General features: G+C 45.8%; 1 protein-coding gene across 1 annotated transcript; it reads left to right on the top strand.

Annotated features, from left to right (window-relative positions):
• Positions 1 to 37,674: 37,674 nt before the first annotated feature.
• On the top strand, positions 37,675 to 59,704 carry MEDAG (mesenteric estrogen dependent adipogenesis). The gene is made up of 5 exons (XM_080940495.1): positions 37,675 to 38,111; positions 49,049 to 49,158; positions 54,870 to 54,982; positions 55,132 to 55,417; positions 57,650 to 59,704. The coding sequence occupies exons 1-5, from the start codon at positions 37,834 to 37,836 to the stop codon at positions 57,772 to 57,774; spliced, it is 912 nt and encodes a 303-aa protein (XP_080796621.1). The 5' UTR covers positions 37,675 to 37,833; the 3' UTR covers positions 57,775 to 59,704.
• Positions 59,705 to 60,948: the final 1,244 nt, after the last annotated feature.

Raw genomic sequence — 60,948 nt, forward strand, 5'->3', positions numbered from 1 at the left:
CTCTGGGAACTGCTCTTTCTTCTCTGCCTTCAAAGCCGGGACCCTCCTCCAGTTTCTAGGATCCATGAAGACCGAATCTCCCAGGCACCTTCCTCTCCATCCTATTTCACAAACTATTACCAAGCTCATCTTCTTTATAGAAGTGATGATTCCACCTGTCACCTAATGTAGAGCCCTCGGAAACATTTGTGGCTGTGATGTGGACTCATTTCCTGGTTTCTATTGTATGAGAAAAACCAAGTTCCTCACGTTCTTCTCGGAGTGTTCAGGACATCTCTCCTAATGCAGCTCCCCACCCCCACCAAGAAAGGGTCCTCAGTGTAGCCTGCCAAGCCATGAACCCCACTAGTAAGTGGATTAGGCCACAATAGGCACTTGGTTCATGGGCAGCCAGCATAGGCAGCCTGTCATAAAGAGTTGCCCATGCAGAACAGCCAGTGCTAGTCCGAGGCCACCGAATCAATCTGAGCCTCTCCTGGGAGTCTCATTCCTGAAGGGAACAGCTGAGTAGAGTCATCGAGTCACCCAATCCAGAGTGACAGTCTTGGGGACAATGAGATAATGGCGCTAGATGCACTGTGCTGAATGATCTCACCGGGCACTGACTGTGCCTTTTAATTTCTGTATTCTGATATTTTGACATCTGGGGGTCTTGCTGACTCCGGAAGGGGAAGGCGCAGGGGAAGCAATTAATTGCCTTCTCCACTCCCACCCCAGCATGACTTTCAGATGCAAACCAACCAAAGCCCCCACCCACCCTGCCACCTCCTTTACTGACTTCTCTTTCTCACAGTTCACTCACCTTCCTCTGTCTCTGTTAGTCCAGGTACCCAGCTAAAGACAGTCCCTAAAGTCCAGACTTAAACATAATTTTTGCCCAAGCGGAACCTGCTCACTCTTCGCTGACCGCTCCCTCCCACATGCCCAGTAAAACCTTGTACCCATCTTCCTCCTCCCTCCTGACTAGGTGCTACCCTCGTGGTCCCCTGTGGTATAGCATGGTCCTTATTCTTGGCACCGAATGACCTGTCCTGTCAGCAGCAGCTGCCTCCTGGTCTGCTGACCTCATTTCTAAACTCGGCGGATTCTGCATGACTCATCCATCTCTGTGGAGTCTGGCTGTGTGACTGACTGTTCCTCTCCGAGGCAGGGCCGGGGCTCTTCCTGCCTTCCCCTAGGTAAATACACTAAATACGATCTGGATCTGACTCACTTCAGCGGGTTCTTACTGCTTCTTTAGATCAAATCTTTACAGGTTGTCTCATCCCTTCCTCTACAGAGCTCCCCATGAACTTCACCGGCAGGCCTGCTGGCTTTCTTTGTAAATAGCCTTCAATATATTCTTGCCCCCTGTGCCTGGTCATGAGGCCATCCTTCAGACAGACCCCTGCCTTCCCCATGCCTAAAACTAGTCTCTTTCTTCGAGGTCTCACATTCAGACATCCTGTGATGGCTTCTGTAACCTCACGTGCCTCCCTCTACACATCAGCATCACCCGAGTGTGGGGTCTGATCCCACCACAGAGCATCCAGTGTCTCCTGCTCTGTGTTTACTCTCTCCTCGGGGATCTATGTACTCTCAGCTCAGGGGATGAAGGTTTAATGTTTTGCTTGGTGATAGGATGCATGATATCTAAGCAACCGGCATCTCTCTTCTCATCAAGCTGGGGTAGAAAATCTACACATAGAGCAACAGTCACTACCTGTTAAGCCACAGCCTGACTGGAAGGGAAGCCCCATCTCATCTTTGTTCCGAGCATCGGGAAGGCCAGCCCCCAGCTTTCTTAAGCGGGGAGAACATTCGCACTTGGGGAAAGATTTGAGTTTCTTCCTTTTAGTATCAGGTCAGTACGGGGTTGCTCAGGACGGAGGAATTAATGGAGGGAAGGCTGCGTGGATTGGCTTACCAGTGGGATTTGAGGTCCGTTTCTTCAGGGGAGGCTGGGGTGGGAAGCCTGGTCCCTCACAGTTTTGATATGCTCTAACCTGTTTGAAAGGAAGGCTTGTCTTCCACAGGATTTAACTGTGACATACATGGTAAAGGATTTCAGGGTGCATTTCTGACAGTTCCCTGGGGGGGGGGGAGGGGAGGGGATGACTTCCTAGCGAGGGGGCGGAGCCAGGTAGTTCTTGGAATCATCTCCTACCCCATATATTGCATTTAGAGTTTAAACGATACAGATAATTCAGATGCTACAATGCAAGCCCTAAATATACCTTAAGCCCACAATATACCTTAAGCCCCCAAACAACTTCTTTTTGTTCAGCTCTATGGACTGTGTCCCTTTAAATGCACATTTTGTTCCTGATCTCGACGTAATCAGCAGACAGCCCTACCTTCCCCCAACTCCCTCCTCCTCCCTGAAAACAGACCCTTCTAATAGCCAGCATCCTGCAGTGACCAAAGCCATTAGAAGGATTACACCATTACTATCCTGTCCAGTGCGCCCATAATGCCCCAGGGATTGCCTTTCTTCTTCTTTGCTTGATGTTTTATTGTGTGGATGAAACCAGTGCCCAATGGTGGGTTGAAAAATCAAAAACCGAAGAGGGCAGAAGGTGGCAGTCATTCTTTTTCAAGGGCACCTCCCAAACAGCTTTCCCCATTTGAGATTCCTTTGTGAAGGTGACGGCAGATGTCTGCCTCGTGGATAAAGCAGGCTCTGAAAGCATGCGGACAGGTTACAGACCTCTGTTCCTCGTTACCATAATACTGAATGCTCATCCTTTCCTACAGCGAATATGTACTCTGCCTGCTCGCCCACTGTTGTTTGTGTTGGAAAGAACCCGGGCCCAGCCCAGAGCCACGTTGCAGTGTTCAGGACCGCTTTGAAACACTGCCACCTAGTGGCATGATGAGGAACGACAGCACCTATCAAGGGCACCAGGACTCAAAGGCGAGTTTAAAAAATCAGGAGCACAAAGACAGAAGCCAGTTTGAAAATGCCTAGATAGGGCAGGCGGCAAGGAAAAGAGGCGGGGGATCTGGAACGTGAAGAGAGGAATTAAAAGTAATGAATTGGTCGGAGTGAGCAGTTTTCCCTGAGAGCTAGAGGTATGGATAAGATGAACTTGGGAGCCAGCCTCAATTTGGATGGCTCACTCTGGCTTGTATCTGGATTCTTTAGGATCCCGGGGCTCTGTTGAGCTCAGGAAGTCACTACGTGTCGGTTTCCTTGCTTTGTGGGCTGAGTGAGACCTCAATGACTTTCTTCAGTTGAAACATTGTATGAATTTGTTATCTGAGAAATGCAGGAACAAGCAGCATACAGTTGGTGATCCTTTAATCATTTGTGTGCCTTCCGGTTCCTGTAAGGGGAGACTTAAAAACAAAGGAGCAAATGAACAGACAGACAAGCAGCCACTTCCATCTTGCCTGTCTTCAGCGTTCTGTAGCTCAAGACTCGTGGGAGAATCGTAGAAGAGAGTCTTCTAGCTTGTGGGGACGCTCAGGACCTGTCAAACCTTCCAGTATCAGCCAAGAGGGAGAGCCGGCTCCTAGAGATCTGGAAGCTTCTAGTACTTCAGGACAGGCAGTGAGGGTGCTGGGAGGGAACTGGACTATGTAACGCTGAAGTGGGTTAGTAATTGAGTGGGCCATTCTTTTCTATAAGAGTTACATTTTAAAAGGGACTTTCCTGTTACAAGGTTCCAAAGAAATCAGCTCCTGTTCGCTGAAAAGCAGAAATCTGAGCAAATAGGAAAATCCCCAGGTCCTTCGACCTTATCGGGTGTTTTTTTTTTTTTTTTTTTTTTCCTTTGTCATTCATGGGCATTCCTTGGAGAAAGTCATCTGTGATGGCTGTTTTACCACTGAGAATGTCATTTTCACAACCCAGGGCTGAAAGATGTGGGCTCAGCCTCCGCTACCAGGTTTCACTCCATCTTTCCTTTAGGGTCTGATGGTCCTGCTTATCAAATCGTTCACATGGTGAGCACAGTGGAGGGGATTTAAATTCCGTCCTGATGGAATTTGAACCAAAACACGCTGCCTGGCACCACTTTGTAAGCCGGGAATTATGGAGCCAGCTACAAATACCTCGAGGGGTCCTCACCGTTGTTCAACATAAATCAGTAAAATGACAGGCAATTGACTTTGAAGACAGCTCTCACATGGCTGAGTGGCTGGAGCTGCTGGAAGCAGATGAGGGCGTTTGCCTGTAAACCACTTGTGATTAGCACCAGAGTAAACAGTGGCCTGGGCTTTTTCTTCCACACACCCCTCCCGCTCTAGGTCTCTCATTAGGCAGAAGTCAACTTGCCCCTCAGTGCGGGGAGGTTGTCAGTGGGAGGAAATAGGTTTGTATTTCAACAGCTGATGAGTAGTTCTGGCTTTGCCAGAAGAAAAAGAAGAAACAGACTTGATTTGACTGTTTTCTATGAAAACTAGGGGGTGAGAATCAGACTCTTTGGTGAAAAAGCTTGTCGCTGTGCTGATACACCATCGCGTCTGCCGGGGTTTGAAGCTTCTCTTAATGGAAGGGATTGTTTGAGAGATTGATACCTGGCAGTCCCTCATCCCGTGATGTTACCAATTTGTATTCTTAAAGACTCCTGGAAGGTGACACCGACAGCTAAGCTGTCTGAGGGCGCCAACCTGCTCCACCATGGCCTATGGAGCCAAACAGCCCTTGGGTTGTTGTGTCAGCTGATTTTCTTCAACAAAAATCAGGTTTTTCCACGAAAAGCAATAGGTGTACCAAAACAGGTAAGTCCATAAACCCAAAAGGCACAGCCTATCTGTGACCTGAAATGTGAATTTAGACACACCCTCTGCCACCTCAGAAGCTGGGAATCACCAAACTAACCGCAAATACCTGAGAGGTCCTTCATTTAGATTTTTCCAAACTCTCTTGGCTCCAGCAGGACTTTCAGCTATGTAAAAGGGACTAGGCCCGTGTGACTTACTCACCTCGGATTTTTGGGTCCAGAAGCTCTGGGTGCACAGTGGCTCTAAATCCTAATGTAGAAATAAGAGTATCGAGCAATACGTTGTTTTGGAGAAAGCTGTGGGTTTAACTCTGGAATGTCTGTCGCCTGGGCCCGTCTAATAAACTCACTTGTCGGGAAACCAGAATAAATCGCTTCAAGAAGCAATTGGAGCTCTCCATGGCCTTTAATTCTTTGTTTGTCTTCCAGGTTAGAACGGTCTGCAGCAGGCAGGCCAAAGAAGAAAAGAATGCATGGTTTCCTTCCGTCTTTGCCCTTGTAGGGAAGAAAGGGGGTAGGGCTCATTCATTTTGGACTAGGGGATTCTGGCCAGATGTGTGAGAGATCCCATCCCCCTGTCTAGTCAGGACCCTAAGGAGAGAGGCAGTCCTCATGTGAGGCAGTGGGTGTACCATGTGGGTTCCCAGGGTTTCAGCCCCCAAAGCATTGGGGCTTTTGGTACCACTAACTGTGCATGGTACCTGCAGAGGAATGCTGTGGATAAAACTCTGGGCATCCCTGCATCTGCCTACTCTTTTACTTGGCTCTTCTTTCTCTGGTGCTCCGAATTTGAATCATTGTCCCAGGGAGATGAGATCCAGAGCCATTTGCACAGTTAGCCAGCCTCCTCCAGGTCTGAAGGAATCTACGGCTTTGTGCAGCAAGAGGTACAGCTAGGGGAGTGTTTTCAGCTGTCCTTGAGCCAGGGCATCATCTGCACATCTTTCAGGGCTCCGGTATGCTTCTCACACACTCTCCCCATCATCTCAGAGACCCTGCCTCCCCTTTCCTAGTCTTTGCAGGGGTGTTTCTTCAACAGTGACGGGAGGCAAAGACATGGACCTCTGCTCTCCGCGGTAAAGCACCACCAATAATGATGTCTGGAAACAGAGAGGGGCCTGCCTGCTGACTGATGCTCCGCGCTCATGGCAGACAAGAGTCAAAGGCTCTTTCTTCAAGGACTGCACATTAAGTTTGTCTTTGTGCTTCTAGCTGCTTCCATTTCAAAGGCTCTGTCAGCGAATCCTGGGAGTCATTCCTGGACCCATCGGGCGTCTCCATGGTGACAGCTGAGCAGGCCTGAGGGGGAGAACTTTCCCACAAGTTCTCTTTTCTGATTTTTTTTTTTTTTTCAGTAGTGACTATGGCTGAAAATTGAGCTTAAAAATATGATAAAACAGGAACTCCCTAAGCTATTTTTGTAAAAAGCCCACTGTATATAAATATATATGTGCCATTACTAGCCTCAGTGGGGTCTAACACAGCCTGAGAAACAGGACTGATCTCTCTCTCTCTCTCTCTCTCTCTCTCTCTCTCTCTCTCTCTCTCTCTCTCTCCCCCTGCCCCCGCCATCTCCATCTCTCTCTGTCTCTCTCTGACTCTGTCTCTCTCTCCCCCTCTGCCCCTCCCCTCCCCATCTCCTCCCCCTTCCTCCCCCTTTCCCTCTGCCTGAAGAAGAGAAGGAGTCTACTTTCCCCATTTCCCTCAATGTGCAGCCTCTGGTGAACTGCTACCGCCTTTTTTCCCCAGGCCTGCAGTCCCCACCCCCATCCCCTGCCCCATGAGAATGAAAAGTCTGTTCAACCAACCATCGGATCAGTAGCAGAGGTTTACCAGGACTTTGTAATTGTCCTGTTCTTGCTTGGCAGACCCACCGGAAGAACCGCTGTATTCCTACAACACCCCTCCCCTTCCCCTGTGACCATTAGCATAGACCAGTCCACGTGGACGGTATTGCAGGGAGCTCTACTTTCAGAGTTCCCAGGGATATGTCTCAATGTTCTAGTGTATGAAGCATGCCTATTTCCATGGTTGTCTGTTGTAGGGAGTATTTTGTGTGTGTGTGTGTGTGTGTGTGTGTGTGTGTGTGTGTGTGTGTGTGCAAGTAAACATGTAAGATGCCTTTCTTTGCTTACTATTCGTGAGAAGGCAGTGGGCCTCCCTCCCTATACCAAACTTAACAGTTTTCTTCATGGTGTTGTCTCCTTCCACCAGACTCAGCTTTTCTGGTAAGGATGGTCTTCAGGAACCCACGGCAAGCATAGTCTATATCGAGAACGTTCTGAGACAACAGAGGCTTTTCTAGTGGGTGGAGCTCACTCGAGCTTGATCTCAGAGCTTGAGGCATGTTTTTCTGGGAGCCATAAAACCTCTGAAAGGTGGTAAATCTCCAACCCTTTCTCAGAAAACTGCACATTGGGGACATTTCACAGAGAAACAGTAGGGTTATGGCCTACCAAGAAGAATCTTGCCTCAAGAGGAATTTTCTCTCAAGACTTTCCTAGCCCCAGCTCTGTGTTTCAGTCCAGCCCAACCCACAAGCTGCCAGACACACCCAGACATACACAAGTCTCTTTGTGGGTGTGGTTCAGGCCAAGCAAAAGCCCTCAGAACTTGCATGTTTATTTCCAAGATTTCATACTTTTTAATATGCTGAATATACACAAGCAGGAAATGCAAGATTGTCTACTCAAGCCTGCCTCCCAGGATCTGCATATGATGTCCTCATTCCAAAGCCAGATAGTCCAGGGCTCCTGAAGCTGTGCCACACTTCCAGAGAAAAGAAAAGACTCTGTGGTAGTCCTGTGTTCTTCAAAAGTCACGTGTACAAGCTGAGTATGGTAATACACACTTACAACCCCAGCACGCGGGAGTCTAAGCAGGAGGATCATGGGTTCCCTGTTAGCCTGGGCCACAGGCTGAGTCTTTTCTCACAAGCCAACCGACAAGGTCACACTTCCAAGTACACATTTCTGCCTGCTGTTTTCTTTGTCACAGTCTTAAGTTTATCTAGTTTCCTCTGCCCTGCACAGCATGTCTAAGCTGCCAGGTTCTGTTTGTAGTCATTTCTGAAGGCAGCTGTAACTAATTAACCCAAATGTACTGACTTGAAATAACAAAAAAAAAAAAATCATTCTCCCACAGTCTTGGGGGGCAGATGTTTGAAATCAGTGCGTCAGCAGAGCTGTGCTCTCCTGATGGCTCTCGAGGGGATCCTTTCTAGTTTTGTCCAACTTCTGATAGTTCCAGAAGTTCCTTGCCAATGGCTACATAACTCTGATCTCAGACTCCAGCTCTGTATAGCCTTTCCCTTCTGTATTCCCACCATCCCAGTGTGTACCACTGAATTTAGGGTCTACCCAGATAACCCAGTTTAATCCTCCTTGTCTACTTCACCTAGGAGAAGACTTGGAGTCACCTAGGAGACAGACCTCACGGCATACCTGGAGGATGTTTCCAGGGAGGCTGAATTGAGGAGAGAAAACACATCTTAAAACGTGGGTGGCATCATTCCACGGGCTGTGGTCTGGGGTTCAATGGAAAGAGGAGATAAAAAAAGTGAGTTGAACATAATGTGACCTGCTGCCTCAAGCTCCTGCTGTAAAATTGCTCTTCTTCCCCCTCCTCCTCCTCCTCCTCCTCCTCCTCCTTGGGTGTTTTGTTACAGTAACAAGAGAAGTAACTAATGCTTCAGAACACTTCATCTAAAACTGTATAACTTGCATAAATCTAAACGCCCCCCCCCATTCCAAGTGGAGTTAATCCACAAAAAATTCAGGTTCAGTGTATGGGATGGTTTCCTGAGGGCCACTGTCCAACCCACTGCCCAGTTGTTCATTCACAGCCAAGCAGTTAAGAGAGCCTGGTGCCTGGTCATAGTTCATTTGTTCTGCTGGACTGAATTTAAACTTGGACCCGAGGACTCTATCTGCCTTATTTTGGGGCTCCATGTCTTTGCATGCCTTGATTATAAATTAGCAGCTAGATTAATGAAAGTAAATAGTTTCTTAGCTCCCATCAGGCTTCTGATGAAGCATTTCATACTGTTGTTTCCAGTCCCCGTGTTTCAAGTATGCCAGAACTACATAGGTATGAATAAATGTGTTTTTCAGTCATTTTCTTCCTGTGAATTGAGTCTTCTCAGACCCTGAGGGTTTGAAACTAAATTGATTTGACTGAAATAAGTTTTCAAGCATAAATTCCATTATACTTAGGATAAGAAGATGCACATATGTAGGATATATATGTATATATAAATGAATGGGTGTGTATGTGATCTTACTGATGATATGACTGTGGTGGTTTGAATGAGCATGGCCCCTTAGGTTCATATATTTGAGTGCTTAGTCCCCAGTTGATGAACTGTTTAAGAAGGATTAGGAGGGGTGGCCTTATTGGGGGAGGTGTGTCACTGACGGGGGGTGGGAGGGTTTTGAGGTAAAAATCCCACACCAGGTCTAGTCTCTCTCTCAGTCTTTCTCTCTCTCTTCATCTCTCTGTCTCTCTGTCTCTCTGTCTCTGTCTCTGTCTCTCTCTGTCTCTCTCTCTCTCTCTCTCTCTCTCTCTCTCTCTCACACACACACACCCACCCACACACACACACTCACTCATTTAGTTCCCTCTTCTCTCTTCTTCTTCCTGGTTCCTATGGACCAGAATGCAAAGCTCTCAGCTACTACTCCAGCACTATGCCTGCCTGTCTGCTTCCTATCATGATGGCCATATACTAACCCTCTGAAACTGTGAGCAAGCCCCCAATTAAGCATATTTTCTTATACGCATTTCCTTGGTCATGGTATCTCTTCACAGCAATGGAACAGTGATTAAGACAGTGATTTCCATGTGGTTTTCACAACATACTTCTTACTTCTTTAAAAAACATAACCAGGGGCTTATGGCTGGACAGATGGCTCGGCATCAAGAGAAGTTGGTATCTTTTGTAGAGGGCTCCAGTTCAATGTCTAGAACCAACATGGCCGATTATAACTGTCTGTAACTCTGGTTCCAGGAGCTCAGGATCTCTCTATTCCTCTCTACAGGCCTCAGGCACATACACAGGGTACATATACATACTTGCAGGGAAAACTCCATATACATAAAAAATAAGTCAATATCCAAAAGCCATAGCTAAGTGTAACATCCTTAAAAGAATAAAAGAAAGACAAATTTTTAAAGTTTTGATGTTCAAATGTGCTAGGACATTGGTTCTCAACCTTCCTAATGCCATACTGTGACCCTTTAATACAGTCCCTGGTGTTGCGGTGACCCCCTCCCCACACCATAAAATTATTTTCATTACTACTTCACAACTGTGATTTTGCCATCATTATGAATCACAATATAAATATCTGATATGCTACCTTTATAGAAATGTCATTCAACCCCCAAAGGGTCCTGGCCCACAGGTTGAGAACTGTGTGCTAGGATGCTATCACTGGCCTCTCAACTGGAACAGTTTTATTTGACAGGGTTAAACACAGCAGTGAGAACAAGCTTGACAATGCAGGCAGGAACTTTGAAAAACAGCCTCTCCCTGTGTGTGTAACTCACATGGTATGTACCTTGCAATTTGAGCAGCTGGCTGTATTTGATTTGTGAAATGTTTGGAGACTGCAATCCTAAAACAGGAAGAATCTGAGTTTTTTTTCTTTCTTTCTTAGTCAGAGTGACAGTTGTTTCAAGTTGCTTGATTTCCACTGTTTTTATTCCAAATTCTTTTCAAAATCATGCTCATGAGAGCAAAGCCTTATTAACATTTTTAAATAATCATTCATCCCTGTTTCCAATAATCAAGCCACAGAACAAGTAGAAAAGAGACAGAGAGAAAACAACTATAACAAATTTCTTGTTTGCATTGCTCAAAGCATAATATCATATGCATCTGATCAAGAAGCACTGGTCTGTGTGGTCAACCTTAAACAGAAGTGGGCATCAGGGTCTTGAAGCTTTACAATGCATTAACGTCAGGCCTCTCAGCTTCAAACAATAATAAAAGCCAGTAACAATGGCACCCACCCAACAAAGGCAGAGTCTATGTCCAAGATGAAAGCATGGTCAAAGCTGCCTCCTCTGTGTTAAGCTGCCTCCCCTGTGTTCCGTTTCCCCCTCTGCAAAAACTGTGTGACCCCTGGACATTTGTTAGATCTAGAACAGTCTAGTTCATAGAGAGAACTAGAGAACCTGTATAGGACTAGACAACTGGTCAACCACAGAGCTGGACAGTCTCATCATTTCACAGTACTCTGTGTTTGATTTTGAAATCCATTGAAAACTCTGTTTAATTTCTTGGGTTTAAAACTTCTTGTTTGAAACTCAATAGCAGTTTTTTTTTAAACAAAAAATAGCCTAGCAGAAGATCTGTGTCCCTGTGATAAGCCCTTTTCCTTGCTGCCCACTGACTGTAGGCAGATGAAGACTGTTGAGTAAGAGACCTGCTCTTTCCCCATGTCCTTGTGAAAGAGTCTAGCTGGATTTCTGTTGGTAATGACTTGTTTGGTTTTCATAAATCCAGGCCAAATGGGGTGAGGCTGAATGAGCTGGGTCTAGACTCCAAATTCAGCTGTGGTTGTAGTCATACACAGCTGCAGACAAAAAGAAACTTTGCCTCTGTCCCTTGGTCACTGTGCTGTAAACTTGAACACTTGCTCACTCTCTCTTTAAACTACACTTATTTATTGGAAGGAGGCATTCACACATAATGATGTATGTGTGGAGGTCAAAGGACAACTTGCAGAGTCATGTCTCTCCTTCCACCATGTGGGTTCAGGGGATCAAACTCAGTTCATCGGGCTTGGTGGCAAGCTGAGTCATCCTACCCCAAACCACAGTCTCTCAAGGACCTTCAATGCACTGTTGTGTTTGATCCTACATTTCCACTTGTCAAATAGGAAGGAGCTGGATAGTGAGACTGGAGAGTGAGCAGGGATAAAGGGTACTTGCTGGCCCAGGAACACACAGCTCTTTTGACCCTGGCACTGCCAAGAGCTTTCTAGCCTGAGAATGCTGGCAAACTTTCCCTGCTAACAGTTGTGATAAATTTCAGGCATAAATTCTGATAAAGTATGCTTAGACTCATCCATTCACCACGCTGGCTCAATCCACTTCAATTTGAAGTTGTTTCTGGACCTGAGGGCACTTTTCCAAGGCCAAGCTTTTTTCCTACCTAGAGTGTTCCTACTTGTCTTTCCCACCTCTACTCACAGTCATCACAGTGACTTAACTGTCCCTTCCCTGTCACCTAAGCTCCTCCAGGGATGTAATTGTGTCCTCCCTAAGGTGTTCACCTCTGTCTATTTTAATACATTCTTATGTGTGGAATCATGGCCACTAATGAAGAGGAATCAAGTTGAGTGCTGGACTCCACAGTCTTCTTTAAACACACACATATCCAGTTAGCTACTACTCAAGCATCTTATTTTTAACCTTATGTCTTCTGGGCCCTCCCGAATCAATTAGCAATTATTGAGAAGATGCCCAACAGACATGCCTACAGGCCTATACAAGAAGCCAATTCCTCAACTGAGGCTCTCTCTTTCCAAGTGTGTCATGTTTACAATTGAAGCTACCTATGACACAGCCTTTTCCACTTCTAGTACCTATGCACATTGCATGAGTTACTGTGCTGGCTAGTATTATGTCAGCTTGACACAAGCCGGAGTCATCTGAGAGGAGGGAACCTCAATGAAGAAAATGCCTCTGTTAGATAGGACTGTAGAGCATTTTCGTAATGATTGGTGAGGAAGGGTCCAGGCCATGTGGGTGGGGTCATCCCTGGGCTGGTGGTCCTGGGTTCTATAAGAAGCAGAATGAGCAAGCCATGTGGAGCAAACCAGTAAACAGCATCCATCCTACCAAGGCCTCTGCATGAACTCCTGCTTTCAGAATTCTGCCCTGTTTGAGTTCCTGTTCTGGCTTCCTTCAATGATGGGTGGAAGTATAAGCCAAATAATCCTTTTCCTCCCCAACTGGCTGTTTGATCATGGTGTTTTGTTGCAGCAATAGCAACCCTAAGATAGCTGTTTACCATCTCTGTGTCTGTATTTTGTTAATGCTACTAGTACTTTTCTTCCTAGGTTGCTATCAATACTGAGTCCTCTATAAATAATCAGCATCTTAGATTTTTTTCTTGTTCAGTTTATTTTCTTATTTCTTGAGGCATTCTTCACAGTTTTAAATGCCTCATAACCAAAACAAACCCAAGACTGCACAGGTAATGCTTAGGTACACAGCAGATATGCCTAATGCCAATCATTGGAGAGTTGCAGCTTTGGTACCTTGGACCCTTCAATGGAACAAATGAAAGGTCCCCCCTAAATAACAGAGAGTATCTCTCACCCTGTCTTAGTCAGGGTTTCTATTCCTACACAAAACATCATGACCAAGAAGGAAGTTGGGGAGGAAAGGATTTATTCAGCTTGCACTTCCATGTGGCTGTTCATCACCAAAGGAAGTCAGGACTTGAACCCAAGCAGGTCAGGAAGCAGGAGCTGATGCAGAGGCCATGGAGGGATGCTACTTACTGGCTTGCTTCCCCTGCCTTGCTCAGCCTGCTTTCATATAGAACCCAGGTCTACCAGCCCAGGGATGGTACCACACACAATGGGCTGGGCCCTCTCCCTCTTGATCACTAGTTGAGAAAATGCCTTACAGCTGGATCTCATGGAGGCATTTCCTCAACTGAGGCTCCTTTCTCTGTGACAACTCCAGCTTGTGTCAAATTGACACATAACCAGTCAGTATACCCTCTCAACTTGAGTCAAAAGTGGTGGGTCTGTCTCTACACATCTGTGTCCACAGAATGGGGCAGTGGTCATACCTTCCTCAGAGGCTAGGAAGAGGAAAGGAGACAATCTTCACAAGCCACTAAGCATTTCTGTGCTTGCTAGCTGTCTACCCTGTTCACACAGCACCCATCCTGGTTGAAAGAAGTTATGTTATTGTCCTGGAAACCCCACAGCTAGCTTTTCCAGGAAAGTTCCACCCTACACCAAGAATGCAAGTCTCTGTCATTTCACCACAGACCTGGTCAGGAGAAGCATTTTTCCCATCTGGGAACAACAAGGGCAGAAAAACCAATGTCAACAGTTGAGAGGGCAATCAGCTCCCATGCTAGGAATGGCTGGACCCTGGTAACTGACAAAAAGGCAGAGGGTGGCTGGAAGGACAGAAAGAACCAGGAAGTTTGCATGAGTCACCAGGGACACGGCATGAACCCTCTGAGACCTCCTTGGAAGAAATGGGGGATGAAGGTTCTTCTGGAAGAGTTGCAGAGCTAATGGGGCGTTATGGTTATTGGTTATTATATCCTGGTCTCCTGGAGTGACTTGCAGGACCGTAGCTGCCTGAGGAACCAGGGCTTGTACACAGTGGGGTAACTGTGTAGATCTACATTTAACTCCTCTGTCTGCTATCGTCTCAGAATCCCGGAGGTACTGATTTCTCCCCACCACTTTGTATGTTTCCCATCTATAATAAGGGATCGTTCTCCTGGTCATCATTGGTGCTGTATCTGCTCAGCTGTTGCTCGCGTAGCAGCCAGGGAGATTTGCATTCTCCTGCAGCAAGTTGCATCTCAGAGAACCCCATAGCCTCCCTGTCCTCAGTTTAGTGAGAACAACCTTGGACTTCAACCTTCCTCTTTATTTCCACCCAGACTCTGAAATCTGAAGTAGAAATGATGTTGTGTGACCTTTAAACAGAGTCCAGCTGCCTCACCACCCTTTCCCCGGAGATTTAGAACTGCACAACCATTTAGGTAATACTTTCTGGAATTCTGAAGTCATTCCCAGCAAGCATGAGTAATGCTAAGACATCACACCAGAGGTTACTGAGCAGAGCAAATGCTTTCTGGAGGCATATTCTCAAACAGACACATCTGTCCCTCTGGCAGCTTGAGTTGGAATATAAATATATAAATATATATATATATAATTTTTCCCTGAATTTTCAGTTCTGCCCTAAGGATGAAATCGATTTCAGAAATGCTGGCCTCCATTCCAGCCAGGATCTGTGGTGCAGAGAAGGGTATGACTGTGGGTTGGGCTTGGCACAAACTTGCCGTTGGCAGAACCTGTTGGTCACTGCCGTGGTTTTGCTCAGGCAAGAGCAGATTCCAATGGTAGCCTCGGGGGAGCCGTGGTGAGGATAAAGAAGCATCAAGAGACCTTTGCCTGAGGTTCCTTAAAATTTTTTAAAGAAAGGTTTTTTAAAAAAGATTTATTTATTTGTTTTATATATAAATAAACTGTTGCTCTCTTCAGACACACCAAAAGAGAGCATCAAATCTCATTACAGATGGTTGTGAGCCACCATGTGGTTGCTGGGATTTGAACTCAAGACCTCTGGAAGAGCAGCCAGTGCTCTTAACCACTGAGCCATCTCTCCAGACCCCAATCTCCCCTAAGTCTTTTAAGGCTTTCCTCTGTGCTGCTACCATCTTACCCAGAATTCTCAGTGACAACTCAGGCTTTGATGAGGTCCACCATTGCTCCTGGGTTGCTGGATTAGAGGAAACAGGAGTCGAGGGCTGGATTGCCTAGCCAGAAGTGAAGAAACTCAAAGTTCCTTTAATCCTTTCCCCCCATGTCTTCTGGCCATCCCACCCTCCACCCAGAAGCTTATTTGGCCATGGCCAAACCCAATGAGGCTCAATTTTTCCTCCAAACATGAAGAAACTTTTAACTCTTGTCCCACCACAGTTCTGTGATGAAAACTGGATAAGATGGGGTACAGGGAGAGGGAGGTTGAGAACTGGGTGTTTGAACAAATTTGGGGTGCCATTGTGGGGTATACTGGAACTACACACTAGACAATGTTTTGTTTATGTACATTGTGGATTATGCCTGTGGATCACCTCTGGTTTTTAGAAAATTTATATTTGACATAACTTTACTTTCAAGATTGTGTTTGGGTGTCTTTGATGGAATGGGTTACACGTAGCTGACCCTTGGGTGTGGCTTCAAGGCTTGTTTATCTCAGTAGGGCAAGCTAAGAACATGTGGCTCCTTCCTGGGAGTTAGATTTAACCTTGAGGGAGATACAGGGAGAGAGATGGGTGTGCCCACCAGGCAGTGGGGAAAGTGGGGGTGGGGTGGGTGTCTTTGGCTCATATTTTGGCTGCGTTTGCTATTGTCTTTACAGCTTTCCTGTCTTTCTGTGTGTGTTTTGGGGGGGGGGTCTGGATCTGGAGTTCCTGCTGCCTGTCCAGCAGTGGGCAGAGCAAACATCTAACTGCATTTTCCAGTTGTCAGGACTCTTTGTACTTGAGAGTGTGTCTGGGATGGGGTTTGGGGAGGAAGAAAGCACAGGAAGTGCCAAGGCTTAATGTCCATTTATAATCACCTCGTGTTGCTGGAACCTTCTTTTTTGGATAAAAAGACATTGACTCATAATGGAACAATCCTGCCTCACAGGGATGAAAGCATCTTCCTCTCAGGCCGTTTATCTTTAGAGAGCCGGGCCATTTCCATAGGCTGTTTACGAAATGGCTGTCAAACACCACGGCAAAAGTTAACTTTCTTATTCCTGTCTCTTTCTCCCCACAGATGGGTCTGAAATTCTTGCTTGGGGCCATATGGAATGGCTGTGCAGGGAGGAAATTATATCCAGCTTTCTGTTTCTGCTCAACTATTTCCACCGGGTAAGTGGAACCTTTGAAGTAGTACTAGCCTTACCTCACATTCTGACAGGAGCGACTGATCGCCTTTCAGTCTCCACAAGATAAGGAGCCCAGTCTCAAAACTGTGGAGGCTCTTAACTAAACAATAGCCTAATCACCCAGAGCTCTCTTCCCAGAAGGGAGAGAATCCCCCACCCACCCCCCCCACCCCCCGCCCTGCATGTGTTAAACATTTTATTCTTCCCAAACACTTTACTCTCCATTATTGTGTTAAATTGGATAATGTCTACTTGAAAGGCCTGTGTCAATTGTATCAGATAACAAAAAAAGTAAGATTTTTGTAACAATTACGGATTTGATTTCTCTACCCAGAATTCTGAGGCTGGACAAGAGAATGCGAAATTGCCCACTGAAGGGAAACTGGGCTCTTAGTGTGTGCAGTCTCTTTCCTAATCCTGGCAAGTTTTCTATTCTGCAACAGATGTCATCCACCTGGGGATGCCAAAAGTGGAAATACAGGGTGCTGGATAGATTGCTCAGTGGCTGAGAGCAGTGGTAGCTCTTGCAGACAACCCACTCTTGGTTCCCAGCATTTACATAGGTGCTCAAAACCATCTGTGACTCCACCTCCAGGAGATCTAGCGCCCTCATCTGGCTTTCCATAGACACTGCAAGTACACAGTGCACATACATTCATGTAGCCAAACACTCATAGACATAAAATGAAAATAAGAAAACCCAGGTGGGGTTTTGGGGGAAGGTTTTGAAATAATAATATGAGTGAGAATGCAGTAAATGTACTCTTAATGATCTTGACTGGCTGGCCACCAAAGATGCTTCAGGCTGCTGACCAAGAGGGCAGATTATATTTATAACCAGATAAAAGGAAATAAGATAAAGGAACCGGGCATGAGGTAGAAACAATTTGACAGTCACAGCTTGTGTCTGTCTTATTTGAACTGTTCGACTGGCTGCAAAGGCTCTGTAACTTGTCACAAGGTGGATTCCATCTCACCCTAAGCTGTCGTTCAGAATGTGTGCAGAAACCTTTGACCAAACTTTAAAATGCAGCCCTGTGTGGTACTTTTATGCTAATTTGACACAAGCTAGAGTCATCAAAGAGGAAGGCGCTTCAGTTGAGAAAATCTCTCCATAAGATCAGACTGTAGGCAAGCCTGTAGGACATTTTCTTAATTAGTGATTGATGGGGGGAGGGGCCAACCCTTTGTGGGTGGTGCTGTCCCTGGGCAAGTAGTCCTGGGTTCTATAAGAAAGCAGGCCAAGCAAGCCATGAGGAGCAAGCCAGTAGGCAGCCCCCTCTATGGCCTCTGCATCAGCTCCTGCCTCTAGGTTCCTACCCTGATTGAATTCCTGTCTTGACTTCCTTTACTAATGACAGTGATGTGGAGGTGTTAGCTAAATAAAATTTTCTCCTCTCTCCAAATCGCTTTTGGTCATGGTGTTTTGTTGCAGCAATAGAAAATTTGACTAAGACACTCCAGGCAGCTTTAACCCAAATATTGAGTTCAATAGCTTCATCCGTAGTGGAGATGAGAACCCCTCAAAGACTTCCCTGAAGTGGGGTCACTTGGGGGCCTTTCTTGATCTGATTTGCCTCTAACTCATCCTATTGCCTCTCCTCAAAGCTACTTAGTTTTTCTCTGGCTTAATTGCTGTTCATCAAGACTTTGGAAGATTCCTCTTCAAGGCTAAGATCTTATCGGATCCTACATGTATACATTAAAAAGCATATAGTCATAGTCGATTTCCATTTTTGGAGAAGACATTAGCAGGTCTTCCTAGTGGGATGCTGCATCTAGCTTCTTGTGCATCAAGACGTGGCTTTAGAGTATCAGCTAAGACCGTTCCCTCCCACAGAGCCCACTTCAGAGGCAGCAGGATACGGCAAGCCTGTATTCAAAGAAACCTTTAGAGGTGATTAACTGAGCAAGGAGCCATTGGAGAATCAATTCTCAGAACCAGAAGAGGTCAGACCGGCTTGGACTGATATGTGATTGAATCCCATTTGTGGACAGAAAAGGGAGAAATGTCATGTAGCAAGGCACGGAGACTGGCTGGCCACTCAGCTTCTGTGACTGCCTGGCACTCAGTGGTTTGATATAAACTCCTGAGTTAGGTTTTAAGTTTGTGAAATGAGTTTGGTTGCAGTTCACATGCAGGACTGTACTAAGGATTGGAAAATCCTGTTCAGTTTAACTCAGCACCACTAAGACCACTGAGCCCCAGATACTGGTGGATAATCCACCTTTTGGAATATTGTTATACATACATACATAAGAATAAATAGTGTGTGACTCTTATGTGAAGGGCTTAGACTCACCACAGAGAGACAGAGGTTCCTAGGGACTGCAGAAAAATTGAAGTGGGTGTGTGCGTATGTGTGCATGTATCTATACTCGAGTGCATGCTCACGAGTGTATGTGTCTGTAGGCATTCGAGTGTGCACAGGTGTCCGTGTGTGTATCAGGATGTATACACCTGTGAGTGAGCAGAGGCCAAAGGAGGGGATCATGTGTCCTTCTCTATCACTCTACCCCACTTCTTTGAGATAAGGGTGTGCCACTGAAGCCGAGTTAGGCTGGTGCCAGGAAGCCCTGGTAATCCCTGCCTTTTCTCCTATAGCTCTGGGGTTACAGCATTTTCTGCCATGTTTGATTTTTTCATGAGGATGCTGGCCATTTAAATTCAGGCCCATACGTTTGTGCAGCAAGAACTCTTGCCCACTAAGTCATCTCTTCAGGTCCCTAGTGGTGCAGAAATTCAGCTTGGAAAGAAGGGAGTTTTCTGGGGATACGCTGGGGTGGGCAACACGAAATGTATCTCCTAGCACTGAACTACACACTTGAAAGAGTTTTTGTTACGAATATGCTTACCACAATTTTAAACAAACTTGAGTGTGTGGTGATTTCCAGGGGGACGGATAGGCCTGGAGGAGAGCTAGAGGACCCCAGACTCTCCAGGGAGGACACTCTCAGGGTGATACTCCATAGACATAGGGACCAACTGGCCCATGGAAGAGTATCCTGCTCCTCAGCCCTTGCAGTGTGTGAGGACCCCATTAGTGGGCACATGGTGTCAGGAGGATGTAGAGATGCGTGTGTCTGTCTCTTTCTAAAGGACTATCCACCAGGTGGGACATCTCTCCTGAGATGTCCTGTAGAGAACACCATGCCATTCAGGGACTAAAACGGTAACACCTTGAGTCACACCATCCTTGCAGATAATAATGTGTACATGTGGTAAAGGCTTGGTCTGCAGGCAGGCACTGGTGGGAGGTGGTGCCTGCTGCCCTTAGGCCATTGGGCATCTGCAAAGGGAGGACAATGGGATGCCAACTTCTTCCTTTATCCTATTGGCTTTTGGGTCATCAGGTAAGCAGTTGCCCCTTTCCCCTTTGGTCGACTCTCCTCACCCCAGCACTTCCCGCTCTTACTACCTGGTCCTCTCTTCGGAGGCCCAAAGCACCATGTCTGCCAGGTTTTCACACAAACCTCCAAAACCATGATAAAAAATGGACAAACATCCCAGAGATGACAGGACAGAAGTTTGCCCTTGTTGCCTTCTTGCTAGCACTTGTAAGACTTTTGTTTTCAAAGCTGCCAAAACTGGCTCCAAGCTCTCCCTGTCACACTCCGTGTGCCCTATAAATGACATTCCTGTCAGTGACAGGCTACACAGACAGTACAAGTCTCGTGAAGGAGAATGGAGCGGAAAAGTTCCCAGTGCTCAGGGATGCTGTAACCATGGTAACATAAAAAACACAGCACAGTTCCGGTGTGCTTGCGTTGATGCCAGCTTGGACAAGCCTACCCTGTGGTCCACTGTCCAGAACCTGTACGTACAGTTCCGTATAGCATTCGATGCCTGATGACAATAGTGACAGTGTTACTGCACTTACCTTGTGTTATGTATGCCTCATGCTGTATTTTCATTGCTATTTGAAAATGCACTGCTGTGAGACATACCCTGTCATGCTGGCAGCTGCCTCACACATCTGTGTATCTTATCTCTAGCTGCATCCCTTTCTCTTGTACTTGACTTAAACATCATGTTCTAATGTCTTAGCAGCAACACTACATACATACACCATGATGTACCATACAGCTTAGGTGCATAAAAGTTGCACCATCAAGATTTACTAAATGCATACTGTGATGTGTGAATGTGCTTGCTAGGTTGTGTCAACTTGACACAAACTAAAGAAACCAGGGAAGGAGGAACCTCAGTTGGGGAGTCGCCTCCATTAGATGGGGCTGCCGGTATGTCTGAGGGGACATTTTCTTGGTGAATGAGGACCCAGCCCACGGTGAGAGGAGGTGGCCTCTGGGAAGGTGGTCCTAGGCTATATAAGAAAGCCGGAGGTGCAAGTCAGAAAGAGCAACCCAGGAAGCAATGTTCCTTCGTGCTCTCTGCTTCAGTTCCTGCTTCTGGGTTCTGCTTTGAGTTCCTGCCTTGGTTTCCTTTGATGATAGACGGAACCAGTAAGCTAAAATAAGCCTTGTCCCTCACAAGTTACTTTTGGTCAATGTTTTCTCACAAGCATCCAAATTTCAGTCAGTGACCAATGCTGAATTAACTGACAATACAGCCCTCAGAATGTATCCCTGTCATTAAGTGACAGGATTTTGTCCTGCTAATTAAGGTCCAAGTCTCCCATTGTCCTGAAAGCCTTCTGGAGCTCTGTACAATATGGAAGACTGTCTTCACTGGCAGGGCTCGCCCTCTCTGACCTTGTCTGCGGAGTTCGATGCCTCCTCCCTCCCCCACACGTTTACCTGTAGAATGTCATGTAACCTTAGATTATAGGTTCAACTTTCTCCCAACAAGAACCCATTCAGCCAGCACCTGAGGCTCCTGAAATGCTTCCCATGCTAATGAGGCATCTCAGTACCCTAAGCTCTCAGCCAATGACCTTTGTCCATCTTGAATGTTTCCACTTTCGGTCCCCCCAAACTATCTAAGCCTTGAATCACCCCAAGTAAAGTTGATCAGCCTCCCTGATACTCACCCCTACTCCACTCACATTGGCCTGCCTCATCTCTCCCTTTGCTCGCCTGGACCAATTTTAGCTGGTGATCCCTGAGGGCAGGGAGGGTCACACATGATTATATACTTTTCTTTGTTAGGCTCAGCTGGACTCTTTGCCAATTTCTTTGCTTATCAATTGTTGCTTTTGGCTCTTGATAGTCCTTTCTTACTGGACCATATCTTTTAGGTGGGTAGGTTGGATGCTCTCTCATCTCTTACATGTTCAAAAATAACTGAAATGTCTCCTCATATTTGAATAATAATTGGACCAGGTAGAAAATTTTAGAACAGCCCCATTCATACTGGAACTTTCCAAAGATGGGTTCTAGACTCCTTGCTTATCCATACTGTGTACTTTCAAACAATGACGTGTGTGTGTGTGTGTGTGTGTGTGTGTGTGTGTGTGTGTGTGTGTGTGTATGCAGGTGCCTATGAAGTCATAAGAGGAACGAGGAAGTTGAATTCCTTGCATCTGGAGGTACAGGTTGCTGTAACTACTGATAGCGAGCGCATTTATACCTAAAACTCTCTGTAAGAGAAGTGAGTGCTCTGAACCTCTGGGCCATCACTTCCTTACTTATTATTCACCTTTTGTTCCCACATTCCATTTCTTTATCAATTCTGCCATTTTATGGGCGACTCAGGGGTTCGGGTTTTTTGTTTTTTGTTTTTTTTTTTTTTTTTGTTTTGTTTTGTTTTTTTTTTTGCATCACTTTTTTTTTTTTTTTTACCCATTTGTTGAGTTTTCTGAGCAGGTCAGTGCAGCTGCCTTGTTCTGTGCTCCACCCATGAAGAGCATCCTCAGCTCCTTACTTCTTCTAAAAAGCACCAAAGCACCTGTCTCCTGTGCCTAAGCCCTGTGCACCACCATCCCACCTACTGGATGAGCCAGGTATTAGGGCTGTCTCTGTTTTGGGTGGCAGATCTCTCCTGTACAAGTGTAACTGTCTGGCCCCTTCTTTCTCACCCTTTCTGTCTTGTGGGGGTTTTCAGTTCTGAGTTCCCTCCTAAACCTTAGAGTACCTTCAGACATATTTCCTGTCAAGTGTGGAAACTCTGGGTTCTGAGCATCTGCTGTCACTGAAAAACGGAAGGGTTTGAATGAGACCCTGGCAGTTGATGGTGCAAAAGGGTCTCAGCAGGGGGTCTGTGGTTGAAGTCCCCAGAAGTGAGCATCCCTGTCCTTCACAATGGCCTTGGGGATCTACACAGAGCACTGTAGCTCTGTGGGCCATGGTGTCCCTCACTAGTGTCAGTATCAACTCAGTGTTAGCAGCACAAAACAGTAACACCATCTCAGAAGAAGCCTGTTTCCTTCAACAGAGATAGGTCAGGTTGATTTCCATCTAGAAGCTCAGAGCAATTTGGGAAGCTGCCTTGAAATTCATAATTTTATTCTAAGACTTGATTTACAGAGAAATGGGAAATAAATAACTAGAAGGCCACAGACCAGGGTCCGAGTTCTTGTAGTCTGAGCTCCTTTTAAAGGACCTTGATAGTTAAACCCGATGCTTCCTTGGCAACAGCTAGCTGATACTCACTATAGACAGATGCTATCTAAAAACAGGTCAGAGTTACTGTTTGACTGTGGTGACATTTATCTTTTATGTACAGTTAGGAAGGAAGGCCAGGCTCAGTGCTCTGAGAGTGTATTCCCATGGGGGGAGGGTCTTGAAGGGATGTGTTAATGGCTAGAGGGAAATGTTCCTTAGTGCCCAGATTGCAGGATCAACTGGCCAGTGGTCTCATGAGTCCTAAGCAATTGTTTCACTGAATTCCTAGGTCTAGAACATATCATCTCCTGGGATATGTGGAGGACCCATTCCCTCCCCCATCCCCAGGCCAGGATGCGACCAGGGGTGAGTGGGCGGGGCTGGTGAGCTCTCTTCTCCAATTCTCCACACTGGAGAGCACAGATGTGTGTAGCTAGCTGCCTCATTGGCCTTTCCACTGTGCATCTGTTCAGTCTCTCCCAGGTGCTGTGGATGGTTCTCACAGTTAGATTTCTTTATCAATTATTAAAGCTAGCTTTTCAGGCTATAGCTTGCAAGTAATTTTTATCATGCATGTCATTTGGCTCTATCTAACATTTTCTTTGTAATTTATGAACTTAAGCACTCAGCCCTACAGAATTCAAAGATGTGTGTTCTACACATCTTTTGGACTGTTCCCACTTGACAAAGGCATTTCAGCTTTGTTTGTTTCTTTGTTTGTTTTTTTTCCTTTTAGGCTATGATTTTTTTTTTATAAAGAACATTTTTGTGTGAGTTTTTTATGCACAGTTAGTTCCATTATGAGGTAGGACCCTGTGCTTTCAGACACAACCAAGTTATGCTGTAGGGTCTTTAGGGGCTTCCTGGTGCCAAGCACCTATTTCTGCTCTCAAGACTATAGAATTCAGAAGTATCAGAAGATTGCAGAGGCTTCTGGACCAGGCTTATCTGTTGTCTGTTCTCAGGACACTTTGGTCCCTGACACCACTGTTGCCACGGAGAAGCTGCAGCATCAAAAGAACAGGATGTGTAATACCTGTGCTGAATTCACTCACTTCCATGGTGGCAAGAAGCCAGGCATATTACAGACACATTTCTACCATTGATGTTTTGACCGCTGCAGCCTCTCTGGAGTCTTTTATCTAGCTGGAGTGAAGATGATAGGTTCTTATGAGAAAAGAAAAGAAGCCAAGCAGGATTCATCTCACCCAAAAAAACACAAACAGGGAGACCTAAGAGACCCATAGGAGCCCTCCAAAAAGTTCAAAGAAGAGGGGATTCTGGCAGCCACAGTAAAGTCCTGGAGACAAAGGAAGCGGGTCAGCTGAATGCCACCCACTGTTCTACCTGGAAGGCGGATGCTTTCAAAGGTTCTGTAGACAGTGCTAGAAGTACCCATGCTTGAGGAGGCCATGTTGTGCTATGGTGGTCTGAACGAAAATGGCCCTCAGAGACTCATAGGAAGTGGCATTATTGGAGGTGTGGTCTTATTGGAAGGAAGTGCATCACAGGGGAAGGCTTTGAGGTTTCAGATGTTCAAGCCAGGCCCAGTGTCTCACTTGCTCTTCTTGCTGCCTGCCAATCCTGATGTAGATCTCTCTACATCAGCACCGTGTCTGCCTGTGCACTACTATGCTTCCCACCAAGATGATAATGGACTAAACCTCTGAACCTATGAGCCAGCTCCAATTAAATGTTTTCCTTTATAAGAGTTGTCTTGGTCATGGTGTCTGTTCACAACAGTGAAACCCTAACTAAGACATATGCCTAGGCTGTTGAAGAAGGCCCAAATAGGCTGCACACCAACAAGGCACCTTCAACCTTGAGCGTGCTTAGATCTGACCTACAACATCTACGAAAATGTCATCAAGCTTTGCAAGAAGTGTTGATAAGATCTTTCAGAGATCCATGAAAAATTTTGCCCTCTAAGAGATTGGTGGTCCTTGCTGAGGTAGTGTGGAATGCAACTGAGAAAAGTCAGTCCTGCCTGGCCTCCCTATGCAAGCCAGGTATCCTCAGCTTCTCTTGAAGCATTTCTGAGTTTCCTTGAACTAAATCTCCACATCTTTGTTTGGGTTTTTGACATATAGATAGCTTCAGAGAAGGCAAAGGAGAGCCCTAAACTGAAAGTCCTACGGATGAGTTCAGTGGCACCAGTATAATCTGGACTCTCAAAAGGAGGTACAGGCCAGCCAAGACAGGGATTAGGGATGCACAAGTACATTAATTCAGGAGTGGATTAATTAGGGGTGTAAAGGAAAAATCAGCAGCGAGCTTCTGGCTCTATTCATTTGAGCTTCTAGAAGCAACAGCTATCCACTCCGAGTTCTGTCAGAATCACGAGGAGATGCTGTAACAAGGGATAGAGGAGTAGGTTCCATCCTCTACTGCCTGACCCTACAACTAAGATCGCAGCCTTTCTACCCATAGGGTGCTTGTGCTCAAGGATTGTCTCTCAGTTGCCATCTACTCTAGTTTCTTTTCTGTTGTGTTAAAACACTGACCAAAGGCACCTAAGGGAAGAAAGGGTATATTTGGATTGCCCTCCCAGGGCACAGTTCATCACTGAAAGTGGGACCTCGAAGCAGAAGCCACAGAGGAACATTATTTCCTGGCTCACAGCAAGGCACATGTTTAGCTATCTTTCCTATGCAGCCCAGGCCCACCTGCCTAGGGATGATGCCGCCCACAGTGGGATGGACTTTTCTATATCAATTAACAATAAAGAAAATGTCCCACATTCATGTCCATGAACCAAGTTGATCTAGGCAGTTCCTCAGTTGAGACTCTCTTTTCAAGTAACCTTTGACCATGCCAGTCTAAGCTAATTAGGGCACAAACTCATCAAGTTTCTAGGTCAATTATATAAATATTTCCTATTCTAAAGGTTCCTCACTTGACCTATATTCTTCTGTTAGATGTGTCCAAATAAACAGGCACTAATGTAATATACATACTTTATTGGCAATTCGTTGGCATTCAATAGCTTACAAATCATGTTTTTGTGCCTCATTTTTTATAACACCTACATGTGGCTAGTCATATAAAGCTCTTCCTCTCATTTTAACTGAAAGAAAACACTGAAAGTGTTGCTCTAGGGTGAAAACATAGTTAACCAGAGTAAGCTATATGAAATCACACAAAGACAGGAAGAATATATGTGTCTTAAGGTTGTATTTCTAGCATATTTTATGGAGCTGTCAACTGAATAAAATACATGCTTATTGAATGAATAAATCAAAGAGTAGAGCAACAGTAGCAAAAAAAAAAAAAAAGAATAGATTTTAAATTATTGCTGTGGTTTGAATATATTTTGCCTCCTCCAAAACTCATGATTTTAGACTTTTAAGCCCCATTGTGAGATATTAAAAATGGGAGGAGGTGGGACATTGAAGAGATGGTAGGCCCCACCCACAAGAGCAGATGACTCAGTTCACGGGTCTTGTGGTTTGAACACAAAATGCCATCTGCCCCCAAGGTTCATGTGTGGGAAGCCTGTTTCTTAGCTCTGACACTATCGAGAGGAGATTGGCTCATGGGGGGATGTCTAAGTTAGGGTTTTACTGCTGTGAACAGACACCATGACCAAGGCAACTCTTATAAGGGCAACATTTAACTGGGACTGGCTTACAGGTTTAGAGGTTCAGTCTGTTATCAAGATGAGAGCATGGCAGCATCCAGGCACGCCTGGTGCAGGAGGAGCTGAGAGTTCTACATCTTCATCTGAATACTGGCTTCTAGGCAGTTTGGGCTAGGGTATTAAAGTCCCTGCCCACAGTGACACACCCAACAGGACCACACCTCCTAATTAATAGTGCCACTCCTTGGCCCAAGAATATTCAAACCATCACCAAGACTAGCCAATAAGTTTATCTAAGAAGTAAGGTCTAGAGAAAGCATGTCACCCCTCCTTCCCTCTGGTACCTGTCTGCCATGAGGTGAGCCATGTTGCTTCACACAGGCTCCCTGCCAGGTTATTTTGACCCCTTGTGAGCGGACACAGAAGAGCACAAGCTAAGTGACCATCTATGCAAACCTCTAAAACCATGAACTCAAATGAATCTTTTCTCCATTAAACAGGTTCTTTTCAGCATTTGCCTCCTTGAAGGAAAACACAGCTGGTTAATGGGACATCCTGAGGATGCTGCTATAAAAGTCACGTGATACCCCACAATGCTCTGAGACCCTGCTAACAAGGCTATCATCGCTGGATAAGGCTCCTCACTCTTGTGCTAGAACCAAGAGCTAAAATAAACCCCTTGCTTTTACACTCACCCAGCCTGTGGTAGTGTGTGTCATGCAACAGGAAATGGATTATGACAACTATCCATTCATATTTTTCCCCAGCAAATATTTACCAACTGTCTGCTGTGGGTGAGGCTTGAGTCCAAGTGCTAAAAACCTCAGTGCTCTTCATTCCCACGATAAAGGCTGTAAAAGAGAGAGAATTGTCAATATCTCCAGTGTCCTAGTCTTTTTAAAGTTAAAAGAGTGTTTGTATTTCAAATCCTGTAGTGACTTGCTAGAGAGGATCCTTGGGTTTAAACATTCCTTTTCTGTTTCATGTGCCTGCAATCTCTGTCTTCTTTACCCTTGGGGTAGGAAGCCTATGCTTGTTTTATGTTGTGAGTGCTTAGTGCAGACTACATATTGGATTTTATTCTTCTTAAATTGAGGTCAAATTCCCCAGCAGTATATTAAGATGGCCAACCTTTTATATCTCTGGAGAACCATTAAGAGCTGAATTTACTCTCTCGGTATCTGTTATTGTAGATCAAAAGTCTATACTTTTCAGATGAAGGCAATATGCAGATTTGGTATGTCTGACTGTCAAGTCATGAGGACAAGGGAGACTTCAGGTGAGAAGTAAGCTCACATCCAGCAGCAGCCAGAAAGGAGCCTGAATATCTTCCCTAGACATGGAATGCAGAACTGAGCAAAGACATGGTCAAGAAACTGAGCTTATACCAACAGGGACTTGGAAGATTTAAAATCATGGGGTTGATGGATAAAAATGATTTTAAGATTTAAACCAAAACCAACACACTGATGGTTTATTTCCTTTCGATCTGACCTGAGTTAGAAGCAGAGAGGGATGGATGTTGGGTAATTTTTGGCAATGAAGTTCAGGAGAGCTTCAAGAAGGGAAAAGGCAAGAACTTTAGTGTGAGACCAAGTCTGACCTCTGACGACTCAGGGAAGTTACTTCATCTCTCTGAGGTTTCCTCATTGGAGGCTGACTCTTTTGACCCTAATAAGGCCAAGCTTGAAGGAAGTGGAAAGTATTATTTATTTTCTTCGTTTTATGTAAGTAGGACAAACTTGAGCTCATTTTAAAAAAGGTGCTGTCACACTTATTTTCTGGTGAAGCAAAAATATATTAAAACGTGTCTCCTGGAGTCTCAACAGTGCACGCGCGCGCACGCACACACACACACACACACGGGGGGGGGGAGGGAGAGAGAGAGGGGGAGGGAGGGAGGGAGGGAGGGAGGGAGGGAGGGAGGGAGAAACATATGATGCATTCCAGAGAAGCAAAATGTCCTCCTGTCTGACCACAGGTGCACAGGAAGGATGGAGCCTGCCTCTTTGTCTCTCACTGAGATTTATTGGCTTTCATCTGAGAAAATGGGGTGAGGCTGAGCTCATATCACTGGATACGGTTTCCAAATGGCTCATGCTTCTGCAGATGTCCCTCAGGCCCTTGGACAAACTGTGAAAGAGAAGATGACTGTGGATTATTCAGCAAGTTATTGGCTCTCATTCAGAAATCTTAAAAACAAATTCTTAACTCTTTTCTCATAAACTAGGGATATGCTTGCCCTTGGGCGATTTCTGTCATCCCAGAACATGAGTCTTGTCACACATCAATGGACCAAGTCACTCATGTTCAGGAGCAAAGCAGAGGCAGAATGCTGGGAGTCAGTAGCTCTCACTGACACCCTCTCTGGCAGAGGCTTGTGTGTCTAAGCAGAGCATGCAGGTAGGGCCTATCACTTGGCACCTTTCTTTACCAGTCCTTTTCCTTTTGTTTGTCTGTAACTATGTATGTGCACTATATGCATGCAAAGGCCAACAGGGGGCCCCACACCCCCTGGAACTAGATTATAGATGGTTGTAAGATGCCATGTGGGTGCTGGGAACCAGACCCAGATCCTCTATAAGAAGAATAAATGCTCTTAAATGCTGAAATTTGCCAGTTCTATCTTCACTTTCTAGATTAAAGAAACTAACAGGATAAAAGTTCACAGATATTATTCAATAGAAACAAAGATGTTGTGCAAAAATAACAACATTGGCAATAGATTTTTGAAGAATCAAAATGATTTAGGAAATGTAAGGGTTTCTGTTGCAATGTCTGATTATTAGTAATTTTTAAGTTATTAAAATGTTGCTTTCTTCTTCTTCTTCTTCTTCTTCTTCTTCTTCTTCTTCTTCTTCTTCTTCTTCTTCTTCTTCTTCTTCTTCTTCTTCTCCTTCTCCTCCTCCTCCTCCTCCTCCTCCTCCTCCTCCTCCTCCTCCTCCTCCTCCTCCTCCTCCTCCTCTTCCTCCTTCTTCTTCCTCCTTCTTCTTCCTCTTCTTTCTCCTCCTCTTCTTCTTCTTTCCCTTCCACTCTGTCCTCTTCCTCCTCCTCCTCTTCTTCTTCTTGACAGGGTTTCTCTGTGTAGTCCTGGCTGCCCTGGAACTCACTCTTTAGACCAGACTGGCCTTAAACTCACAGAAATCTAGCTGCCACTGCCTCCTGAGTGCTGGGATTACATGCCTGGCTTTGCTTTATTTTTAATGGTATTTAAAAATCAGTCAATTTTGTGATTGGCTGAGTGCATAAAGTACCCCTGAAAGCTTATGTCTATCCTGTATGATCTCAGGATCATACTCTTCCCTGTATTTGATTTAGGAACTTCAGTGAGCTCATGAGTGCCACAGAATGAGGGAGGCTTCCCACTGGGCATTCTCACCTCTCTTAAGCTGTTAGGAGAAACAATTCTTATATATTGCTTCTTACTCTTCCCACCCTGAAGCTGAATTTGGCCATAATTGTGTACATTGCCATACTAGACACTTGTCTGTCTACACATAATATTTTTAATAGAGGACATTTATTTTAAAGATTTATTTACTTTATGTGTATGAGCATTTGCTTGCATGCATATATGTGCAGCATGTGTTTGAATTGCATGCAGAAGCCAGTAGGGGGCGTTAGATTTCCTGGAGCTGGAGTTTCAGATGGTTGTGAACCTAGCTGCTAGTAATTGAATCGAGGTTCTCTGCAAGAGCAATAGGGATCTAATTGTTAAGCCATCTCTTTAACTCTCAGAGAATATTTTAGGTTTTCTTCTTTTAGAGATCATGACAGGAAAAAGGGACTGACAGGTTTTATTTTATATATTCATGACCGACGTGGATGATACTCAGCTTATAGTCACCAAATCTAGAGAATAAAGACAGACTAGATTTAAGGGGCAAAATAATTGAAGCCTATTTCATCTTACAGTGTAGTCATGGAATTGTAAATGGGTTGGAAGAATGAGGAAGTTTATTACAACCTGGTGGATGGAGAAGGGCCTTGCAGTTGACATTTCAAAGGCAACAGTCATGATTAAAAATATTCCCGGAGCCTTCCTAGTAAGATGGTGAGCTAGGAACTGCTTCTGTTTAACCCAGCAAAGCAGAGCCTCAGAGTAAGGAAAGACAGATTTTGTCTCAAAGATGGAAAGAAAGGAAGGCCTTTGGAAAGCCACAAAACAAAGGGAAGGATGCTTGAAAACAGCAGGCAACATACAGATAACTTGTTTGCACAGATCCCTGGTGGGCGAGGGAAAGGAGAATTCACATCCAAAGGTTGTTTGTTTCCTCCTTTCAGAGTAGCATTGTGGAATGAGCCTTCAAACCATCGGCTTGATGAGAATATCATCAAAAAAGCCAGAAGACACATCCAAACCAGCATGTATAAAGTACGGCATACAGGCTATAGTAATTTGAATGGGGGAAAATGGTCCCCCTAGTCTTGGGAGTTTGAGCACTTGGTCTTCAGCTGGTGGCACTGTTTGGAGAGGTTTAGGGGGGTGTGGCCTTGCTGGTGAAAGCAGACAACTGTGATAATCACAGGTTCTAAACCCAAAAGGTACAACAGGCCTAGAAGGAGAACAGACATTCAGCAGGCAGGAAGCAGGAATGGGGGGAAGGTTGAGGCCACTGCTTTACTGGGGTTTCATGGAGAAAGTAAACAAGGTTGGATGAATAGTTGAGGACTGGTTGCTTCAGGCTGTTGCCGTTGGCATGGGAAATGTGCCTCGAATGGGTTCGCATGTTTGAAAGCGTGGTCCTGAGCTGGTGGCACTCTTAGGGAAGCCTGTGGAACCTTTAGGAGGTGGATCTCACTGGAGAAAGTGGATTAATGGGGACCAGCTGTGAGGCTTAACAGCCTTTCTGCTTCCTGTCTGCTGGTGCCATATGACCAGCTGGCCTCCCTTCCTGCCCTCGATGCTATCTAGCCTTCCTGGATATGACAGGCTGATCCCTTTGAACTGTAAGCCAGAACCAATCCTTCTTTCTTTAGTGGTCCAGGGCTAAGTGGTAACACAGAGGCCAACCCTCTCCTCCAGCAGGCATTTCAGGGAAGGAGACACTGCTCCCTGGTTTTATGCAGCTCAGGGCCAGGAAAGGATACCACCTTTGACAGCCCAAAGCAGCCAGTCCTATGGCATGCCCAAGTGTTCTGTAGACTTGAATCTGCCCTAGCGCCACAATAGGATCTTAGTGGCCTGTGGTGGCTTCTCAACAGCTATCTGCACCCCCCGGACTGCTTTCAGAGTCTCGCAGATGTGCCAGCTTCCTGACCTATGCTGGCCTTGCTGTCCCCATAGCACTGAGTGTCCAGCTAGCAATTAAGAAGATGCACTCTAAGTGCCAAGGAGCAGACCTCTCCGGGATCAGCCTACTGACCTGGGCAGGAATGCATGTGGACCCTGGAGGAACATTTACTTGGGCAAAAAGAAGCAGTGAGCTCCCAGAATACCACAGCCAGAGCCCATGAGGTAGGCTTGGAGAGAAGGAAGGAGAGGATTTTTCATTTTGCTTCAGTCATGACTAAAGTCAGGAGTCAGTGCGGTAAATATGAATGTGAACCTCTTTGCATAAACATCTTTGCAAATCTGGGCTTTCATTGCTCCATATGTTCCCGCTTTGGCTTTCACACAACTTTGACAGTTCTAACCACAGGGGAAAAAATGATCCGAAGCATGCTCTGTGTGTTTTGTTCATTTATTTAACAAACACTCAATAGTACTTGTTTATGCCCCGGTACTGTTTTTAGAACGCTATGCAAAACCATGACACAGCACTGTTTATCATTTATTTATTCGTTCATTCAGTGAAAATAAATTGGATATCTTTATGGAGCTGCGGTGTGCCTAGAATAAAAAGGCACAGGGTGGAGCTGTTCTTCTCCTGTGACATACAGAGACACACACGAGAGAGAACATTTCCGGAAAGGGACGAGGTAAAGCGCTCACCCCAGAGGTCATTTGCCCTTAGGAGAAGGAGAGGTCACTTAGTTTAAGCTGCTGTGTAGGATGTCTGTTGGATTAAAGGGGAAGAGCAGAGGTTTATGAACTGAGAGCCACACGTCTGGAACAGCTTTAGTGTACCATGGCAGGAATGTCAGCCCCACCACCCAGGAACTTACAAGTCATGTTTTACACTCCTAAGCCAGTGTGACACGTATGTGAGAATCAATGGTCTGGATGGTCAAGCCGACATGAAGCAGCAGAGACTGGACAGGAGAGAGATGGATTCTCTTGCAGGGGACCAGAATTCAGTTCCCAGCACCCATGTCTGTTGTAGGAGAGTTGGCGCCCTCTTCTGATCCATCAGCACTGCCTTCATGTGCACAAATCCACACTCATTTCCTCCCCCATGGCACACATAATTGAAAGTAATAATTAGGGGCTGGAGAGTTAGCTCAACAGTTGAGAACACCTACTGTTCTTGCAAAGGATCCCAGTTCAGTTCCCTGTACTTCCGTCAGGCAGCTCACAACTGTGTAAAAGGGGGCACAGTAGAGAGTCGGCCAACATGGCAGCTCCATGATATGATGTTCTTATGAGAGAGAAGAGCCAGAGGCATCTGGAAGAGTTCAGGGCAGAGAGGAAAAGCAGGCAGAACACGGCTAGGGCTAGGAAGAGAATAGTGAAGAGAGGGGGAGGGGAGGGGAAAGGAAAGGAGAAGGAGAGGAGAGGGAGAGGGAGAGAGGTGAGAAGCCTGTAAGCTGGGGGAGTTTAGGACAGGGGTGAGATAAGAAGGGTTGGGATGCTAGCATGGATTTTGCAATGTATAACAGGGACTTGTGATGTTGAGGGAGCCTGGAGGCCAGCATGCGCTTTGTGGATTCCAGATTCAGCAGGCTGATGCAGCCAATGTCCCAGAGGACTAAGGAAGACTGGGGAGAACTGGGGAGGACTGGGGAGAACTGGGGAGGACTGGGGAGGACTGGGGAGAACTGAGGAGGACTGTGGAGGATTGAGGAGGACTGAGGAAGACTGAGGACTGGGGAGGACTGAGGAGAACTGGGGAGGACTGGGAAGGATTGAGGAGGACTGGAGAGAACTGGGGAGGATTAAGGAGGACTGGGGAGGACTGAGGAGGACTGAGGCCAGGTGGTAGTGGAGGAGAGCCAGCACAGAGGGAAAAAGTGAGGCAGAGCAGTCTTATATACCTTTGGCATTCTAGAATGAGGGATGAACATGCCTCATAGGATGGGGGATGCTGCAAAGCAGGCAAATTTAGCACGAGGAAGAAGATTCTCCAGAGTCGCCAGTATAAAGTCACATGGAGAGGTTGGGTAGACTATCCGAGAGTGGCGAGAAATCCAGACTCTAATAATTAGGGACTGTGATATCTAGGCATCTTCAGCTTTAGGGCTGCCAGAGGAGGCAAAGGTTTGAAAGAAGAGGCTGCCTAGGGCAGAACTCAGAGACTCAGGAAAAAGAAATGGCCATCGCTGAGGGAAAACTACCAGCAATAGACAGGGGTGGCACTGTCTTGTGGTGGTGTGTATGGGCCGTCAGGTATTGAACTCACAGAGATCCCTGGATACAGGCATCAAACACACACTTGTGTGACAGACACTTAGAATGCTTAGAATGCTTTGCCTTCAAACCCCACAGTGTACGTGTGAGGAAGCCGGGACACGCAGGATTGATGTGCTCAGGTTTCCCGGGACCCGACTTTGGCTCTGAACCCAGAGAATGAGGCATTGCAGCCTGAGCCCTCAGCTGTCTGTATTCCTGCTCCGCTACTCCCTGCTCTCAAATCATGCCCGATTTTAGAGGTAAGAAAACGTATTCTAGTTGACACGGTTAACAAATCCCCAAGCCATCTGTTAATTCTAACAAGGCAGACTGACTACTTCACAACTTCTTCAGGAGTTAAGGGAGCCGGGAATGGCAAGGGTGGTCTGGGAGAGGTCGGAGCAGGAAAATGTCTTCCAGGGTTGACAATCCAGATGTCACTGAATATTTAGGTCAAGTTCAAAGGTGCCATGGAGTGAGATGGTAGAGAAGGAATTTAGATGACTCTTCCGTGGGGACTGACCTGGGGAAAAATGGTTAACAAGGGAGGTAGATAAAACTATATTTAAAGACCATTTTATATAAGAGAGAGAAAGACTACAGATATTTGTATTCTGTCTGCTTTTCTCTGTTTATCTCTCTGTGTGTATGTTCCTGCCAGTGTAGATGAGGGTTGTGAACACATGTATGCACACACACACACACACACACACACACACACACACACACACACACACACAGTGTGTGTAGGTCAAAGATCAGCACTGGTTATCTTCCTTGATCACCCTCCACATTATTTTTATGAGACAGTATTGCTCAGCGAACCCAGAACTCATCCATTTAACTAGGCTGTCTGGCTCACGCGCTCCACAGATCTACTTTGTCTTCCCCCAACCTCAGTGTTAGGGTCAGGGATATGTGTCCCTCTGCCCAGCCCAGATCCTATGTAGGTGTTGGGGGTCTAAACTCAGATCCCCGCTCCTGTGTGGTGGGCACTTTACTAAGCATCTTACCAGCCCCAGACACGTGTGGTCTGACAGAAAAATTTAGGTGTGAAAGGAGTGGTGGTGTGAACTGGCCTGTGAGCGCTTGAGTGGTGGTGGTGTGATCTCTGAGAGCTTGGTAGGTTTGAGTTAAGGCCTCTGTATCCCTTGAGATTCCACTGAGGAACCGAACTGATTCAGTGAATCCCTGCTACAAAGAGGAGATCTGATATTGACTTATACCATATGGTTAGAGTAGCAAAAAAAAAAAAAAAAAAAAAAAAAAATTCAAAAAGGTGATCACCTGGTAGTTGCTTAGGCTGTGAAGCAGTGTGCCTCAGTAGTTCCAGTCTAGTGCCAGAGACCTAAAGGATTCCCGGGGTGCACTTGTCCTCAGTCCATGTTGGAAGCCGGAAGATCATTGTTCTTATATGGAAGGAAGCAGCAGCAGCAGCAGCAGCTTAGGGTAGATGGATTCGCCAGTAAAAGCAAAAGCCAAGTGAGTAAAACAAGCAAAGCCTTCTTTCTTCTAGCTCCTTCATCTTTATGGCTATCAGGAGCACTGCCCATATTTGGGATGAGTCTCCCCACATTGATTAAAACAATCAAACGATCCCCAACAAATATACTCACAATCCAACCTGATGTAGATAACCCATCATGGAGACTCTCTTCAGGTGATTCTAGGTTGTGTGAAGCTGATAATCAAAGCTGACCATCACAGGCACTGAATAGGACCATTTAAAGCTCTGAAGCTAAAAGGCTGCCCCTGTGCCTTGATAGCATCATTGTTACCCAAGTGTGAGCACGTGAGGATGGCAAGATCTTCAGGCTGTCCGGTCTTAACTCTAAGCAGGAGCACAGGCCCCTCCCCCATGCCTACTCTTCTATAAAGAGGATTTTCAGTGTAACCTTGGTGTTCTATTGTAAACCCAACTATAATCTAAACAATTCAAATGCATATAGTTGTGGGATATGCTTTACCAGTAATAAAGACTCAAACTGAGAGAATTCACTGTTGGGGGGAGGAGAGAGAGAGGGAGGGAAAGAGAGGGGGGGAAAATGGATCCTTCGGAAAACAATTACATTCTGTTGATAGTTATTTTTTGTCAACTTGACATGAATCCAGACACACCTGGGAAGAGAGAACCCTAGCTGGGGACCTGTCTCTATTACATGGGCTTGTGGGTATACCTGCAAGGGTGTTTTCTTGGTTGTTAGTTGATATAGAAGGGCCAAGACCACTGTGGGTGGTATAATTCCCTAGGCAGGTGAGCCTGGGTTTTGGGCAGCATTTTGTTACAGCAGCAGACAGCCAACAAGGACATAGTCTGAGCTTTTCACAGTCTCACGTCACTTATCCCAGTAATTCCATTTCTGAGAGGGGAGTGCAGAAAAGATGGAAAGTGTAAAGATGTGTTACTGTTGGTAATAAGGGAAAACAACGTGATGTTAGGGTAGTGATAAAGAAAAGTCTAGACAAAAAAGAGTGCACTCCTTTGATGGAAAATAGCACAGTGGTTTGAGATTCAGTTTACAAAGACAGTGCCATTGAAACGAAACATGCTTTTACAGGCAAACGAAGCAAGCAGAATAAAAAGCAGGGAGCAGGGGGCCTGGTTTGGTGGTTATGAGGTATGTATACATATACACAGGCAAGCATTCACACACACACACACAAACTTAAAACCTTTAAAAGTAAACCGCAAAAGTGAAATGTAGCAGAAATGCTTCTGTTTGATTCAATTAAACCCAGGCACTATGGAGAATCACAGAGACAAATTGAAGATAGACTCTAAATTTGACTCCTCAGCGCTGACTGGAGTCTCATGCTAGTTTACGGAGAGCTGAGATGCAGGCTTTGTAATTGCTGGGAAATGTACTTGTTCCTCTGTTAGACTACAAGTTGGATGATAACAGGGGGTTGTGGTTATACACCCACATTCTCAGAACTTAGCTTATTCTTCATCTCCTATTAGATAGTCTGGAAATAGTCATTTAATTAAATTGAAAGGAATAGTCCTTTCATCCCTCAGGAGACGTGTGAGCATGTAGCTAGAGCACTCAAATATTTATAAACTTAGCAAATGAACAGATCCTGGGACTAGGGAGTTGAGCCCACTGGGAAGGCCTGCTAGGGGACTTCTGGCTTGAAACCAAGCACATAGCTGCCAAGGGGCCACCAGGCAGCGAAAGCAAGAGGGTCAAGGTTTGGGGTGCACAGGGGATGCAAGAAAACCTTGTGGGGAAGGGGCAGGCCTTCATGGAGAGAGGCTAGGTGGGAACCGGCGCCAGGAAATGCCTGCCTAGAGAAGGAAAAGCCAGGTCATTAAAGTGTAGGTGGAGGAAGCTGAAGACAGACTGGGCATGGGATGGGGGACACGCATCTCCCAGCCTGGGCTCTGACAGCCCCTGGGTCCCAGGTGGAGAAGTGGTCTGGAACCCCGTGTCGTTCCTGAGGGATTAATGGGCGCTGAGCTAGGCCTGGGTGTCTGTCATGGGGAGGATGCTGCAACAAGCAGTGTGGACTAGGCAGGGAGGGCCCCGCGCGGGGGCTGAGTGTCTGACCCTAGTGGGATGACTAAGTTAGTCTTGGCTGTGAGCAGACGAGGTGTGAGCATGCCAAGTTATGAAACACTGATTGCTCTGCCGGAGTGGAGGCATCTGGGGTCCTGTCTGGGGGCCGGAGGGGCGTGCCTGGTGCCTGATAAAAGGGGCCGTGCCGCGCGGGGACCGCTTTCTCGGCGTCCTGCCTGCAGTGCTCCTCGAGGGTGGGCAACCTTCAGGGTGACAAGAGCGTTCCGGAGCTACTACTGCACGAAGCCCAAGGCAGCCCAGGACAGACCACAGATTTAATCCTCCCACTTGGTGACTCTCAGGGTAGGAAGGGGACAGAGCCACAGCCCGAGTATGGCCACTGCAGCGTGCGAGCCTGTGGCCAGACCCAGCCTGACCTCCATTTCGTCCGGGGAGCTGCGCAGCCTGTGGACATGCGACTGCGAGCTGGCCCTGCTGCCCCTGTCGCAGCTGCTCCGCCTACAGCCTGGTGCCTTCCAGCTGCGCGGTGAGCAGCTCCTGGTGCCCGGGCCTGGGGAACCTGGGGCCGCGCGAGGGGGCTTCAACGTCTTCGGGGACGGCCTAGTGCGCCTCGACGGGCAACTCTACCGCCTCAGCAGCTACATCAAGAGGTAGGTGGCGTCGCCGCGTGCTCTAACCTATCACCCTGTCCCTGCACATCCTTTACCTGGCTGCTGCCCCCTCTCCTGCAGGAACCCACTCCTCCAGCCACCCACACCCCTCCCCCCAAGCAACTAAGTAGGTGTTTTGCTGAGTGTCCAGAGCACAGGGTGGGAAGCACACTCAGTCCCACCCAACAAACCTAGCTGACGGAGATTTTTTTTTTTTCCATTCTCCCCTTTAACTAGGTCAGATGAGCTCAGTGTGTGGGCACACGCCTCCGGAGATGTCTTGGGTGCGGATCCTCACATCTAGCTTTAGTTCTGTGCATGAATAACTTTATTCGGCTGAAGCACACGGGTAGTTCATTTTCCTGGAGTAGTTGCTCTCTTGGTGTTTCTTAAACCAAGCAACTATAGTGTAGAAGAAAAATGCCCCTAGAAGCCCAGACCAGAGCCGTGTTGGCTCTTCGGTGAAGAGACAGCCAGGGCAGAAATAAGGGCAAAGGTATCTATCTTCCTGGTTTGCTGCAGAACATGGTGAGACCTCGGCCTTTATCCAGTGGTCGTCAGGAACTGTCGTGGCCAAGGGGACTCAGACACTCGTTGGTAGGCTTGAAGGTGACAAGGTTGTAGAAGCCGACTTTGATCTCAGGAATACAAGGGAGGGCCATCCATGCTGAATTTCCCTTGGCTTGGTCACCCTGGAGGAAGAGGTCACAGCCCTCACATATGTACAGGATACTCAGTGCCCCAGAACCAAGTGGGTCTGGAGTCTGAGCGGTCCACAGCTAGCCAGATGTGAAGATGTGATGTGTTTACCACTGGGCTAGGGTGGAGTCAAAGGGCTAGACACTGCTGGTGCATGCAGGTAGAACACTCAAGACGGTGTGAGTTTTGAACGTCTGAGAAAACATTTCCTACCGAGAATTTCTCTATGGCAGAGAAATAAAAATACCGTTTTGTAAAGGGGGAGGGGAGGTTAGTGGAACAAGCCAAGTTAGAAACCAGGTTTGGGCTAAGGAGATGGTTCAGTGCCTGAAACCGGAGGATTTGAGTTTAGATTCCTAGCTCCCATAGGAATGTTCGATAGAATCAGAGCCCCCAATTTTAGCGTATGATGTGTACATTTTAGAATAGATGAGGCTTGTCATTAAATTTTTTTTCTTCAAACATCCGCATATAAGTAAATGAAAACCAGCAGCAGTTCCTGGGCGAGTTATAGTGTAAACGTAAGACTAGGTAATGCAGACCAGGGAGCAATGAAATCCACACACAATGGCTTCTCCTCACATACACCATCATGTGAGGGCTTTCATACCCCGGAGGTATAAGGGTGCCACTGAGAAAGACTTGAGCAGTGGAATTAGCAGTGTGTCTTCTTGCAAGGGGCATGCCATGGTAGGAGGCAGCTTTATTTCTAAGTGGGCAGCCTGAAGAGGGGGCTGGGAGGGAGCCACGTCTGACTGGAGAGCGCTTTCTATGGGGAGGGCTGGGGCATAGCAGCAGCTGAGATGTGGAGGCACTCTGAATGGAGACTTTTCTGCTCTGTTCTGCAAGATGGATGGATGGCTCCAATGGCATTTGACTCTGGAGATAGCATTACCAGTGGCACAGGTCTGACCGGATATTTCCAGATTTTTGAAATTTCTGAATATATATATATTTTTTATATATATATATGTTTATATATAGTCTATTTAAATATATATTTACTATTTAAAGATATAAATGTAAATTTATATATGCAGAGAAATAGTTGGAAAGTGAAGCCTTATTGTTTTTGAAAATTTATGTTGTTACTATATTTTTAGTTGTGTGTATGTGTGTGTATCTGAATGTGGGTGTGTGTACCTGTGACAGGCAGCCACCAGAGGTAAGAGATCACCTGGAGCTGGAGTTACAGATGGTTGTGATGAGCCATCTCTCCAGCCCCAGGACAGTTTTACTCAAGGCAAAGCAATAGTACAATTTAGACAGGAATCCACTGTTACAAGTGACAGTGGGCCACTTGAGTAAAAGTGCTCAAGCCCCACATTGCCCTGGAGTTTCTTTATATGGATGAAAGGAAGGAGGAGCTGGAGAGAAAGTTTGTAGCTTGGGTGGGTCCGTTGTTTGATCAGCTCGGATTATGTAAACTGTTGCTCACTGCACGAGCCTCTTGCCGTGTAGAGTCTGATTTTAATCATCCCAACTGTGCTGATATGCACGGGTGAACATTAGAAGGCACAGTTTTAGAGGGCACACTTGACTTACTGTGAATGTACCCAAGACTAGTTCAGGTGGATTGTCCTTCACTCTCCCTCCCATTGGTTTGACTGGCACATAATTGAATGGAATTTTTAAGTTTGATGGCCATTAAACGGGGGTTGGGGGTACTTTTCTGTTCCAAGTATGTAGTGGGGGAGGTGCGAGCCACTCCATGCATGTGGATACCCTAAGCTGTAACAGATTGCTAGGTGCGTTGTTCTGGTGTGTGGGGGTAGTTTGCAGGTGTGTGGGGGTAGTTTGCAGGTGTGTGGGGGTAGTTTGCAGGTGTGTGGGGGTAGTTTGCAGGTGTGTGGGGGTAGTTTGCAGGTGAGGCTCTCAAGTGGCTGAGTGCAATATTAGAAGAGGAAGTGTGCATATCCCAAACCAAGTGGATTCAAGGTTTCTGAACTATTTCCTGTTTGTCTGTCACTATAACATATAGTGCTTCTGTCAAAATGTGTACCACAGCCAATCTGTCTGTCTGTCCACCTGACTGTCCATCCATCCACCTGTCCACCAATCCATCCATCCATATATCCATCTGTCCATCATCCATCTGTCTGTCTGTCCAACCATCCATCCATCTGTCTGTTCATCCATCTGTCTGTCCATCATCCATCTGTCTGTCCATCATCCATCTGTCCATTCATCTTTTTATCATTCATCTGTCCATCCATCCATCCATATATCCATCCATATATCCATCTGTCCATCATCCATCTGTCTGTCTGTCCATCCATCCATATATCCATCCATCCATCTGTCTGTTCATCCATCTGTCTGTCCATCATCCATCTGTCTGTCCATCATCCATCCATCATCCATCTGTCCATTCATCTTTTCATCATTCATCTGTCCATCCATCCATCCATCCATCCATTCATTCATATAGCCATCCGTCCATCATCCATCTGTCTATTCATCTGTCTGTCTGTCTGTCCATCCATTCATCCATCCACCCATCCATACCTCCAGTTTGATATTATTGCTACTGTGGCATAGGAGGCACCAATTTCGAATGTCGCTGGCACAGTGCTCGAGTTGGATCGCCTCAAACCTAGGCGACTGGTGTGGAGGAGCAGCCTGGCCTCACAAATCAGGAGCCTAGAGGTGATGGACCCCCGTGAGATTTCACCGTTTTTCACGGCCACCTCATTCCTGCCTCAGCTGTGGGGTGGCATCTATCCAAAAGCAGCTGCCAAGGAGGGTAGGGATTGCAAAAGGCGGGTCCAGGTTCTGAAGTACTTTGGAGTGCTGGGCCTTTGAGGACAGTGCATTGACCTTCTCAGAGACGTGGGTGTGTTCTCGGTGTCCCTGCAGCAGAGATGTGTGAATAAGAACCCTAGTTGTGTTAATGGTTAGGTTTTGCCTCCCATGATGAGCATTTTGGGTATGGACTAAGTCCACAGTGTAATCATGATGCAGGGTCTCAAGTGTGTTCTATTCATTTCCTGGGGTCCTTTCCCAAGAAACCCCAAACACTAAGAGCCATTGCCCTCGACATACAAATGATAAATGTCCTCTAAAAATCTGCTCTTGAAATACTTATATTAATCTGCAGAGTTAATGAGCAAATCTTTACTGTCACCACCACCACCACCATCATCATCATTTTTAAGTTCAAGATTTCTATTCATGTCATATCTAAAGCCTTCTTAGGACACTACCTGTATATGGTGTTGTTTTTAGCATTTTCTCTAGGCACTGCCCAACAGTTACCTAGTAACACCCAGGTATGAGTATATATATATATATATATATATATATATATATATATATATATATATATATATAAAACGCCATCTTCTCTCTCTCTCTCTCTCTCTCTCTCTCTCTCTCCTCTTCTCTCTCTCTCTCTCTCTCTCTCTCTCTCTCTCTCTCTCTCTCTCTCTCTCTCTCCTGTCTTCCCCACATGTCCCCTGCTGGCCTCTTCCCTTCTTTCTCTGTCTTTCTGTCTCTATCTCTGTCTGTCTCCCCCCCCCCCCCGCTCTCTCTCTCTCTCAATTCTTACCAATAAAGCTTTATATTATGTCTGTCTCATGGCTGATTTCTCAGAGGGAATACTTTGGCTCATCAGTACGCTCCCTTCCTCCACACTACCGCCACCCTTTTATAAAACACATCAGTGGTTACTAAGTGACCGGAAAGGCCAACCCATGTTCACCACCACACACACACACACACACACACACACACACACACACACACATGCACACACATTCATGCGCACACACTACCCGTCTTCCCCCTAGGATGCAGCCTGTCACTGACATGCGGTGACAATGTCTGACAAACCTGACTGCTCCCTGGTAGGAAAGAGGCTGCTGGGAAATCCAAATAAATAAAACAGGAAGGGTGGTTACTCATACTAACTCAAATCCCCAGAGGTTTCGAAATATTTTGCCGGTGTCATCTTGTGAAATGTTACAGCGGGGGCACCATTGTTGTTTATTTTTTATGATGGGAAAACGAGGATTAGTAATGAACCTACAAAGACATGGAAATCAGCTGAGCTGTGGTTTCAAAACTAGGCCCGTGTTTTCAGAAAACTGTCTCAAACAGGAGGTGGTTCTGCCTTCTAATGGCCAGTGGCAGCTTCTCACACGTCCAGAAGAAGCCCCCAAATAAATAACTGGGTTTCTATCTATCGTTCACATTGAAAGTGCAGAGATTTTAAAGGAAGAAATGATAGAACCTGCCCCCATCTACAGCAGACTAGCTGGGAGATAAGCATCAGCTATACCCTCCCCAGGTAGCCCGGTGGGGTAGATGCTTGGAATCATGGGTAAAGGTCTGTGCTGCGGCCCAAGCCTCACCTGTGAGCCATGTCAGGTCTCTGTGAGCCCCCGCAGGGTTGTGGCTCCCAGTGACAGCTTGCAAGTCTCTGCTCTGCTACCTTGGGCTCTGCCTGGAGACCCTTCCTCTTCTTCTTGCCTCGGACGCAGAAACCACTGTGTGCAGAACCTTTCTTCTCCACACACTGAACTGTGATCCGGGTGGGATCCAGTCTAGAGGGTGTGTGAGAGCCCGAGTGGCCAGTTCTGTGCTGTATCAGTGGAGCAACCCTGGGACATTCCCTTATCTTCTGTATAACCCAGTTTCTATGGCCGAGAATAATAATCGCCATATAAAATAAAAACAAAATGGGGGTAGCTTATCCAGGATTGGAGTTTTATTTCCAACATCTGAGTCAAGCAGCAATTAACTGCCTGGAACTCCAGCTCCGGGGTATCTGGCGCCCCCTTCTGGCCTCTGTGGGCACTGCACTCACATGCACAAGCTCACCCACAGAAACACATGCATCCGTAATTAAAAATAAAGCCTTACCTTTAAAAAAAAACTACCCCAGTCTTAAAACATTGCTGTATCAGAATTTAAATTGGTGAAGTCTGGAAGAAACAAATGCTGGCAGGTATTGCCCCTAGTCAGGTGTTAGTTTTTGTATTGTTACTAAGTCGCCACTTAAGCCTGCTTTGCACTGTGCTTGATCCAGTCACCCTCTTGTGGGGAGCTGTTAGCCTCTTTTCCTGGTGATGAAAATGAGTGTGAGCCAAGTTAAACAGCTTGAGAGGTCATAGTCCAGGAGCTCTAGCTCAGCCACATTGCGTTCCTTCCTGGCTTTGTTCCCTCAGAGCCTCGTTCTGATTTTAAGCCATGCTGCTTACTAGTCCCAGCACACATGGTCTCTGTTGAATGGCTGTCTGCCTTCTGACATCCAGCCACACCATCCTGCCTCAAAGCCCTCTTAGGCCTTGCCAACCTCGCTGCGTGTGTTTGGTGTGACAGAACAGTCTCTTACCAGTACCTACCTCACCTCAGTAGGTGACTAGTTCCTGGTCCTCCTTTATTTACATATCCAAGATGCATAACAGTGGAGCTTAGATCCCTGATTGAGAATATGTTTGTCCCCTGATGCCTCAGCTTTTAAATCTGAGTGGTGGGGTATCCTTTTTCACAGGCTTAGATTTTAATCCAGAGCATGACTCCTCTACCAAGAGATCACATCCAAAGACCTTCTAGGTCTGTGTGAACCAGCTAGAATACAGACACACCTTTAATCCCAGGAGACACAGGCAAGCAGATGTCTGAGTTCAAGGCCAGCCTGGTATGAGCAAGTTTCAGGTTTAAAAAAAAAAAAAAAAAAAAGTTTAGGTCTAGGCATGGTGGTACATGCCTTTAATACCAAACAATGAAGGAACATGTAGTTGTTAGAAGTAAGCAGCCATGTTTGAAAGTGACTTCTAATTGAGTGGCAGGTGAGGTGACGAATCAGAAAATTTGGCAGAATAGGATACACCCAACTCTCACAAGAAGGGAGAGGTAAGGAGCAGGAGAGAGAGACAGAGAGAGAGAAAATGTAGGGAGGGAGAAGGAGCGGGTGGGAGGGGAGGCAGTTTTACTAGGAGAGTTTTACAGAGACAGGTTGAAAGGTTGAAGAGAGATCAAGTTAGAAACGGGTGAAGACAGAATAAGTCAGAGGCTGAGAGAGAAGCCAGATTGAACCAGTCAGCTTGGAGAGGAGTTTAAGCCAGAACAGCTGGGTTGATCAGTCGGCCAGAGTTCAGAAAGACATAGGGAGGGTGAGCTTACTCAGCAGTAAGTTCAGAGGCTGAAAACATTCTAGGCCTAGATTAGATTGTACGGAGGCCAGAAGCTTCCAGAACTAGGCCTAGGTTAGCAGATGGAGGCAGTGAGCCTCAGAGATGACAATTACTACCAGAGAATATTAGTTACTTTAACACATGGGTGTCTCTCAAACTGTTGGCAATTTAACATACAGGGGTTCTTGATAAAACACAGATTCTGGGGCTGGAGAGATGGCTCAGTGGTTAAGAACACTGACTGTTCTTCCAGAGGTCCTGAGTTCAAATCCCAGCAACCACATGGTGGCTCAGAACCATCTATTATGGAATCTTATGCCCTCTTCTGGTGTGTCTGAAGACAGCTACAGTGTACTCACATACATAAAATAAACAAATAAATCTTTAAAAAACAACAAACAAACAAACAAACAACCCCCACCCACAGATTCTGGCTGGAAGAAACTGGCCAGGGGCTTGAGTTCTATATTTGGACGAACCATGCTGATACTATTGGACCAGGGACCACACCCTACGCATGAAGGACTTCTATCTTTTCTATTGCACGTTGAAATGTTTGTATTGTATCTGGCTCTCAAAGGCACCAGGTAGGTCTTGGTGGCAAAGGCATTTCCCTCTTCATCTTTGTATTATCAAAATCTACCTCACAGTGGGTCACGGGCAGAGCTATGATCCAAGTTCAAGGTTAGCTGTGGCTCAGGGTCACAGTGCGCTTTGGTTCTGAAATGGAGTTCACACATCACTGAGCTTGGACATGAATTATATCTTATTTTGAAACACTGCTTTCTCTGACATTGTCCTGTCCTCTGATCTTTGTTCTGAGGCCAGACTTAGAACGGTATAGCCTAGAAGTAAATTGGGAGACGGGGTAAGATGAACAATTGAGAGCCGAAAGGACTGGCTACAGAAAAGCTAAAAGTCCTTTACTTTTTACCATTCCCTATGATAACTTTAGCAAATACAGTAAGTATCCAGTGCAGAGGGGTGATATTTTCATTACCAACCCAGAATAACTGGTCCCTAGGGTAATCTAGTCAGACACCCTGAAGTGAAAACATCAGCTCAATGTTAGATACATGGAGCTGGACCAAGAGACCCCCTGATCTTTTTGAATTGTGATGATTTTTGTATTCAAGTTTGTAAGATAATAATTTTCAAGTGAACACCTATGCTTACTTATTTCATTGGGATTTTGAGGTGTCTGACAAAGGGAGCATGCCTGGGAACTGGGAATGGAAGAATCAATGAATTAGAATTGTGTCCTTCCCTCAGTCTGGCTTCCCTTTATTCAAGTTAACTGTAGTCAATGTCGGTCAAAACCAAAAGCTTCCAATTTTAACAAATCATGCATTTTAAATGGTGCACCACTGAGACCCGAAGGCTGTGGTCTCTCCTCCCATTCCTTCCCACTCCATCGGGTGCCAGGTCCCCTGTCCTGAACGTCCTGACTGTAGATGCCACCCACCCTTTCGTCATTCTTTAGTCTTCTAGCGCTTCAGCGCCACTATCTAGTGTACAGATGTGTACAGATGTAGCGCCAGCCAATGATTTTGGCACCTTCTGGATAGATAAGGAGGGACCCCTGTGGTTCTTATTTGTGGCCAGGTTAGATATACGGAATATCTCTTTTCTATAAATTATACTGCCCAAATTTTCTTACTCGCAGTATTTGCACACCCCCGGGGGTTGGACGGCCCTTTAATCGACCTCTGACTCATCTGAGGCAGGAGAGTTGTGTTGTGCCTGCTTTTACTGTTCAGTTCCATTTAAACTCACACTCTAAAGTGTGTGATCGTGTGTAGTTCACACAAAGACTCAGTATGTGGCTTCCTGCTACCCCCTCCCCCCCCCAGCTGCAGGAGGCTTTCCACGGAATTAAAAGGGGCCACTCCCAGATGTTGTCCTTTTTGACTTGACGCTTCTCTTTTTTACTTGCAATGTGGATTTGTTGGAAGACAGTTTGCCGATAGCAAAACTCAGGGATGTCTCCAGTCAGACGTCCACTGATCTTACAGCAAGAAGGAAATGCCATGATCTCGCATCATCAGAAGAGTGTGTGAAACGGCTACTTTGGGGGCTCCACTGCACACAAACACTAGGTGCCTCCTCCAGAGAGCAGCCTATGGGCTGTGGACAGAGGGAGAAGGAGTTACCCTGGGGACAGTGGTGAATGTGCTAAATGAGTGGGTTTGACACACACACACACACACACACACACACACACACAGAGAGAGAGAGAGAGAAAGAGAGAGAGCGAGAGAGAGAGAGAGAGAGAGAGAGTAAAACAGATCAGAGGAGAGATGGCTCAGCTGTTAAAGGCTAGGCTCACAACCAGAACTATAAAAAACAGATCAGAGGTTTGCTGGGGCTCTAGTCTCCAAATCTAGTCTGACAATCCAATAGGACTTCTAGGAAATCAAGCCATCAGAGCTCCTCTGGAAGAGCCTGTCCAGTGTAGCAAAAGGCACCCCTGCTGCAGCTCAGCTGGCCCATTCACACCCTGCAGATGCTTCATCTGGGCCCACTCAGAACCAGCCCAAATTTAACAAAGACCGTGGCCAAGGTTTCATTCACCTGCTGGGTAGCATTCAGCCTGCTGGGACAGCTAGGAAACGAACCATCTCCTTTGTCTTAGTCACTCTTCTACTACTGTGAAGAGACAACCAGGACCAAGGCAACTCCTGCAAAAAAGAGAGATGGGGGGGGGGGGCGGGTGGGGAGATTGTCTTTTGATATTGGCTTTTGAAACCTGCCTCCAGAGACATACCTCTTCCAACAAGACCACACAATTCCTAGTTCTTCTCTAACAATTCCAAGTAGGAATCAAGCATTCAAGCACATGATTCTATGGGAGCTGTGTCCATTCAAACCACCACGCACTTGAAGAAACCCGGTTTGCATTTGGATCATTTTGTTAACCATGTGAAGGCATTTTGGATCATTTTGTTAACAATACTAAGGCAGCGGAGAGAAAGCTAACAGGCCAGATTGAGAGTCAGGATTCGAAGAAACCTTCTAGGGTAGAATAGCAAAATAAAACCAAGAGAGCTAAATTTAATGAGGATATGGGCAGAAATCCATGAACAGTTTGACTTTCTTTCAGATACACAAGCTGAGAACTGAGGAAATGTGAATTAGTAATTGTTTGCAGGAATAATGATTAATGGTGTGATCTATACAGGAGGGGTGCTTATTTCGGGAATGGGAAGTGAGGAGGAGATAGAAAATCCCAGACCTATTAGACAGGATGAGTCCATAAAATAAGGTTCAGTGAGCTCTACCTTTTCAATTTTATTCTTTGTTTTGTTTTATGATTGAGGGGAAGGTATTTATTGTAGATGTGAGACAAGCACAGAGAGAGGGGGAGGGGAGAAAGAGAGACAAAGACAGAGAGACACAGAGAGAGATGGGGAAAGAGAGAGGCAGACAGGGAGAGACAGAGAGACATAGATAGATAGATAGATAGATAGATAGATGGATGGATGGATGGATGGAGAGAGATAGAGATAGATAGATTCATAGATAGACAGACAGACAGACAGACAGCTAGCTAGCTAGATAGATCAATGGATGGATAGATGGATGGATAGATAGATAGATAGATAGATAGATAGATAGATAGATAGATCAATGGATAGATAGATAGATAGATAGATAGATAGATAGATAGATAGATAGATAGATAGATAGATAGAACATAGAGAGTGGAGAGCATAGGAGACTGCAGGAAACAGAGACAGACAGAGGGGATGGGAGAGGTTTGTTCATTATTGATCCAGGAGGACTTGGGCTTCTGATACCTTCTGATGAACTCTTCTGCCTACATGATATATGACACTGGCTCCTGTGGTAAAGGTTTCCCTCAAAGCCACACATTGAGACCAAGCCATCCCAGAAGCCATAGAACTCTCAGCCTGTCAGCCAATGGTCAAAAGGCAATTTCCTTGTATGTGTAAAATGTGGAATCCTCTATTAGGATGCATTTTAGGACACATCCCTCAAAGGCCATGGCTGGGGTAGGTGCGTGTCCAGCCAGTGGGTCTCCTTCCTCACATGGGAGTGGAAGCTACATCTCCAGCTGTTTCTGCTTTTTCATAGATATGTGGAACTGACCACCTACTGTGATTATAAAGACTACAGGGAAACCATTCTGAGCAAGCCCATGCTATTCTTTATTAATGTGCAGACCAAGAAGGACACCTCAAAAGGTAGGTATATGTGTGTGAGTGTGTGTGTATGTGTGTGTGTGTATGTGTGTGTGTGTGTGTGTGTGTGTGTGTGCCCACCCGTGAGTGCATGTATAGTCTGCATTTGGTTCTGCTTTGCTGGGTGGCAGGCTAAGGCCAGTGAGGAGGGAAGAAGGAAAGATAGACGTGAGCTTATGCCAAGGGCATCAACGATCAACCTGACTTGCGCAGCCATTTGGAGCCTGGCACATGCTGGCATAGAAAACCTAATGATGCAAACCACCTGTCTCTGAGATTCTGACTTCCTGTTCAGGCAGGAAGTGACCTGACACAGAGCCTTCTGAGGTTTGATTCCCTTTTATGACAGGAAATGATCTGAAATGCTGACATGTACACACATACACACACACAAACACACACACAAATATACATACATACATACATACATACATACATGCATGCATACATACATACATACATACATACATACATACATACATGTATGTCTAGTGCCCTTGCAGACCAGAGAGGGCATTGAATCCTCTGGAACTGGAGTTACAGATGGGTGTAAGCCGCCATGTGGATGCAGGAACTAGAACCCAGGTCCTCTAGAACATCAACCAGTGCTTTTAACCTCTGAACCATCTCTCTAGCCCTTAGCTTTTATTTTAGATTATGTGTGTCCACTGTGATTTGTGTACAGGACTGCAGTATCTTTAGGGGCCAGAAGAGAGCATTAGATTCCCCACAGCTGTCAGTCACCTCATGTGGGTACTGAGAACCCAATCCAGGTCCTCTGCAAAAGAATCAGAGCTTCTAGCTCCTGACTTCTTTCTGTTCCCTTAGTTAGCAACTTTTCTAGGATAGAGGAATAAAGTACTATTTTGGTAGGATGCAAAGTGATTCTACCTTTAAAATAAAATGGGGTACATATTCTCTGGTTATTTTAAAGAAGAGGAAACTAAGACTTTTTTCCTGGAGGTAATTACAAATGCTTTAGGTTTTGCATTTCTGGGTGTTAGAGTTGCATGTTTAATCACATTTCTTTAGGTTTTTTTTTCACATTAGCTGGTAACAATCCTGTAATTCAAATTCCAGTGTAAACAATTCTCCATTTTTCTCTCCTCTGTTCAGACTGAAATGTGGGAACGTGTTGGAGATTTGATTTAATGGTTTGCCAAATTCCACAGGAATTTCCATGTTTCTTGTGAGACACTGCAGGTCACTTCCCCCAGTTGATTTTGGTTGGGAAATAAAGATGCCGAAAGCTAATGACTGATAGATAGATTGAGGTGGGACTTGGAGAAAGGAAGGAGCAGAGATCGCCATGATGGGTAAGAAGAAAGACCAGACCTAAAGGTCCACTGACATGTGAGAATCAGGGTAAGTGGCCGCATGGGCCACTTCCCTGATTGAGACTGGGGTAGCAGAGATGAAATCTAGATTTTAAAAGATGTTAACTTAGGAGTACCAGAGGGGAGTGTTTGCTAGTACCAGGAAAGATTAGACATTTAGACATGCCCAACCATTAAGCTAGTCAAGGCATATTAAAATTAACTGGTGCGTTTGTGTGTGTGTGTGTGTGTGTGTGTGTGTGTGTGTGTTTGATTTGAGAATCCAGCTAGCTCTTGGGAAGATGCAACTCATCAGGAGCACAGAGCAATTAACTAGTTACCACTACAGGAAAGTTACCAGCAAAACACTCTGTTAAGTGAAATTGTAGAACTTGATACTAGGTATTATTCTTCAAGTGACTGGCTCACTTTAGACAGACTCACCCAAGCCTCTCCTCTCAGGTGACTATTGGGAGCTCTGTGCTCACCATCCATAACTCCAAGTCAGAGCACTCTGACTGCAGGAGGGAGGAAAGAGCACCTTGAGCAGCCGCAATGTGAGAGCATCCTAGTACCACCATGTGTTCTGGCTCTGCAATGGCCAGGAAGCCAACCAGGTCTCCAGGATTATAACTCACAGATGCGCAGCGCCCCCATTACCTCAGGGGGAATTGAAAAAAAGAGCGATACCTGTGGGTTTAATTCGAGTGCTAACAGTGGTATGAGATGGGATCTGCGGGATGCTCACAGAACATAGTTTCGTGACAACATCCACAGGAGGGGGCACAGGAGGAGGTCACAGCCGGCCAACTTTGAGAAAAGCGAAGACATGGAAAAAGTTCTGTAATATAAAAACAAAAGATGGCTAAGCTTGTAGGATGATAGCTGTAACTAAGGCAACATGTCAGCTCTGCTGCTATTCTAGACTGCATGTTGTACAAATTAGCAGTTACCATGTCCTCGAGACAAGCACTACATCTTCTAGAAGCCTGTCATAGTGGACACACTGTTTGACAGGTCTGTAAATGTGCAGGGTACAACCTGCCCAGGGTACAACCAGCTGTGAGAGAGCCTAGACCTAGCTGTTTAATGAGTCTTTAGAAGGTCTTGGTTGATTTGCATGAAATTCAGTTCCAGGTACCAGCTAGCCTGCTGGCTTTATTTTATCTCTCATCTCAAATAGCACATAAGATGGTTAATATCTTAAGCTCCTTTTAAAACTTCAGGAGAAGGGGAAATGTGGGCAGGAAAACCAAAAGTGAGTAAGCTTAGTTTAAAATGCATTCGGGGATGGAGAGATGGCTCTGCAGTAAAGAGCTCTGTCTGTAATTCCGGAGGACCTGGGTTCTGTTCCCAGCATCCCATGGTGTTACAACCATCTATAACTCCAGTTCTAGGCATATGGGATCCTCTTTGGCCTCTGAAGACACCAGGCATGTAAGTGGTCCACAGGCATACAAGCAGGCAAAACATTCATACACAGAAGAGGAAAAGAAAATCTTCCAAAAACTTTATTCCTTAAAACCATCAACACTTGCCTTTGGCCCTTAAGGTTTGCCCCTGAGACATGCCAAAAGCAATAGAATCGTCTGAGAATCACACAAGAGCTGGTCTATGCCTTTAGACAGACTCTGACAGGGATGTCTCCCCTCCCTTAAGTTGAGTAGTGTGGGCTTGATTCTGGGGAATGGAACGAGATTAGTAGTTAATAAGATTCTAGTATTGTTAAATGAGGAAACAGTCTTCCCTTTGTTTATATCCTGTGTTGGGTAAGACTAGCTGCTTCCTGTGCCTTGGTGCTGGAAACTCCAATCTGGAGCAATGGGGATGCTTTAAAGGGCTTCTCAATATTCCTAATGCTGTGTGGAGCCACGAGCATTAATTATTTCATTGCTATTGCATAACTATAATGTTGCTGCTGTTATAAACAGTAATATAAATATCCAATGCAGGATATGTGGTCCCTAAAGGGGGTCATGCCCCATGGGTTGAGAATCTGGCTTGGAAGCTTAGCCATTTCATCCCAGCAACCACAATGTAGAGGCAAGAACTGATTCCAGCAAGCTGTCCTCTGATTTCTGCATGCATGCCTTCAAGCATGCAAATACCACCAGTAAGTCAATGTTAAAATAAATTGCCGGCTGGAGAGATGGTTCAGTGGTTAAGAGCACTGCTCTTCCAGAGGTCCTGAGTTCAAATCCCAGCCACCACGTGGTGACTCACAACCATCTGTAACGGGATCCGATGCCCTCTTCTGGTGTATAGAAAGACAGCTACAGTGACAGGGCAACTCCATTGTCCTGGAAGAAGAGGTGACAAAGGAATGTTTGGCTCTCTGATTGCTTTGGTCGCTGTGGAAAACAGGCTTGTTTTCCACAGCTTCCCTTGACTTTCTTCCTGCTCTTCTACTGCTGGAGCTTGCTTTTTGCAACTGGATTTCTAGTTCTGATGTCTGGGCTTTTCTCGTCTTAGACTGTGGACTCTGCACATGACATTCCAATGGTTTTCTGTGTGTTGAAGTGAAAGCATGTGAGGGTAGAACCTGCCCAGAGGAGTATCGGAGAGTCCATGCTTTACTGCTTTCCTTTGCTCTCAAAAACATCCCTCTTACCCATCTTTCCACCAGCTCAGTGAATAAGTGCCCACTGCAGTGCTTCTCTGGATCTTGTAGACTCTACATCAGACATCTCTTTTCTTCATGGTCACCTCAGGCACAGGCAGAGTGACCAAACAGGGACCTGAGAAGAAGGTGCTGATCTTTGCTTTCCCGTTCCTAGCTGTCCAGCACCTACTCTAGTGCCTCTTCCCTGCAGGGCAGGGACCCCTGGTGAACTGGAGCTGGTGATATGTGTGGGCCTTGTGGCCTCGACTCAGTGGGGCTCAGGGTTAAGTTCCCTCTTGAATTTGGATGTGAATATCCTAAAAATATCAAGTACCTGTGAAACTTTGCTTCACTGCTTTTCTCTTTCTGAGAGGTAAAAAGTAATATTTTAAGGGTATTTTGTTTTAGTGTTAAATAGTATCCCAGAAACTGCGTTTTTTATTTATTACATACACAAAAAGTAAATGTGTTTTTATAGAATAAAAAGTCTAGAGTTGGAAACTCTGGGAAAACTTACTGAGATGCACAAATGTCTCCCTCTCTCTGATGTGCAATATGCTTGGCAACCATAGATATTTCATGTTTAATCTGTAAATAAGAACTGTATTTAAATTAAATGAGAGATTTTTGTAAAAGGACCAAATGTTCTTTTATAAATGTACTAAGGGATATCTTGTTCTTTGAAATTTATTAGGATTTTTATGAATAATTTTTATTAAAAGATTCTTCTTTTAAAAAAAAAAAAAGAAAGACAGCTACAGTGTATTGTCATATATACATAATAAAACATTTTAAAATTATGTTTTAAAAATTGCTGAAAGAACCTAGCCCTGCCTGGACAGTAAGGGCCAGTTCTCCCAGAGGCTTGTGGGGTAGAAAGCATAAGGAGGCTTCTTCCCTGGGTTCGCTGGTGAGAGCCAGACCACTCTACATAACCAGTGAGGCAGGATGAGTAGCTGGCCACATGAACCTTCACTTCCTTTTCCATACAAGAGCACGCCGGGGAGAGGAAGTTCTCACACAAGGGGCTTCTGATATCCAAGGTAGCTGATTCCTTAACCTGCCCTCACGGTGGCCCAGAGTGCCTTTCAAATTTGCAACATTTTGGGGAGCATTTCTAGAAATCTCACTTGGCTCTGTGGCTAATATTGTATTAAATATTTAAATCCCAGAGCGGGATTTCTACCTCGCCTTGGCTATTGAGTTTCCGGATGAAAGACACACTCACAATCTTTATATTTACAATAAGCCTCAAACAGTACAAGATCTGCTGCCTACACTGTGCTGTTAGAATCTACTTTCCTATCGATAATCCCAAGTTATTACCTATTGTTCAATATGTTCCATTTGGGCTACTCTTAGCTCCAATTGGGTAGCTTCCAATTGGGTAGCCCTCAGGGCCATGATCTCTTGACCTGGTGGCTTCTCCTCCTCCTCCTCTCCTGCACCTTGTTCTTCATCGTCCTAACCCAAGCCCTTGAACCCTAAACCTCCCCTATGTCTCTTCTGCCTGGCTATTGGCTGTCGGCATTTTTATTCACCAATCAGAATTAACTTGAGAGCAGGGTCACACGGGTTACATGCAGACCCCAGGTCTTGCAGGCCCATGCTTAGCATTACTATAGACAATGAAAGACAAAACCTCAACAGTTGTGAGGCTGAGGAAGCCGGCAGGAAAGCAGCTAGCTGCATCGCCATCTTCCAAAGCGGCTCCAGCCACGCCTCTGTTCATTGGAAGGAGCAGGTTCACGGCACACAAACAACACTTTTTCTAACGTCTGCTTCCTGACTTCTAGAAAGGACCTACGCGTTTCTTGTGAACACAAGGCACCCCAAGATAAGAAGACAGATAGAGCAAGGGATGGACATGGTCATTTCCTCAGTGATTGGAGAAAGCTATAGACTTCAGGTAAGCACCACAAAGGGACCATGTCCCTTCCTCCTGGGCACCTGCCACGCTCTCTCAGGGTGTGCCGCTGCGGACATCCAGGTTGTGGCTGATTCTATGACACTCACGATGGTTTCCTACCCACACCGATAAACTTTTTTCTCTTTCAGTTTGATTTCCAGGAAGTAGTGAAGAATTTTTTTCCTCCAGGAACTATCGTGCTTAATGGAGAGAATTTGAACTTCAGCTACGAATTCAAGGCAGATGCCCTGTTTGATTTCTTCTACTGGTTTGGGCTCAGCAATTCCACCGTAAAAGTGCACGGAAAGGTTCTGAACTTGACAAGTACGAACCCAGAAAAGAAAGAAACGATTAAGTTATTTCTGGAAAAAATGAGTGAACCTCTGATCAGAAGGAGTAGTTTCTCTGATCGGAAATTTAGTGTCACATCCAGAGGTACGTTGCAAATCTCAGGGTACCTGAGAAGTGGTTAGCTCAAAGTGTGGAGGAAAAGCCAAGCAGCCACTAACTGAAATGCTAGAGGTCTGCCTCTTTACCTGCGAGAACAGTGATATCCTGGCCTACACCTTTGATCCTAGTACTTGGAAGGCAGATGCCAGTTGGTTTCTATGAGTTCAAGGCAAACAAGTTTCAGATAGTTAAAAACAAAAACAAAAAAACCTAATACCTCCAACTTGGGGAGAATGGGGTAAGATGTGTTTGTTAGCCTGAAGGGGAGAGCTGGTCATGGTGGCATGCACCTGTATTCCAGCTGGGCATAGCAGCATGCACCTGTATTCCAGCTTGGCAAGGTGGCATGCACTTGTACTCCAGCTGGGTATGGTGGCATGTGCCTGTATTCCAGCTGGGTATGGTGAATGCACCTGTATTCCAGCTGGGCACGGTGCATGCACCTGTATTCCAGCTGGTCATGAGGCTGCAGCAACGGTGTGGCTGGAGGACAAGATGAATTCAGGAGTTTGAGGCCAGCCTAGGTAGCACAGGAGTTTCCTGTTTCAGATGAAAAGAGGTAAAAAGGGAAAAAAGGAAGAAAGATATAATGAGTTTTCTTGTCCGCTCCCTAAATTCTCTGATATATCAGTTATATGATGTAGCCAAGGCAGAGGGTAACCTTAAATTATTAACTTAAGTGAAAAATTGATTCAAATGACTACACCCACTTCAGCACGTGAGGAAGAGGGCTGCCTCCCCCACTTCCTTTGTATGAACTCAGGACCACAGAGCCAGCAGCCAGCTTGCTGTGGTCTCTGTCTTGGCGGTATATTCAGAAGGGTTCTTAGATACTACAAGAATAACTCCTAGGAAGGTTTCATTTAACAAACAAGCATGGCATATGGTGGGCTCTTGGCTTTGAGATGCACGTGGCTCAGGCAGATGGCTTCCTCCACAGTGAGCTGCTCTCTGAGGGTTAGCTAGTCCAGGGGGCCCCAGAGCACTTCCTGAATCAGGGCTCTGGTGGCTGTTCGCAGCAGCCGCCAGCTCAGGGCCCTGTAGTGTTCTGCAGAGCAGATGTCAACGGTCTGGATTAATTGTATTTAGTGGCAATTCTTTCTTCCTTTGTGTGCAGCAAAAGTCAGGGGCTTTTTTTTTTTTTTTTTTTTTTTTTTCCTGGAAATTGTCTGTGTCCTTCCCTTCCTTCCTCCCACCCCCTTCCCTCCCTCCTCCTCCCTCTCCCTTCCTTCCCCCCTCCCCTGTCAATGTCCCTCTCTTTCTCTTGCTTTTCTTCCTCTGAGTCTCTGTTTCACTGACCTCCCAACCCCTATCCTATCCTATCTTAGCCTTTGTGAGTGGTCTCACCTTGCTTTGGCTACACCCCTGTTGCTGGATTCTCAGATTCTCCTGTCTCACCCACTGGCCCCAGCATCCTGGATTGTGACTCACCCTCTGTCCCTGTATCTGCTCAGGGTTTCCACTAGGGCACACAGGGTAAGAAAGTGTCACATTCCCTGGAAAGTTTCCCCTGAGCCAGATCTGGGGCCTTCTCAGCTCTAGAGCCATGGAGAGGACGCCCCCCCTGGGAGTTGGCCCCACCATTGCAGATAGGCACACCTGTTGCGCTGGCACATTGCCAAGCCTGGCACGCAGCCCTTAGACTGACTGCCAGCCTGGCTCTGTCCACGTCAGAAGCTGATCTCTAGCTGGGAATGTAACTCAGTAGACAAGTGCTTGCCCGGCATGTGAGAAGCCCTTTCTTCCTCAGCCCCGTAAGATGAAGTAAACCAACCAACAGTCAGAATCTGACTCCTAACCACTAACCCCGGGCCCTGGCCTCTGTCTTAAGCATCTGTTTCCCGTTACCTGCTGCTGTACCTCAAATCTCCAGCCCAATGGAAAGTCGTCATAGCCCTGAATGCCCATCAACATTTTTGTTGTTGTTGTTTGTTTGTGAAGGAGTCTCTTTGTAGCCCTCCCTGGCTAGCTTGGAACTTGCTATGTAGACCAGGCTGGCCACGAACTCACAGAGATCCACCAACCTCTGCCTCCTGAGTGCTGGGATCACACCCAGCCAAGAGTAATAGCACAGATAAGCAAAAATCAATGCACTTCTATTAGTTTTTTTGAGTGTCCCCATGGAATTCTCTACTAGTTGCTGAAATGGCTATTTTGGATGAATTTCTCTTTCTGAAGTGACGGTGACAACGAATGCCTTATTTACTGTGTTTTCAGGTTCAATAGATGATGTTTTTAACTGCAACCTGTCACCAAGATCATCAGCCACAGAACCACTATTGCCAGAATTCTCATTCCCAAGTGTTCTGGAATCTGAAGAGACATCCAACCAACTTATCTGATTGGTCCGAACATTCTAGCTGTCGCCCTTTGGAGGTCTGTGGCAGACAGTGGGTGGAAGAGGTAAGAGGGGGCAGGGGGTGGACATTTCCATCCCTTCGCCAGCCTCTGGCCCTCCAAGGTTCTATAGAGGACCCCTTTTCCCATTTCCCTAGGCATGGTGCCCTGGCAGGCCCAGTGGCTTCCATGGGGGGGTATTATTATGGGGATGAAGGGACTTTATCATTGACTTTGAACAGTTCTCTGAAGAATCTGAGGAATTCTCAGGGGCAACCACTTGTGAACTTTGCTTAGTACCCTGGCACTCTGGAGGCCTTCCTGGCAGCCTCTGCGAGAGTCACCTAACTGGGATGTTACCCCGTGATATTTCCTGGACCACACAATGGTCCTCTGCAGCCAGCAGCCCCAGCAAGCTTTGGGGTTAAGCTCTTCTCTTGCAAATGTGTTAGGTGAAGCCAGCCCCAATATTTCCCTGGGAAACAAGTCTGATGTCCTTCCTGCCAGTGGGATGAACGTTCAAGATACTGGCCACCAGGATGAGGCCTCCCTGAAATGTAAAGCCAGGTGGTGTACCAATCAACCGGTAACAAGAGAGGTCCTCCTCCTGCAGGTACACAGTACAAGTTGGTGTTTGAAATACTCTAGCAATTTTCTAGGAGATTAAGCCCAGGAAACTAAGTCATTCCCATGGTTCATTGGACATCAGGGTGCTTTCTGCCTCACAGCTCCAGTGGAATTCACTGAAAGGGAAAATAATTATCCAATCTCTATATAAAAGTTTGCATGAGTGGCTGGGCGTGGTGCCTGTAATTCCAGCAGTTGAGAGGTGGAGGCAGGAGAATGAGGAGACCATCCTTGGCTACATAGGGAGTTCAAGACCATCCTTGGCTACATAGGGAGTTCAAGACCATCCTTGGCTACATAGGGAGTTCAAGACCATCCTTGGCTACATAGGGAGTTCAAGACCATCCTTGGCTACATAGGGAGTTCAAGACCATCTTTGGCTACACAGGGAGTTCAAGACCATCCTTGGCTACATAGGGAGTTCAAGACCATCCTTGGCTACATAGGGAGTTCAAGGCCAACTTGCTCTATTAATACAGAAAACTGTCTAATAAAAACAAACACGCATCGTTGCACATGTGGATTCCCATGTGTACTCATAAGAAGGCAGATTTATGGGCCCCTTGTATCATCTTTTGATAGCAATGTTGACGGCCTGCCATTTGGACCTGAAATGTTCTCTGGTACATATGCACAATTAAAACTTTCCTTAGCATCCAACTTGTAACTGATTTAACTTATGGCCAAAAAGAGGTACGGGGTGTCCCCTTGAGGTTTGTGGGTGGTTGGCTGCTTTGTGACACACTAATGACGGGAGGGGTGTGGCTTTAACAGCCGCTACCTCAAGAAGGGACGTGGAGAGCGACGACATGGAGCATTTGAAGAAAGAAAATGAAGGTTGATAAGGAGAAAAGAAAGTGACACTTCATCACAGGAGGATAAACATGTTATTAAATCCAGTAAAAAGAAAAATAATGAAGACTTTTAACCAGTTCTTCGCCAGCAGAAATAAACCTTAGGTACATAGCAAACATTAAACTCTTCCCAAAGGAAATAAAAAGTATTCATAACATTGACAACTTTCTTTTGAAACTGAATGGAGGAAACAGCCAGTAATCACCACAGGAGTGGTCTAGAGACCTGGGAAGCTAATTTCATCATTAAGATTTCTTAATTGGGTTGGAGAGAGAGGGCTCAGTGGTTAAGAGCACTGACTGCTCTTCCAGAGGTCTTGAGTTCAATTCCCAGCAACCACATGGTCGCTCACAACCATCTGTAATGGGATCTGATGCCCTCTTCTGGTGTGTCTGAGGACAGCAACAGTGTACTCATATACATAAAATAAATACATCTTTTTTTTAAGTCCTACTAACAAACACTGTGGGTGCCTTGTTCTAAGAAAAAAAATATTTTAAGTTGATGCAAAAGTCACTTACTCAAATTATTCATTCATTCCACCCAGTTGTATCAACCATCTATACCAAAACACACATTGATAGTGTATTTTATTGATAAATATGTCAAAGAAGTAAGATTGGCAAAACTCTTGCTGGCTGAAAGGGGCTCCAAACTGGGCATGCATATGACCTGATGTGGATAACCAACACGAAAGAATAGTAAAAAGTCTGTAGTTGGCTCCATGGCCTGTTGTCTCTCAAGCTCTGGTTGAAAACTTTATCATCAGAGTCGCCAACTCTTGCATCTTTATCAGCTTATGTTAATTATACATATGGATGGGGCTCATGCTAATTTCTTCCATGTCCACGATGTGTTTTGATCACATGCACATGCCTCCCTGTTACCCAATCACCCTTCTACTCCTTCTAATTCCATGGTTCGTTTCTGGGAATTTCTATCTGGGGACAGTGATTTCTCTAGGGCTCCTCAGCTGCCACAGCCTTCATGGCACTGAGGTCCAGAAGGCCTATGATGGACAATTGCGTGTGTCTGCTTGGCTGAACCAAGGAGCCTAGACTTGGTCAAGCATCATTCAGGATGTTACTGGGAAAGATGAGGTCAACATGAAACTGTTGACTTTTGAGTAAGGCAGAAAGTCTTCTTTAATGTGGGCAGGTCTCACTTAGTCACCTTCGGGTTTAACTCTGAAAGACTTCTCTCCAGCAAGAGGAACCCTGCAGATGCTGACAGACTTTGGGCTGCAGCAGTGATCTTTACTGAATCTCCGCTCACTGCTTCATCCTTGATGGCGCACCTAACAAGGTCCGAAAACCCTTAAAGCAAAACTGCAGAGCTGAGTTTGGGTAAATCCCCAACATTCAGGAGGTGGAGGGAGAAGGATCAAGAGCTAGACAGCATGTTCAGGGCTAGCTGGAGATGTGTGAGGCTTTGCCTCAAAACAAGCAAATACATGAAGAGGAGGAGGAGGGAGGGAGGGAGGAAGAATTTCTCATTTGTTTCTAGAATACAAACAGAATGAATCTACAAATCAAGATAATGTCTTAGGAGTTCACCAATTAGCTAGAAAGAACACAATGTATTTTTCACACCTTACTTGATACAGACAACACAGACTACCTAGTAACAGTATCTTGCTTAAATCAAAGAAACAAGACAGAGAAAATATTCAATTTCTAGGATGCTTAACAGCATCA

Source organism: Micromys minutus, assembly GCF_963924665.1.
Source record: "Micromys minutus genome assembly, chromosome: 29".
NCBI classification, from domain to species: domain Eukaryota; kingdom Metazoa; phylum Chordata; class Mammalia; order Rodentia; family Muridae; genus Micromys; species Micromys minutus.

Bases quoted from the DNA above. Each gene is read 5' to 3' on its own strand.
- MEDAG (XM_080940495.1), top strand. From the start codon at position 37,834: ATGGCCACTGCAGCGTGCGAGCCTGTGGCCAGACCCAGCCTGACCTCC. The intron at 49,159-54,869 runs GTAGGTATATGT...CCTGACTTCTAG, and splicing joins CAAGAAGGACACCTCAAAAG to AAAGGACCTACGCGTTTCTT. The intron at 55,418-57,649 runs GTACGTTGCAAA...CTGTGTTTTCAG, and splicing joins ATTTAGTGTCACATCCAGAG to GTTCAATAGATGATGTTTTT.